At 56.2% G+C, this 69,134-nt stretch overlaps 10 protein-coding genes across 10 annotated transcripts; 6 read left to right on the plus strand and 4 right to left on the minus strand.

Annotated features, from left to right (window-relative positions):
• Positions 1 to 9,485: 9,485 nt before the first annotated feature.
• IUM83_07305 (uncharacterized protein) lies at positions 9,486 to 10,154 on the plus strand (the record flags this gene model as incomplete). The annotated part of the gene is made up of 2 exons (XM_067931591.1): positions 9,486 to 9,912; positions 9,967 to 10,154. The coding sequence occupies 2 exons, from the start codon at positions 9,486 to 9,488 to the stop codon at positions 10,152 to 10,154; spliced, it is 615 nt and encodes a 204-aa protein (XP_067798965.1).
• Positions 10,155 to 10,724: 570 nt separating this feature from the next.
• Positions 10,725 to 13,615, plus strand: IUM83_07306 (Retrotransposon protein, Ty3-gypsy subclass; the record flags this gene model as incomplete). Its single annotated transcript, XM_067931592.1, has 4 exons — positions 10,725 to 10,997; positions 11,081 to 11,239; positions 11,925 to 12,250; positions 13,219 to 13,615. 4 exons carry the CDS (start codon positions 10,725 to 10,727, stop codon positions 13,613 to 13,615), a joined length of 1,155 nt encoding a protein of 384 aa, XP_067798966.1.
• Positions 13,616 to 17,852: 4,237 nt separating this feature from the next.
• Positions 17,853 to 30,913, minus strand: IUM83_07307 (Gag-pol fusion protein; the record flags this gene model as incomplete). Its single annotated transcript, XM_067931593.1, has 2 exons — positions 17,853 to 18,038; positions 30,626 to 30,913. The coding sequence occupies 2 exons, from the start codon at positions 30,911 to 30,913 to the stop codon at positions 17,853 to 17,855; spliced, it is 474 nt and encodes a 157-aa protein (XP_067798967.1).
• Positions 30,914 to 31,158: 245 nt separating this feature from the next.
• Positions 31,159 to 31,596, minus strand: IUM83_07308 (Gag-pol fusion protein; the record flags this gene model as incomplete). The annotated part of the gene is made up of 1 exon (XM_067931594.1): positions 31,159 to 31,596. The coding sequence occupies one exon, from the start codon at positions 31,594 to 31,596 to the stop codon at positions 31,159 to 31,161; it is 438 nt and encodes a 145-aa protein (XP_067798971.1).
• A 1,638-nt stretch (positions 31,597 to 33,234) lies between these two features.
• IUM83_07309 (putative mitochondrial protein) lies at positions 33,235 to 35,493 on the minus strand (the record flags this gene model as incomplete). The annotated part of the gene is made up of 1 exon (XM_067931595.1): positions 33,235 to 35,493. One exon carries the CDS (start codon positions 35,491 to 35,493, stop codon positions 33,235 to 33,237), a length of 2,259 nt encoding a protein of 752 aa, XP_067799184.1.
• Positions 35,494 to 35,712: 219 nt separating this feature from the next.
• On the plus strand, positions 35,713 to 36,596 carry IUM83_07310 (uncharacterized protein; the record flags this gene model as incomplete). Its single annotated transcript, XM_067931596.1, has 2 exons — positions 35,713 to 36,401; positions 36,539 to 36,596. 2 exons carry the CDS (start codon positions 35,713 to 35,715, stop codon positions 36,594 to 36,596), a joined length of 747 nt encoding a protein of 248 aa, XP_067799115.1.
• A 332-nt stretch (positions 36,597 to 36,928) lies between these two features.
• IUM83_07311 (uncharacterized protein) lies at positions 36,929 to 39,022 on the plus strand (the record flags this gene model as incomplete). Its single annotated transcript, XM_067931597.1, has 4 exons — positions 36,929 to 37,777; positions 37,850 to 38,053; positions 38,462 to 38,539; positions 38,624 to 39,022. The coding sequence occupies 4 exons, from the start codon at positions 36,929 to 36,931 to the stop codon at positions 39,020 to 39,022; spliced, it is 1,530 nt and encodes a 509-aa protein (XP_067799209.1).
• A 257-nt stretch (positions 39,023 to 39,279) lies between these two features.
• Positions 39,280 to 40,224, plus strand: IUM83_07312 (FAM173 family; the record flags this gene model as incomplete). Its single annotated transcript, XM_067931598.1, has 1 exon — positions 39,280 to 40,224. The coding sequence occupies one exon, from the start codon at positions 39,280 to 39,282 to the stop codon at positions 40,222 to 40,224; it is 945 nt and encodes a 314-aa protein (XP_067799114.1).
• A 161-nt stretch (positions 40,225 to 40,385) lies between these two features.
• Positions 40,386 to 41,051, plus strand: IUM83_07313 (Ribosomal protein L11 methyltransferase; the record flags this gene model as incomplete). The annotated part of the gene is made up of 2 exons (XM_067931599.1): positions 40,386 to 40,550; positions 40,623 to 41,051. 2 exons carry the CDS (start codon positions 40,386 to 40,388, stop codon positions 41,049 to 41,051), a joined length of 594 nt encoding a protein of 197 aa, XP_067799113.1.
• Positions 41,052 to 41,237: 186 nt separating this feature from the next.
• Positions 41,238 to 41,633, minus strand: IUM83_07314 (Mitochondrial Protein Translocase (MPT) Family; the record flags this gene model as incomplete). The annotated part of the gene is made up of 1 exon (XM_067931600.1): positions 41,238 to 41,633. One exon carries the CDS (start codon positions 41,631 to 41,633, stop codon positions 41,238 to 41,240), a length of 396 nt encoding a protein of 131 aa, XP_067799204.1.
• Between the last annotated feature and the right edge of the window lie 27,501 nt (positions 41,634 to 69,134).

Raw genomic sequence — 69,134 nt, forward strand, 5'->3', positions numbered from 1 at the left:
CACTCGTTCTCAGTTACTCTCGACTCGGGGAGCTCTCTCTCCACCTCGTCCAATCCGTAAGAGGGGCGCTCACTTCGCTGTCGCCCTCCCTTGTCCGATTCAGAAGTGATCCTTCACCTCGACTCGTCCGATTTGTAAGTAGGGCGCTCACTTCGCCGTCGCTCGTCCAATTCGTAAGTGGAGCGCTCACTACGCCTTCGCCCGTCCAATTCGCAAGTGGAGCGCTCACTACGCCGTCGCCCGTCCAATTCGCAAGTGGAGCGCTCACTACGCCTTCGCCCGTCTAATTCGCAAGTGGAGCGCTCACTACGCCGTCGCCCGTCCATCTGCAAGTGGAGCGCTCACTTCGCCGTCGCTCGTCCAATTCGTAAGTGGAGCGCTCACTACGCCTTCGCCCGTCCATCTGCAAGTGGAGCGCTCACTACGCCGTCGCCCGTCCAATTCGCAAGTGGAGCGCTCACTACGCCTTCGCCCGTCTAATTCGCAAGTGGAGCGCTCACTACGCCGTCGCCCGTCCAATTCGCAAGTGGAGCGCTCACTTCGCCGTCGCTCGTCCAATTCGTAAGTGGAGCGCTCACTACGCCTTCGCCCGTCCAATTCGCAAGTGGAGCGCTCACTACGCCGTCGCCCGTCCAATTCGCAAGTGGAGCGCTCACTACGCCGTCGCCCGTCCATCTGCAAGTGGGGCGCTCACTACGCCGTCACCCTCACTCGTCCGCACGTTTACTCAACCGACCGCATGGAGGTACTTCAACGCGCTCGGCTGCACGGCGGCCGCGCTCTCCACCAATGCGCGTCCTCCGATCGTGCCATTCGCACGTCTGATTCTCCTCAGCGTTCCCGCAACGCATCCCCAACAAACTCGCTCTCTGGTCGTCGTGCTCGCTGCACTCTTCGCGCACGTCGCGTTCATCAAGCACGTCGCGTTCACCGCGCACATGACGTCCATCTCGTACATGTGCCTGCTGAAGGCCCACCCGTAGACCTCCACTGTTACAAAGTGTTGGTTCTCTGAGGAGGCACATCTTTCTCGAGACAGCAAGCATATCGTGATTAAATCGATCTCCCAGCAAATAACGGTTTTTTCAGCGTGTAGCTGTGTGTTATGCCGATTTACGTAGACTTTTCCATGCCCACATACAAGACAAAGTCAAATTACCAGTGTAAGTTTATCCAGGGCTGTCTGCAGCCTGACGAACCACAGTTAATGATCTCGACCGGTACGCTGGTGACTGGACAGATGCCGAGACGTGTTCTTGCATGCTTGCAGTTCATATTTGCATGCTTCGAACCACTCAATACTGTGTCTGTGCATTACCACACCGAGCATAGCAGTAAGCCCCCTCATACGTAGCTCAGAACCCGCGCCTCTACGTGTTGATCTCACTCCCGATCGAACAAGTGCATGCTCGAGTCGATGTACTTGGATAAGATCGAAGGGTAGCGAGCGTAAGCGCGTCATAGTTGTCGTGGGAGCGCACAAATGCAGGAATTCGTGAAAAGCTTGATATTTAAATAATTGCATTGCCTCGCTTGAGCGAGTGATTTGCACACGAAAAAACCATAGGTTACCCCGAATTACCTAGTCTTTTGCAGGTTTATATGTACCCCATGCGATTTGGCATGGTCTCGGGAAGATGTATACTTTATCACAAAGATGCGATATTTGCCGAGGTGCCGACCAACTCCTCAAATGACCTACTGTACACCGATGGAGCATATGTCATACGCTCCATCGGTGTATATTCTTTACCACATTGTGGTGCATTCAGCTGGAACATACACTACATGAGTCTCATTCGTCGCCCTTCAACCGTTCACAGCGCAGCCCATACTTCGTTTGTCGGGTTATGAAACGGTTTCAGAAGTGGCGATCTTCCCCGAATTACGATAACCAGTCGATCTAGAATGGCAGGATAGCAGTCATGGTTGCTCGGTCAGGGTTAACTCGCCAGTATTACTCTTGGAGTACTGTAGTAGCGTGTTGTGTCCTGAAAACTAGTGCTAATAGCGAATACCGAACAATTTCGTACTAGTTGGGGCGAAGCCCCCCTATAATCATGGACTCTGTTTTATGGATTTGTGTGTGGTACATTACTCTGATTTCCATTCTGATTTACGTTTTTACAAAGGGACTTATCAGTTTTGAGAATGGGTTAGGTGTACAATTTAGAATCTTGTCTACTAGAGGCTGTTTTTTGCAAAACAACTTGTTTACGAACATTGTGGAGTGGGACACTTTGCTGAAAATGTTGTACCCTTGCGCCAGCTGAACCGTCGACAGTGACCAAATGACGTTAACGCAAGGTTCGAAGTTAATAAACAGGAAAAAACGCCTGCGCTATAGGGGTCCGCGGAAATGGCTTAAATCGCTAAGTTTAGCACAATTGAAGGTCTATTAAGACCGCTTAATAGGACCTGATTTAGCGAAAAAAACTGCAATCCTTAATATACTCGTAAAAACGGCGCGGCGTAAGAAGTAGGCGTAAAAAGTCTGCGGCTGCTGCGAGCGGCGATGCTGGGCACTTCGACTGAGGTGCGCCACTGTGCAACCTGCTCCAGGGAGGAGGGGTTGCGGCGGAGTACTGCCTGTGTGTGTGGGCCTGCCATTTCTACCGCGACAGCGCCCTGCATCAGTGAATGATTAGACCCATTAGAGACGACATTAGAATACGGCTTGAGCGACGAGAGTAACTCGATAGCAGCCGCGGTAGATCCCGAGTGCTCTTGCGTCACGCAACACCGTATCACGCTACAGCCACATAGTACAAAGTACGCACCGCTAAGCTGTTCGCTGCCCCCTCCTTTGACAGACCGTTGCTTGCCTCCGCCTGTCGGTGTCGTCATCATTTTCGCCATGGCGGGGATGATGTTCTCTGGATGCCCGGCATCGCCGCGGACCAACAAAAAACGTGAACATCCAGTAGGTGCGAGGCGCCCTACTGGTAATGCAGTCACGCGTGCCGCCATCGGGCACGCGACACTGAGGACTGTAGCCCCCAGTGAGACTAGATCTCGCTACAAGAAGCAAGATGACAGGCCGAACCTGGTCATCTTGAAGGTTTACTCGAAGAGAGCAAGTGACTCTCTTCGAGCTTTGGTAGATTCAGGCGCGTCGAACAACTTTGTTCGACTACGAAGCCTGCCGAGACTTGACTTCGAGGAGGTAAATGTACCTCGAAGTCTTCTGGAGGTACGACTGGCAACAGGTGCCATCGTAAAGACCGAGAAGCGCGTCGTGAACGTGCGCTTCTCGTACAAACAACAAGTGTTTGTCGAACACTTTATCGTCCTGGACCTGGACGATAAGTTCGACGTTGTTATGGGCATGCCGTGGCTTGCACGGCATGATCCGGTGATAGACTGGAAGAAGCGCACGCTCGTGCGCTTTGGCCGCGACAGCGGAACAGAGAGCGATGGCCCTGTTACCGCAGCGCACGCACCAACAGGTGCGCGCGGCTCACTAGTCGAGACAGCGCTTAACGCTGCTGTCCCAGAGTGCCCAGGGAGTGCGCGAGGGCGCGCACAAGTGAAACCCACGTCGGCAATGCTGCCGACGTCGGAAGAAAAAGATGTGTTGGTTCCGGGAACCAACACCCACATTCAAGCGTGTAAGGAACAGTCCCTGACCCGAAGAGGTCAGGTCGACAACGACGCGTCGGCTCCGGGAGCCGACGCACCCTCGGTCATGAGGGGCTCCGCCAATGAATGGCGTCGAGGTGACGAAGGCGTGTCAACTCCGGGAGTTGACGCTGCAAACAGTGTGGACGGTTGCAAACGTACCGCACTGACGCAATTTGCATGCTGTCGTGCAGCCGGGCTGTACGACGAAGCACCATGCGATCAAGCCGGACTTGATATCGCGCGCCCGCAGACAGGGTCTGCCGGCGAAGAGACACATTACCGTGCAGCCGGGCTGCACGAAGGAAAATGCGGTCAAGCCGGGCTTGATACCGCGCGCCCGCGGACAGGGTCCGCCGGCGAACAACTGTCCACGGCCGGGCCTGGACCAGAAGAACAACTGTGTGGAGCCGGGCTCCGCACAACAAGCAGACGGCGCAAGCGGGGAACACTGCGCAAATCTCGGTCCGGGACCGAGACGCAACAAGAGCAGTCTACTGGGCAGACTGAGGCGGTGACGCCAGATGTCGAGATGTTAAGCGTCTTGACGCGCACCGATACTGGATTCCAGTATCGTGGTATGGAACTCGCTAGTCCTCCGACGACGGCGTCGGAGTTGACTTCGCTTCCAGCCATGAGCTGGAAGCGCTTCACGCGCGACTTGCACGATGGACGCATCGAACAAGTCTGCGTTCTTTCGGACAGCGAAAGAACGGCGAGCGAGAGCGAAGAGCTGAGGCAGCTCTTCATGGGAAGTACCACTGAGAGTGAAGACACTCTCAGTGCGAAGACGAAGCGAGAGCGCTTCGAGGAACAAGGTTGGGACTCGCTGAAGTCGAGTCCCTATTACGAATTATTGAGGGAGTACAAAGACGTACTCCCGGAAGATATTCCTGCGGAGATTCTGCAGGATAAGGGCATTCAGCACGAGATTGATCTCGTGCCGGGCACGAAGTACTGTGTCACGCGGCAGTGGCCACTGCCGCGAGAGCAAGTAAAAGCGATCGACGACTTCTTTGAAAGTCGTCGTAAAGCAGGACAAGTGCGGGAATCAAAGTCCCCGCACAGTGCCCCGACGTTCTGTGTCAAAAAGCCACAGGGCGGATGGCGCATCGTTCATGCCTACAACAAGCTGAACGATGCGACGGTACCGGTGCAGACACCGATACCGCGAAAAGATGTTATCATCGATTCGATGGCCGGGAGCACCGTTTACAGTGCTCTCGACTTGCGAGATGGATTTTATCAAATCCTAATGCGTGAGAGCGATATCCCTCTCACGGCAGTGAACACGCCAAGCGGCATGCTCTGGGAATGGCTAGTAATGCCACAGGGGCTTAAGAACGCCCCTGCGACTTTCAACTGGTGCGTAACGCACTTGTTGCGCTCGGTGCGCGACTTCGCGCCGAGCTACTTCGATGATGTGTTCATCCACAGCTCAGCTGTGGACGGGATGACCGACGTAGAGATGCACAGGGTGCATCTCCGGAAGCTGCTTGAGCTTATGCGAAAGCATAAGCTCTACGCAAACCTGAAGAAGTGTATCTTCGGGGCGAGCGAGATACCCGTCCTCAGGTGTCTCGTAGGAACGAATGGTGTTCGCCCTGACCCAGAAAAGGTCGGAGTGATTAACGAATGGCCAACGCCTTCAAGTGTCAAGGAACTGAGGCAGTTCCTTGGCTTGGCCACGTACTTGTGCAAGTACGTGGAGGATTATGCGGGCAAGATCCGCCCGCTGTCACAGCTTCTTAAGAAAGAAGCTGTGTGGAATTGGACACCTGATTGCCAAAAGGCATTCGATGCAGTCAAGCGGGGCTTGACTGAGGCGCCGATCTTGGCAGTGGCTGACCAAGATCGTCCATTTCACGTCGTATGTGACGCATCCGACTTCGCGATCGGATGCGCGTTAATGCAGCACGATCACGAGGGCCGTGATCGTGTCGTCTACTACCAATCGCGTCAGCTGAAGCCAGCTGAGCGCAACTATCCGGTGCATGACAAGGAACTCCTTGCCATGAAGTATGCACTCGCAAAGTTCCGAGTGTATTTGCTTGGAAGTAGACCATTTGTGCTCTACACCGACCATGCTTCACTGCGCACCGCAGTGAAGTCACCACACATATCACAAAGAATGGCGAGATGGCTCTCATTCTTTGCGGAGTACAACTTCCGGGTCGAATACAAACCCGGAAGATTGAATGTAGTGGCCGACACGTTATCACGTCGGCCGGACGACGCAGAAGCTGCTGGCGTCAATGCCATTGACGCCATGCGATCGAGCAAACCCACATCGTCCCTGTTGGATGATGTGAAGGCCGCGTACGCGCACGACGCGGACGCGAAGCTCTTGCTGGCCTATGGCACAGCGCCTTCTGACAAGTCCCGTCAGAAGCTGCCCAAGCACCTTCGAGCGCGTGCACACCGCTTTCGTGTGCACGAAGGACTGCTGCTTTACAATGCAGTCGACGACAACGCGGATCGCGTTGTCGTACCAAATGACCATGACCTGCGACTCAGGATCATGTACGAATACCATGATGCCCCGACTGCGGGACATCTCGGACGTGAGAAGACATACGTCCTTCTCACGCGCGACTTCTACTGGCACCACCAGTATAAGTGGGTGCGCAAGTACATCCGTGCTTGCGAGGTATGCCAACGCGTAAAACCTGCGCCATTCGCGCAGGCTCCGTTACAATCACTACCGACTCCGTTGGAGTGTTGGAAGTCCATGTCTTTGGACTTCATCTTTGGTCTTCCCCCGGACAGCGGAGGGAATACTGGTGTTGTGGTCTTCGTCGACCGCTTCAGCAAGATGGTACATCTTGCTGCGGTGCCGGCAGAAGTGACCGCGGAGCAGACGGCCCGTCTGTTCGTCGACATGGTGTTCAAACACCATGGCATGCCGACCGACATCGTGTCGGACAGAGACCCGCGCTTCACAGCACATCTGTGGCAAGAAGTGTTTACACGTCTTGGGAGTCAGCTTTCCATGTCGACTGCGGATCATCCGCAGACGGACGGTCAAACCGAGCGCGTGAATCGCGTGCTCGTCGATATGTTGAAGAGCTACGCTCACTCGTTCCAATACTGGAGCGAGTGCTTATCGATGGCAGAGTTTGCCATCAACAACTCAGTGCATGCCTCGACCGGGCATACACCGTTCTACGTGAATGCCATGCGGCATCCACGTCTACCGAGTTTACTCGGAGTGATGGCTCCCACTTTAAGTGGGGGAGGATCTACGACTGCAATACAGCGGCCGCAGAAAACCGCTGACACTTGCACAGTGTCAGCTGCAACAATGGACAAACTACATGAGTCTGCGCAGGGCGCAGACTCCTCCAACGACAAAGGCAACGACCACGGGCTGCGCAGGGCACAGACACCGCAAAGAACCACGCAGAGGCAGGGCCTCTAGCGGAGAGCGAGCTGAATGACTTCAGCTCGGATGCAATCAGTTTCATCACCAAAAGCCAAGCCGTAATTCGGTTTGTCCAAGACACAATAGCAGCTTCTGTTGATCAACAGAAGCTGAACGCAGACAATGCGGGCAGAGGCAACACAAATGAATTTAAAGTTGGTTCATTAGTTTTGTTAGCTACACAAAACCTGCCTAGACATGCAGTTTCGGATTTCGGAGCAAGCAAGCTTGCTCCGCGCTTCATCGGGCCGTTCACTGTGTTGGCACGGCACGGCAACGCATACACGCTAGACATACCGTCTAGCATGCGCCTCCATCCGACCTTTTACGTCGGACGGCTGAAGCCATACCGGCAGCACGAGCCATCTAGCTCGGCTGACCCGAAGCCTCGGCAGGAGCCGAGGCAGAAGCGGAGGACTTGGCCTCGGCGACGAGCAGCCTCTCCTCCAGCGCGCGGACGCGCTGGAGCAACCCCTTCATCTAGGTCCCCAGCTCGACCTGGATATTCGAGGCGGTCTGCGAGACCGCCGCGACCCGGGCCTTCTGGTTCGCCAGCTCCTGTTTCAGGGCGGCGAACTCAGCGCCCTGAAGACGCTCCACGGCGGTCACCCGGTCGTGGAGAGGCGCATACTGATCAGCCCGGGGCTGATCATACCCGGGGCGTGTTCCCACCCCCGCCACCGCCGATCCGTGACGCCCGCGGCTCAACCCGCTGGATTGTTGAGCGGGTTGTTGACCATAGTATCCCGAAAACGAACCCTCAAGGGGCTCGTTTTCGTATTCGTTGGAGAGGATTTCCTCCCCATCGAGATACATGGGAGCCGCGGAACGTCTTGCTGGAGGACGTTCCGGAAATGGTGAGGGCGTACGAGGCGCAGTACGCGCTGGTGCAGCGGAAATAACACGAGCGCTGCGATCATCGCTAGCGCCCGAACCCTCACGTGCTAAGAACTTAGCACGGAGCTCTTTGAGACTCTCGGGCACACGGAACGACGTGTACCCGTTCAGGTCGCGGTCGCTCAAGCGGACCGCGCCTGGAAAGCACTTCGTGCACTGAAAGCCCTCGGGCACAGCGCACGGCACATTTGCCTCCTCAGCAGCAACATGAAGTTGCTCCAGCTTTCCACGCTTCGAGTACGTCTCGAAGCGATCACGCGCTTGCTTAATCCGATCACGGTAAGCACTCGGCCTCTTGTTGAAATTCTCAACAAAGGCGTTCCAGCTTGACAAAGTGCCTGCCATTCGGGCACTTTGCTGCGAGAAGATGTCTTCTTGCTTTGAAACCATCGGAGCTCATGAAAGAGTCCGATGTAGTAATCGCGCCTTTGATGCGTTTCCGCATCAAAGTGTAACTCGGCAGCCACAGCGTCATCTTTGATGGCGCTGCATACGTACAGCGGCACCTCATTCGGAGGTACCGAATTCCCATACCGGTCCGCGATCTCGGACACGGACGGCATCCATGGATCGCGCGCTGCACCTGCAGCGCGCGGAGAGCCTTGAGCTTTAACATCACGCGCTGCAGCAGCGCGCGGAGTACTGAGAGCCCCAGCGGAAGCGAGTGGGGTATCGCTCTCAGTACGCGAACGCTTCGAACTCGAAGCGTCCGATTCGTCCCCTTCACGCGGGCGAACGTTCTTGGCGGAGGGTCGAGCGATTCGCTCGACACTGAGTCTTACGCTTTGAGGGCGAGTCCTCCTCGCCCTCCATATCTTCATCGTCGTCGTCGAAGTCGACGATGTCGCCGTACTTCGCCTTCTGGCGTTCGAAGTAGTCGTCGATGGAGAGATGACTCCCCACCGACTTTGTGGACTTCTTCTGAGGCGCGCTCATCGTTGAATGAGCGCGGATTTCTTCTCCAAACGCGGAGAATTGACGAATGGTCAATCCCGAAGATTGACGTGCGGAGACCCCGCGCGTCTAACCTTAAGGGGGGGGGATGGTGTAACGGGGTTACACGCACAAGTGGCTGCAAGCCACTTGTGAATTTAACAGATAGGTTATCTGTTAAAAGTTTTGGATACTTCCTCACTTTGGTGTAAGACACACCAATGGATACATTGAAGTGGACCACCACAATGAGTGGTCCACACATACCCAAAGATCCTATTGGTAGAAAGCAGCATCTTTCTACCAATCAGAGTCATGCATATTAGCGGGGCTCTGACAGCCAGCCGCTGTCAACCCTTTCATAGACGATAAACAGTTTTTAGCAGATTTTAGAGGAAGATCCATTTACAAACAATACAGTTCTCATTTTACCTAATCTAAGTCACTTGGAATCCTATCTTACTTAACTTATATTTGTGTATTCAAACATAATTAACCTAAGTAAATACTAAGTACTTACGCTTCCTCATACACGTTGCGCAACGTGTAAGCTAAAGTAGTGAGTCAAGTTAGACCCACTATAGCGACTGTCAACAAGAAGAACCCCGAGTTGAAGGCTAAGCCAAGAACTTCAGGAGAGCCGGCTGCCAAGCAGACTGAGAAAAAGCCCGGTCCGCGTGAGGGCTGTTGGGTCTGCAAGGGGGCGCATTTTGCACAGCAGTGCCCTACAGCTACGGAGGAGCAAAAGGCTAAAGCTCGTAGGCGCCTTGACGAGGCGCGTGCACGGAAAGTGAAGGCGTCTCGCGTTGCCAAGTCGCCAGGGATACGTCGCGTGGTCATCAATGAAGTACTCGAAATCCCATTCCGACCAGACAGCGGTGCTGACTGTTGTTTCCTGCCCGAAGAGTATTTGCGAGAGCTGCAGGCAGTAGACACCAGCGTGCATCCCACCAAACTGGACAACCATGTGGCAGTGGAGCTGGCTGGTGGAAAGGTTGACCACTGCCACTTTGAGTGCACGGTGGACCTGCTGCTTGGTACGAAGGCTGGCCCTGTTCATGCTCGTCGGGTGAAATGTTGGGTACTGCCAGGGACTGAGGAGGAGTTTCTCTTGGGTGAAGACTTGCTGAAGTCACTTGGTATCGACGTCGACGGCATGATTGAGCAACTGGCGGTCGGTTCGTTGGAGCAAGACGATGGAGACGACTTGGACGATGAAACTAAAGTTGGTCGCGATGAGGCTGAGTCGGTTGCAGAGAGCCTGGGGGCGTTAATTTAGGACGCAGAGGCGAATGGCTTTCCGCCTCACATGATGTCGTCATTGCGCACGACGGTGCTGGACTACGGCGATGTGTGGAGAGCTAGGCTTGGTGCTGATGGACCGGCCCGAGTACGACCATACAGTGTAAAGTTGAAGCCAGATGCCATTCCATTCCGATGCAAACCGAGGCGTTACCCACCACTGCAGAGTGACTTCCTCCGCAGTCATGTTGCGGAGCTGCAACCGTTTGGATTGGTTCGTCTAAACAACGCAAGCCGCTGGGCGTGTGCAGCAGTACCAGTTCGAAAGGCGGGACTGAAGGATGCGTTCCGGCTCACGACCGATTATCGCCCGGTGAACCGGATGACTGTACCGATTGCAGCCGCGGTGCCGAATCTCGCTGTGGTGACGGGTCGGGTCCGAGGTGCTCAAGCAATGGCGAAGTTTGATATGTTCAAAGGCTTCTGGCAGTTGCCATTGGCCGAGGATTCGCAGGCGATCTTCAGCATTAAGACCGACGAGGGAGTGTATACTCCGGCCAGGGTTCCCCAAGGTGCTGTCGACTCTGCAACGCACTACCAGTCAACGATGCAGGAAGTCTTCGGGGACATGATGAACCACAACCTGCTGGTCTATGTGGACGATGTAGTTTTGTACGCGCCGACGCATGGTGAGTTCCTCGTGGTGCTGGAGAAGTTCTTCCAGCGCCTGCGTGAAAGCAACCTGAAGTTGAACGTCTCGAAGAGTGAGCTGTATGCTCAAGCTGTCACGTGGTGTGGCAAGATTGTAGATGGCTCCGGCGTGATGCATGACCCATCCCGAGTAAATGCACTGCAGATTCTCCCACTGCAACCAATGCAGGTGAATTGCAGCACTTCTTGTGCGCTGCTAACTGGCTTCGTGACTCGATCGTTGACTACGGTCGTGCTGTGGCTCCGCTTCAGGAGAAGTCTGATGAAGTGATGACGGGTCACAACCGCAAGAAGCGTCATGCGGTTAGCGTTGCTGTGACTTGGACGTCAGCCGAGGAGCAAGCGTACAAGGCCTTCCTGGATAGGCTTGCATCTTCCGTGACGCTGTCGTTCCCAGATGATGATGCGACTGTATGTTTGAGCACGGATGCAAGCGATCGAGGCTGGGCTGTTATTATTACGCAAGTGCGTGATTGGAATAGCGAAGTGCCTATGCATGAGCAGAGCCATGAGCTTCTCATTTGCAAGGGAGGGTCATTCAAGGGGCCCCAACTCAATTGGTCAGTGATCGAGAAGGAGTCATACCCCATTGTGTTGGCATGCACGGAGCTGGAGTACCTGGTACAAAAGGGCCCAGGGCTTTCGAATCTTCTGTGATCACTCCAATCTTATTTAAGTATTCTGCCCCAGCAAGGAAGTAAAGCAACACGTGCGAGGTAAGCTGCTGCGATGGACAATGCAGCTGACAGGCTACAACTATGACATCGAGCATATCAACGGCACTGACAACCATTCGGCTGACATGGTCTCGAGGTGGTTGTGTCGACAAGAGGAGCCTGCGTTCGTTCGAGTCAAAGCGGTCCGGACCCGCTCGAGCCAAGGCAGCGGTAGCTCACTCCGCCCACTGCAAGATGAGGGATTTGCTTGGCCATCGGTGGATGAGGTCCTGCGTGTACAGGAGCGACATGTCAGCAAACTGACAGCCACACGTGAGCGGATTGACGGGATGATCTACGTCGAGGGCAAACTGCGGATTCCGAAGCAAGAGCGTGATCTGCTCGCGCGGATTCTGGTTGTCGCTCACTGTGGGATCCAGGCCCATCGTGGAGAGCAGGTGATGATTGCGCACCTCCAGGACAAGTATGGTATTGAGCGTCTGCAGTCCCATGTGAAGAACTTTGTGAGCAAGTGTTTGCTGTGCAAGCACCTGAAGGGAGGCAAACTCATTCAGCGACCATGGAGTCAGCCCAGGTCGGTGCCAATGCGTAACGAAGTACTGCACATGGACTATTTGTCGATGGATGATTCGTATGGCCCCACCAAGTACGTACTCGTCCTAAAGGACGAGCTCACGCATTTCTGCGAGCTCATCCCGTGCGACTCTCCTACTAGTACTGTGGCAGCCACAGCTATGCTAGACTGGTACAAAAGGTTCTGCATGCCAGCCATGTGTATGTCGGATCAAGGAACACACTTCAAGAATGAGCTGATGGCGGAGCTGCGGCAGCGTCTGAACGGTGTCCACACATTTGTGCCCGTGTACACCCCATGGGTCAACGGTACAGTTGAACGATTGAATCGCGACATTTTACATGTTGTTCGAGCCCTGCTGCTGGAGCTGCAGCTTGACACACGGAACTGGGAGTATCTCTTGCCGGTGGTACAGGCGAATCTCAACCACACACCGGTCCTTTCGCTCGGCGGGGTGGCGCCTACTGAACTGTTTACGGGGCTGCCATGCCCACCGCCATTGGACACGATACTATTACCAGATGCAGACAAGCCTCTTCAACGCGTTGACATGACCACAGTACGTGAAGAACTTGAGCGACTCCGAGTTGGGTTAGCGGAGATGCATTCAGAGGTGGCGGACAAGAAGGGGCGTCGCCGACTGTACCAGCAGAGTGAAAAGCACGGCACACTGTGCAACTTCTCGGTCGGTGACTACGTGTTGTGGTCGCGTGTGGACTCGCGGCTGCGGGGTGGCAAACTGCTAGTGCGCTGGGTGGGTCCGTTCCGTGTCACAGAAGCCCGGCCGCATTCTTTCATGGTGCAAAACCTACTCAATAGAAATGAGTATGAAGTACATGGCTCACGATTGAAGTTCTTTCAAGACTCGTCCCTCAACGTGAGCGAGGAGCTCGTTGAGCACGTGGCTAATCAAGGCATCGTGCTTGGTGTCGATGCGATTGTCGGGCACCGCATCAACCCCGAAAGTGCCAAGAAGGAGCTACTGGTGTCCTGGACTGGCTTGGAAGCCATCGAGAACTCGTGGGAGCCGCTGGAGGTGATGCTTCATGACGTACCGACCAAGGTACAGCAGTATGCAGCAGCCAGCGATGATGCTTCCCTACTGAGGTGGTGCGCCTGGTGTGCATACTTGGTATCAGCTTTAGGGGGCAGTGTGGTGACCTGACCGTGAAACCGGATCACCAAGTCCAGAGAACAAAGTGTGACAGTGCGGGAACGAGGACGAAGAACGGCAAGGTGATCGAGTGCGTCGTGGATGCACTACGGCACAAGCAGGCAATGAAGAAGGCGGGCGACGAAGTGAGCGAGGTCGCAGAGCGCGCGGTGTGTGGCCCCACGGCGCTCAGGGAGAAGATGAGAGAAGACGACGCTACGAGGGTGAGCGTCTGCGTGTATGCGTGTGCTGCAGAAGTGTGGCAGGCCCAAGTGCGCGTGGTGAAGGCAATGGCGTCGGTGGCTGAGCAACGACGCGACAGCAGGATGAAGCTCGAAGGTGCCCAAGGGGACCACGAGCAGGTAGGCAGTGATGTGGTGTAGGAAACATCAGTTTTGTGGAGCACCCAAGTGGAACAAGGTACCAAGACAGCCAAAAGCGAAACTGACGGTTCTACTCGGCTGGGTGGGTACACTGTACCAGTCAGCCGAGTTGTACCGAGCTAGCGTGAGCCAGAAGACCAGGCAACTCAGCTACGAGGTCGAGAGAGCGCCAAGAACCAAGAGCTAACTAGCGGCGATCAGAAGACGCGCACGGAGTCCACAGCCGAGTCCAGGAGGGAGCTCAGCTGAGACCAAGACGAGTTCAGTCGCCGGACTCGGCTAACGGTACCATGTACCGTCCGGATAAGACAGAGCCATCCAAGGGTACAATGTACCGTCCGGATACGAGCTCCGCCGAGTTCAAGGGTCACTCCGCCGAGTCCTAGCGTCGCTCCGCCGAGTCCGTCGAGTTATCCGGACAGCTTATCCGGCTCAGTCTAGATCGAAGCGTCGCTGAGAGGGTGAAGGGTCGGCCGAGATCCGAAACCACTCCATTTCACTTGATATTTGTATAGGACCTTAGGAATAGTGGAGGCGCCCTTTCAGGGCGCCCAGGAGGCTTAAGAACAAACAGAGCAGGATTTTCTAGGCCCACCACACGTGTACACTTCTCCGTAAGTCACTGCGCGGGGTCGGATTATGCCTGCCGTCGGTACCCGAGAGGCATAGCTTGGAGGGTACTCGACTGGCAGCGCCAAGAGATAAGTCGGCCCGGGTTGGGCAAATCTCGCCAAGCGCGAAAGGAACAAGTCTCGCCAGGTCGGCGAGCCGGTACGCCGGACAGCCCGGGTGCCGTTACTCTTCAAGTCGGGCTGCTTCTGCCCCGGCGACCTGTAAAAGCGCTCGCGCGCCGTCGTCCATCCTTTGGAGGTGGGCACAGGATTTCTGAACCCGGAGGCAGGTAGCTCAGCTGACCTCCGTGATTTGACTGGCTTGGGGTACTTGGTCTCGGCGGAGGCGAGCCACTTCTGTCCCGGAAGGGCCGAACCGCTTGGGGCAACTCAGCGCAGGCCAACAAGAGCCGGCTAGCTCGGCTATTGTTGTGGTTTGTGCTAGTATCCACATTTGACGATTTTGTGCGTGCTACAACACCACAACTGGAGCCGCGACCCGGGAGCAGGGTGTGCTTGAATTCGCTGGTGCCAAGTAAACCAAGTTTCGAGTACTGAGCACGATGGTCGAGGGAAGGTCACCGCCGAGTTGGGCCAGCCCAGCGACGGCTGGAGGTTCGCCTCTCGCGAGGACGAACTCAGCTGGTGAGCCGAGCATTGACATGACGATGGAAGTGACCGGCACTGTCCAGTTTGGCGGGGACAAATTCCAAGACCGAGGAAGGGATGGTGATGATGAAAACGCCGAGTTCGGCAAGGCGAAGTTGATCGTCGAGTTGCTTAGCGGAGTCGGTGAGATCTCGCCGCTGGTTGGGTACGTGTATAACTCGCGTCCCGTCCAGTGTAACTTCGCAGCCGAGCTCGGTGATGACGCGGACGACGACATTCAAGACGTTGCTCCAGGGGACCGTCCGCCCCTATTACTTAGAGCGACGAGGGCATCGAGTGGGAAAAGCCCGAATTGGGAACTGTTGTCAGACATCTCGTGGGGCACTTTGCCATTCGATTGTCTGCAATAGAAGACACGTGAAATCCGTCTGCAATTGGTGCAAGTTGCGGATGTGAACTAAAGCTATTGCACCAAATGATGATCCGCCGACTCGGTGAAGACAGCAGGCCGAGTCGGGACGATGAAGGATACTGCGTCAACTGTATGATTATATGATTGCATGATACCGAAATGGAGTTGAGTGGAGATTGAGTCGAGAAGCATGGAGTGAAAGCATGGCGTACCCGATGCAGGCGAAGTACCAGCCGAGGAAGTCGAGTTCGCTGAGAAACGGAGGGTCCGTAATGAACGAATGGAAGTTCATGAACCTTGTTGACGTGGTGCCGACTCGTTCCGATGCTAAATTCAATGTCGGCAGGAGCATGACGGAGCCGAGCGCCGCCGAGTTTGAACTCGACTGGACGTGTGGCAGTCGCCTCAGCCGAGCGTCGCCGAGTCCAATCTCGGCTGGACGTGTCGGGAAGTCGGCTCGACCGAGCGTCGCCGAGTTCCACGTCGGCTAGAGCGTGGTGTTGGCCCGCGCCGCCGAGTTCCAACTCGACTAGACGTGTCGCAGTCACCTCAGCCGAGCGTCGCCGAGTTCCAATTCGACTAGACGTGGCGAAGTCGGCTCAACCGAGCGTCGCCGAATTCCACATCGGCGAGGGCATACTGGAGCCTCGCGCCGCCGAGTCCCATCTCGACTGGACGTGTCGAAGGCATCTTGACCAAGCGTCGCCGAGTTCCACGTCGGCGAGGGCATGTTGGAGCCTCGCACCGCCGCGTTCCAACCCGACTGGACGTGTTGAAATCGCCTGAGCCGAGCGTCGCCGAGCTCGATCTTGTCGGCTGGAGCGCGCTGGATCTGAGCGTCGCCAAGCTCCAACTCGACTGGACGTGTCAAAGTCGGCTCGACCGAGCGTCGCCGAGTTCCACGTCGGCGAGGAAATGCTGGAGCCTCACACCGCCGAGTTCCAACTCGACTAGACGTGTCGAAGTCGGCTCGACCGAGCGTCGCCGAGTTCCACGTTGGCGAGGGCATGCTGGAGCCTCGCACCGCCGAGTTCCATCTCGACTGGACGTGTCCAAAGTGATCCCGGTCGAGCTTAGTGGAGTTGCGGGGGTGCTAGCCGACATCACCTCGTCAAGCTGGGACCGTCACGGACTGCGAAGGAGCTGACAACCGAACACTGATTTGGCCGGACGGCGGTGCCTGGTACCAGCACAGACATAGTGGGGCACAGAGACCACATGTCAGACAAGGTGTGAGCCAAGGGTCGCGTCATTCGAAGGCTTCACCTTCACGGAGCGAGGGAGCCGAGGTCGCGCTCCGGTCGCTCCGACCAGCTTCGATTTGGGGAATGTGAGCGACAAATTTAACTGGACGGGAGAAGTTCGTGTGGGACACACCAGATGAGCCACGTCACTCACCATTCCGGCTCGTAACATGGCTGGGGCAGTTGTGGTGTAGGAAACATCAGTTTTGTGGAGCACCCAAGTGGAACAAGGTACCAAGACAGCCAAAAGCGAAACTGACGGTTCTACTCGGCTGGGTGGGTACACTGTACCAGTCAGCCGAGTTGTACCGAGCTAGCGTGAGCCAGAAGACCAGGCAACTCAGCTACGAGGTCGAGAGAGCGCCAAGAACCAAGAGCTAACTAGCGGCGATCAGAAGACGCGCACGGAGTCCACAGCCGAGTCCAGGAGGGAGCTCAGCTGAGACCAAGACGAGTTCAGTCGCCGGACTCGGCTAACGGTACCATGTACCGTCCGGATAAGACAGAGCCATCCAAGGGTACAATGTACCGTCCGGATACGAGCTCCGCCGAGTTCAAGGGTCACTCCGCCGAGTCCTAGCGTCGCTCCGCCGAGTCCGTCGAGTTATCCGGACAGCTTATCCGGCTCAGTCTAGATCGAAGCGTCGCTGAGAGGGTGAAGGGTCGGCCGAGATCCGAAACCACTCCATTTCACTTGATATTTGTATAGGACCTTAGGAATAGTGGAGGCGCCCTTTCAGGGCGCCCAGGAGGCTTAAGAACAAACAGAGCAGGATTTTCTAGGCCCACCACACGTGTACACTTCTCCGTAAGTCACTGCGCGGGGTCGGATTATGCCTGCCGTCGGTACCCGAGAGGCATAGCTTGGAGGGTACTCGACTGGCAGCGCCAAGAGATAAGTCGGCCCGGGTTGGGCAAATCTCGCCAAGCGCGAAAGGAACAAGTCTCGCCAGGTCGGCGAGCCGGTACGCCGGACAGCCCGGGTGCCGTTACTCTTCAAGTCAGGCTGCTTCTGCCCCGGCGACCTGTAAAAGCGCTCGCGCGCCGTCGTCCATCCTTTGGTGGTGGGCACAGGATTTCTGAACCCGGAGGCAGGTAGCTCAGCTGACCTCCGTGATTTGACTGGCTTGGGGTACTTGGTCTCGGCGGAGGCGAGCCACTTCTGTCCCGGAAGGGCCGAACCGCTTGGGGCAACTCAGCGCAGGCCAACAAGAGCCGGCTAGCTCGGCTATTGTTGTGGTTTGTGCTAGTATCCACATTTGACGATTTTGTGCGTGCTACAACACCACAGTGAAGACAGCGTGCTGGTAGGTCATGTAACGCTTTCAGAATTCAATTAGCTTTCTCAAGAACAAGTGGCCTTACCATACTCTCGAAATCTCGTGAAGAGAGAAGACCTTCTTGTTCTGCAGCATGACGAGCACGTGCTCGAATATCGGCGGCTCAACCACGTTTGCGTTTGCTCCGAGCTGCGCCTTGGGACTGCCATGCTGGCCTATCAACATATCAAACCGGTCCCGTACGTCTGCGACCGTGAGGCGTGGTACCTGAAGTTGGTGGGTTGCATACGCAAACACCATGATATCCTCACGCAGTTCGCACGAGAGACTCCATGCAATCTCAATCTCGCTACCGCAGCATAATCAGTATTTCCATCCAACGATCACAATATATTGATGAGTGCAACAATTGTTTTTTTAGCCCTGGCGCAGGTTCAACTGCATTTATCGACTAGGATACCGTACACTCGCCCTAGTAGTTGGTCACGTTGAGGTGGTCGAGTGCCATGACCTTGGCTCACGCCGTATTTAACAAGTGCCTGAAGATGCCCTCCTCCGAAGCGAACAGTTGCACCGCCTCCTTCAGCTCGGGCGCCGTCAGCAGCGCTAGGTCCGTGTCCATTGTGTACACGCCTTTCCCTCAGCCTTGTACTCCTTCTCCGGCACCTCCGTCCACGTATCGTTCAGGAGCACCTGGAATTACTCGTTCGACAGCGTGAGCGAGCCGTTGCTGTACGAGCCGATGTAGCCCTTCGCCTCCGTGCGTTTCCGTTGTTGGCGTCCGTGCGTCCGCCCAGGAAGTCGATGGCCACTTTACCGACCAGGCCGGCGACAGCGTTGGGTACGACTCCTTCACAGACTCAAGCGCGGATATGATGTTGTCCACACCGCCGTTCACCGTCCAGTTCTTCTGCGGCGAGAAGCATCGTGGCGTTGCTGGGACCTGGGAAGAAAGCCTAGATAGCTGAGTCCTGAGATGCGTTGCTGGGACTTGGCGAGACAGCCTGGATAGCTAGATGGGTCCTGAGACGCGTGACCATAGCCACACAATGATGGTGTTGCTGGGACTTGGCAACAAAAACATAGATAGCTGAGCCCGGAGACGCCTGCTTGCAGCTACGGGTGCACGGGAGATCATATACGACCGAACAACGTAGCCTCGGTTAGGGAGCATGCAATCGTATAACTGAGAATGACATTGATCTATTTGTAGTCGGGCGGATTGATACTGCCGGCCCTCGTAACTTGAGGCTCTCACGAAAGTTAAGGCTAAATGTCAGGCCCACCTCTGGCCTGCTGAGCAAGCAAGCCAGAGCGATGCGGCGCAAAGGCTCTGGCTTGCTTGCTCGCGGCCAGAGGCTTGAAGTTCCTGTGGCAGCTACCCGAGAGGGTCAGCCGTCACAGTGAACATGCATTTTGTAGGAAAAGCATGATAAAAGAAACATGGAACATGCATTTAGTAGAAAAGAAATGAAAACAAAACAAAAAGACGCAGGGTAGCATATAGTCAAGGAAAACCCCAGAAATACGCAAAGAGAGCCCTGTGCTCGCGTAGGAGCACAGCGAGGCATGCATGTTAGGCTAGCAGTAGCAATTCAGTATTAAATAAACCGTCTACCCCGCACATCGACCACAACTACCGCGCTTCTCGACAGGACCAACACTCGCACCCACTTCAACGACAAACACTCTTCGGGCCCAACGCGACATCTGGTAGCACTTGCGGGGGGAAGGTCCGCTGCTGCACGGCACTCAAGGGGAGGCTTTTTCAGCTTGAGGTGTAAGTGTCACGTCAGCGTGACCAACCCAGCTGTTGGGGAGACTTTGGTATATTAATAGGGCAACCTACTATTGTACGCTGACCGTGGGAAATAACTGGAGGGCAGCCGTGGTGCAAATTTGTTTTGCATCTAGCCCCGGTGACAGCCCATTTGCCCAAGTAGCTACTGTTCTCAAAAGACTGCACCGCATATAAATCGAGCACTAGAAGTCTTGAAGCCGGTTAGTCAGTTTTTGTTCTTGGTAGCCCGGCACAGCAAAATTTTGGCGAAGCGAAGACCAGGACGACAACCGTCACCGCTCGACCTATCACGCGTCATCGACCTCTCGCATGTCATCGACCTCTTCAAAGGCATCGAAGAAGTCCAAGACCTCCCACAGCGCATAACTCGGCCAATTTTAGGAAGTAGCGTAGGCTATTTTCTTTAACAGGTTTTCTCTTTTACTTCCTTTTAGTCAGTGCCCCTAAAAGTAGATTGCTCCCACCGGTATCAAGTTTCAAGGGTGAACACACAAAGTACGAAGTTTTCGCGTGTTCAAGATGGCGGATCCGGCCCAACTAATGCATAGCATGTTGGCGGTCATGGAGAAGCAGACAGAATTGATCGACGAGCTGCGCAAGTCAAGGCAGCTGTCGCAACTAAAGCTGGATGGGATAAAAATGCCCAGCTACGGGGGGACGCTCGAGGAATCGTTCCAACTATACCGGGAGCAGGTGGAGCAGCACGTTTTAGCTAAGGCCATAGACTGGAAGGATAGTAAGTTGAGTGGACGCATTTTGGCTGTGTTCGTGGGATCGCTGAAGTATGGAGCCGCGCAGTGGCACATCGTCAAGAAGGACGATGTGAAGAGTGTGGAAGACTTCTTTTTGAAGCTGGAGGAAGAGTTCGTGCCTCCGGATCTGCAAGAACGTCTTCGGGACCAGATGAATGACTTGAAGGAGCGTCAGTGTCGAGACTTGCCCGATTATATCAGCAAGTTCAGGCACTTGATTCCTCAAGTCAAGGAGATGAGCGAACCGGACAATATCATGTATTTCTTGCGTGGTCTGCCGTCAAGTATTCGGGAGGAAGTCCAGTATCGCAGGAGTGCGACGTTGACCGACGCTATTACCGTAGCGCTCGACTATGACCGGTCTCACGCGCATCGTGGACGCTCGGAAGGAGCACGCGACAGACCGAGGTACCGATCGTACGACAACCGACGATTGAAGTGCAACAACGATGGACCAGTGCCGATGGAGATCGACAACGTAAGGGTACCGTCGAAGGAGGAATGTATGCGCCGAAACCTGTGTTTCCGGTGCGGGAGTAGCGCCCATCGGGCTCGTCAATGTCCGATACAGTCGCAGCAGACGCAGATGGCTAAGCGGAATGCGCCGAAGTACAACAACTTGGGCAGTAATCACGGGCGTCAGCCGAGGATGAACATGGTCCTCGAGGATGACGAACAGGTGGATACTGTCGTCATGGATCTCGTGACTATGAGTGTGGCTGACATCCAGGAACAAGCGGATGAGTTACAGGCATTCATGGACAAGGAACGTGTACAAGTGGAAGAGACTGTCACTGCAGCGTCAGAAATGACGGAAGATGCTGGCTCGTGTGGACTACAGCTAGTTGAAGAACCGAGTTTGCATGCGATGCAACCGGAATTGGAGTCTGGTGTGTGCGGATCGCCGCCAGAGCAGGAAGCTGAGTTGCATGAGAAGCAGCCAGTGAAGTTGGTTCAGCAAGGATCGCAACCAACAAGTACAACGGAGACCTTGAAGGTGAACGCAGTAAAGTCCGAACGTACGAGTAACCTTTTCATCAGGAAGGGTCGCATCAATGGCAGAGATGTCCGAATTCTGTTGGACACGGGTGCAAGCACGGACATGATTATGCCAGGTTTGGTTAGTAATGTGCTTCTGTCAAGACGACTTCAAGCTCAGCGCTTTGATGGCACGTTAACGCCGGCGACGGATGTCAAACACGTGGAAGCGCCAGTGAGCATGGATGGGTACTTCTTTCCAGCGATCGAGTTCGTGGAATGGAAGTTGCCGGAGTCGCACGACGTCATTTTGGGGAAACCGTGGTTTAAGGACTACAACCCTCAAGTGGATTGGCAAAAGGAGGAGGTTGTCATACCTGACCGCATGCAATTCATCGACGTCGATGCACCGTCGTTCTCGCACAACTTGAAGGAAGGCGAGTATCAGCAGGTGTTTCGGGTGAAGATACAACTTGTGCCCGAAGTGGAAGGAATTCCAGTACCGATCTTCAACGTAGTCGGTAAGGAGTTCAAGGATGTGTTTCCGGAGCAATTACCAGACGGATTGCCTCCGATGCGTGAAGTCAACTTTGAAGTGACGTTGAAGAAGGGGGCTCAACCAAGCTCTTGTGCACCGTTCCGCATGTCGAAGATGGAACAGGATGCTTTCGAAGAATTTGTCAAAGCCAAGTTGAAGAGAGGATGGATTGAAGTGTCGAACTCGCCGTGGGTTTCGATCATCTTCGCTATCCCGAAGAAGGACCCAGTCACAGGTCAAATGCCGAAAAGGGCTGAATGGTTGCGTAGCGGCAATTTCAAGATTCCGTTGCGTTGGGTGTTCGACTACCGCTATCTCAACAGCGTGACTGTCATTGCCAAGATCCCGTTGCCGTTAATCGAGGAGTTGTTCGATAAGATGGTAGGTTATGTCATCTACATGTTGATCGACCTTGCGCAGGGATATCATCACATGCTGGTGGTGAAGTCAAGTCGTCCGTACACTGCGTTTCGAACACACAAGGAAACGTATCAGTGGTGTGTAGCGCCCATGGGAGTGTCTGGAATGCCAGGGACATGGTCCAGGCTCATGCACAAGCTGTTCGACAAGTACTAATTTGTCGTCGTGTATCTCGATGACATCTGCGTCTTCTCGAAGAGTATGGAGGAGCATGTAGTGGGTCTAACTTGACTCACTACTTTAGCTTACACGTTGCGCAACGTGTACGAGGAAGCGTAAGTACTTAGTAATTACTTAGGTTAATTATATTTGAATACACAAATATAAGTTAAGTAAGATAGGATTCCAAGTGACTTAGATTAGGTAAAATGAGAACTGTATTGTTTGTAAATTGATCTTCCTCTAAAATCTGCTAAAAACTGTTTATCGTCTATGAAAGGGTTGACAGCGGCTGGCTGTCAGAGCCCCGCTAATATGCATGACTCTGATTGGTAGAAAGATGCTGCTTTCTACCAATAGGATCTTTGGGTATGTGTGGACCACTCATTGTGGTGGTCCACTTCAATGTATCCATTGGTGTGTCTTACACCAAAGTGAGGAAGTATCCAAAACTTTTAACAGATAACCTATCTGTTAAATTCACAAGTGGCTTGCAGCCACTTGTGCGTGTAACCCCGTTACACCATCCCCCCCCTTAAGGTTAGACGCGCGGGGTCTCCGCACGTCAATCTTCGGGATTGACCATTCGTCAATTCTCCGCGTTTGGAGAAGAAATCCGCGCTCATTCAACGATGAGCGCGCCTCAGAAGAAGTCCACAAAGTCGGTGGGGAGTCATCTCTCCATCGACGACTACTTCGAACGCCAGAAGGCGAAGTACGGCGACATCGTCGACTTCGACGACGACGATGAAGATATGGAGGGCGAGGAGGACTCGCCCTCAAAGCGTAAAGACTCAGTGTCGAGCGAATCGCTCGACCCTCCGCCAAGAACGTTCGCCCGCGTGAAGGGGACGAATCGGACGCTTCGAGTTCGAAGCGTTCGCGTACTGAGAGCGATACCCCACTCGCTTCCGCTGGGGCTCTCAGTACTCCGCGCGCTGCTGCAGCGCGTGATGTTAAAGCTCAAGGCTCTCCGCGCGCTGCAGGTGCAGCGCGCGATCCATGGATGCCGTCCGTGTCCGAGATCGCGGACCGGTATGGGAATTCGGTACCTCCGAATGAGGTGCCGCTGTACGTATGCAGCGCCATCAAAGATGACGCTGTGGCTGCCGAGTTACACTTTGATGCGGAAACGCATCAAAGGCGCGATTACTACATCGGACTCTTTCATGAGCTCCGATGGTTTCAAAGCAAGAAGACATCTTCTCGCAGCAAAGTGCCCGAATGGCAGGCACTTTGTCAAAGCTGGAACGCCTTTGTTGAAAACTTCAACAAGAGGCCGAGTGCTTACCGTGATCGGATTAAGCAAGCGCGTGATCGCTTCGAAACGTACTCGAAGCGTGGAAAGTTGGAGCAACTCCACGTTGCTGCGGAGGAGGCAAATGTGCTGTGCCCTGTGCCCGAGGGCTTTCAGTGCACGAAGTGCTTCCCAGGCGCGGTCCGCTTGAGCGACCGCGACCTGAACGGGTACACGTCGTTCCGTGTGCCCGAAAGTCTCAAAGAGCTCCGTGCTAAGTTCTTAGCACGTGAGGGTTCGGGCGCTAGCGATGATCGCAGCGCTCGTGTTATTTCCGCTGCACCAGCGCGTACTGCTCCTCGTACGCCCTCACCATTTCCGGAACGTCCTCCAGCAAGACGTTCCGCGGCTCCCATGTATCTCGATGGGGAGGAAATCCTCTCCAACGAATACGAAAACGAGCCCCTTGAGGGTTCGTTTTCGGGATACTATGGTCAACAATCCGCTCAACAATCCAGCGGGTTGAGCCGCGGGCGTCACGGATCGGCGGTGGCGGGGGTGGGAACACGCCCCGGGTATGATCAGCCCCGGGCTGATCAGTATGCGCCTCTCCACGACCGGGTGACCGCCGTGGAGCGTCTTCAGGGCGCTGAGTTCGCCGCCCTGAAACAGGAGCTGGCGAACCAGAAGGCCCGGGTCGCGGCGGTCTCGCAGACCGCCTCGAATATCCAGGTCGAGCTGGGGACCTAGATGAAGGGGTTGCTCCAGCGCGTCCGCGCGCTGGAGGAGAGGCTGCTCGTCGCCGAGGCCAAGTCCTCCGCTTCTGCCGAGGCTTCGGGTCAGCTGAGCTAGATGGCTCGTGCTGCAGGTATGGCTTCAGCCGTCCGACGTAAAAGGTCGGATGGAGGCGCATGCTAGACGGTATGTCTAGCGTGTATGCGTTGCCGTGCCGTGCCAACACAGTGAACGGCCCGATGAAGCGCGGAGCAAGCTTGCTTGCTCCGAAATCCGAAACTGCATGTTTAGGCAGGTTTTGTGTAGCTAACAAAACTAATGAACCAACTTTAAATTCATTTGTGTTGCCTCTGCCCACATTTTCTGCGTTCAGCTTCTGTTGATCAACAGAAGCTGCTATTGTGTCTTGGACAAACCGAATTACGGCTTGGCTTTTGGTGATGAAACTGATTGCATCCGAGCTGAAGTCATTCAGCTCGCTCTCCGCTAGAGGCCCTGCCTCTGCGTGGTTCTTTGCGGTGTCTGTGCCCTGCGCAGCCCGTGGTCGTTGCCTTTGTCGTTGGAGGAGTCTGCGCCCTGCGCAGACTCATGTAGTTTGTCCATTGTTGCAGCTGACACTGTGCAAGTGTCAGCGGTTTTCTGCGGCCGCTGTATTGCAGTCGTAGATCCTCCCCCACTTAAAGTGGGAGCCATCACTCCGAGTAAACTCGGTAGACGTGGATGCCGCATGGCATTCACGTAGAACGGTGTATGCCCGGTCGAGGCATGCACTGAGTTGTTGATGGCAAACTCTGCCATCGATAAGCACTCGCTTCAGTATTGGAACGAGTGAGCGTAGCTCTTCAACATATCGACGAGCACGCGATTCACGCGCTCGGTTTGACCGTCCGTCTGCGGATGATCCGCAGTCGACATGGAAAGCTGACTCCCAAGACGTGTAAACACTTCTTGCCACAGATGTGCTGTGAAGCGCGGGTCTCTGTCCGACACGATGTCGGTCGGCATGCCATGGTGTTTGAACACCATGTCGACGAACAGACGGGCCGTCTGCTCCGCGGTCACTTCTGCCGGCACCGCAGCAAGATGTACCATCTTGCTGAAGCGGTCGACGAAGACCACAACACCAGTATTCCCTCCGCTGTCCGGGGGAAGACCAAAGATGAAGTCCAAAGACATGGACTTCCAACACTCCAACGGAGTCGGTAGTGATTGTAACGGAGCCTGCGCGAATGGCGCAGGTTTTACGCGTTGGCATACCTCGCAAGCACGGATGTACTTGCGCACCCACTTATACTGGTGGTGCCAGTAGAAGTCGCGCGTGAGAAGGACGTATGTCTTCTCACGTCCGAGATGTCCCGCAGTCGGGGCATCATGGTATTCGTACATGATCCTGAGTCGCAGGTCATGGTCATTTGGTACGACAACGCGATCCGCGTTGTCGTCGACTGCATTGTAAAGCAGTAGTCCGTCGTGCACCCGATATCGGTGTGCACGCGCACGAAGGTGTTTGGGCAACTTCTGACGAGCCTTGTCAGAAGGTGTTGTGCCATAGGCCAGCAAGAGTTTCGCGTCCGCGTCGTGCGCGTACGCGGCCTTCACATCATCCAACAGGGACGATGTGGGTTTGCTCGATCGCATGGCGTCAATGGCATTGACGTCAGCAGCTTCTGCGTCGTCCGGCCGACGTGATAACGCGTCGGCCACTACATTCAATCTTCCGGGTTTGTATTCGACCCGGAAGTTGTACTCCGCAAAGAATGAGAGCCATCTCGCCATTCTTTGTGATATGTGTGGTGACTTCACTGCGGTGCGCAGTGAAGCATGGTCGGTGTAGACCACAAATGGTCTACTTCCAAGCAAATACACTCGGAACTTTGCGAGTGCGTACTTCATGGCAAGGAGTTCCTTGTCATGCACCGGATAGTTGCGCTCAGCTGGCTTCAGCTGACGCGATTGGTAGTAGACGACACGATCACGGCCCTCGTGATCGTGCTGCATCAACGCGCATCCGATCGCGAAGTCGGATGCGTCACATACGACGTGAAATGGACGATCTTGGTCAGCCACTGCCAAGATCGGCGCCTCAGTCAAGCCCCGCTTGACTGCATCGAATGCCTTTTGGCAATCAGGTGTCCAATTCCACACAGCTTCTTTCTTAAGAAGCTGTGACAGCGGGCGGATCTTGCCCGCATAATCCTCCACGTACTTGCACAAGTACGTGGCCAAGCCAAGGAACTGCCTCAGTTCCTTGACACTTGAAGGCGTTGGCCATTCGTTAATCACTCCGACCTTTTCTGGGTCAGGGCGAACACCATTCGTTCCTACGAGACACCCGAGGACGGGTATCTCGCTCGCCCCGAAGATACACTTCTTCAGGTTTGCGTAGAGCTTATGCTTTCGCATAAGCTCAAGCAGCTTCCGGAGATGCACCCTGTGCATCTCTACGTCGGTCATCCCGTCCACAGCTGAGCTGTGGATGAACACATCATCGAAGCAGCTCGGCGCGAAGTCGCGCACCGAGCGCAACAAGTGCGTTACGCACCTGTTGAAAGTCGCAGGGGCGTTCTTAAGCCCCTGTGGCATTACTAGCCATTCCCAGAGCATGCCGCTTGGCGTGCTCACTGCTGTGAGAGAGATATCGCTCTCATGCATTAGGATTTGATAAAATCCGTCTCGCAAGTCGAGAGTACTGTAAACGGTGCTCCCGGCCATCGAATCGATGATAACATCTTTTCGCGGTATCGGCGTCTGCGCCGGTACCGTCGCATCGTTCAGCTTGTTGTAGGCATGAACGATGCGCCATCCGCCCTGTGGCTTCTTGACACAGAACGTCGGAGCACTGTGCGGGGACTTTGATTCCCGCACTTGTCCTGCTTTACGACGACTTTCAAAGAAGTCGTCGATCGCTTTTACTTGCTCTCGCGGCAGTGGCCACTGCCGCGTGACACAGTACTTCGTGCCCGGCACGAGATCAATCTCGTGCTGAATGCCCTTATCCTGCAGAATCTCCGCAGGAATCTCTTCCGGGAGTACGTCTTTGTACTCCCTCAATAATTCGTAATAGGGACTCGACTTCAGCGAGTCCCAACCTTGTTCCTCGAAGCGCTCTCGCTTCGTCTTCGCACTGAGAGTGTCTTCACTCTCAGTGGTACTTCCCATGAAGAGCTGCCTCAGCTCTTCGCTCTCGCTCGCCGTTCTTTCGCTGTCCGAAAGAACGCAGACTTGTTCGATGCGTCCATCGTGCAAGTCGCGCGTGAAGCGCTTCCAGCTCATGGCTGGAAGCGAAGTCAACTCCGACGCCGTCGTCGGAGGACTAGCGAGTTCCATACCACGATACTGGAATCCAGTATCGGTGCGCGTCAAGACGCTTAACATCTCGACATCTGGCGTCACCGCCTCAGTCTGCCCAGTAGACTGCTCTTGTTGCGTCTCGGTCCCGGACCGAGACTTGCGCAGTGTTCCCCGCTTGCGCCGTCTGCTTGTTGTGCGGAGCCCGGCTCCACACAGTTGTTCTTCTGGTCCAGGCCCGGCCGTGGACAGTTGTTCGCCGGCGGACCCTGTCCGCGGGCGCGCGGTATCAAGCCCGGCTTGACCGCATTTTCCTTCGTGCAGCCCGGCTGCACGGTAATGTGTCTCTTCGCCGGCAGACCCTGTCTGCGGGCGCGCGATATCAAGCCCGGCTTGATCGCATGGTGCTTCGTCGTGCAGCCCGGCTGCACGACAGCATGCAAATTGCGTCAGTGCGGTACGTTTGCAACCGTCCACACTGTTTGCAGCGTCAACTCCCGGAGTTGACACGCCTTCGTCACCTCGACGCCATTCATTGGCGGAGCCCCTCATGACCGAGGGTGCGTCGGCTCCCGGAGCCGACGCGTCGTTGTCGACCTGACCTCTTCGGGTCAGGGACTGTCCCTTACACGCTTGAATGTGGGTGTTGGTTCCCGGAACCAGTACATATTTTTCTTCCGACGTCGGCAGCATTGCCGACGTTGGTCTCACTTGTGCGCGCCCTCGCGCACTCCCTGGGCACTCCGGGACAGCAGCGTTAAGCGCTGTCTCGACTAGTGAGCCGCGCGCACCTGTTGGTGCGTGCGCTGCGGTAACAGGGCCATCGCTCTCTGTTCCGCTGTCGCGGCCAAAGCGCACGAGCGTGCGCTTTTTCCAGTCTATCACCGGATCATGCCGTGCAAGCCACGGCATGCCCATTACCACGTCGAACTTATCGTCCAGGTCCAGGACGATAAAGTGTTCGACAAACACTCGTTGTTTGTACGAGAAGCGCACGTTCACGACGCGCTTCTCGGTCTTCACGATGGCACCTGTTGCCAGTCGTATCTCCAGAAGACTTCGAGGTGTATCTACCTCCTCGAAGTCAAGTCTCGGCAGGCTTCGTAGTCGAACAAAGTTGTTCGACGCGCCTGAATCTACCAAAGCTCGAAGAGAGTCACTTGCTCTCTTCGAGTAAACCTTCAAGATGACCAGGTTCGGTCTGTCATCTTGCTTCTTGTAGCGAGATCTAGTCTCACTGGGGGCTGCAGTCCTCAGTGTCGCGTGCCCGATGGCGGCACGCGTGACTGCATTACCAGTAGGGCGCCTCGCACCTACTGGATGTTCACGTTTTTTGTTGGTCCGCGGCGATGCCGGGCATCGCCACGACGGCCACCATTGTAGTGCACGGGAGCCGTGCACTCTCTGGCAAAGTGACCGATCCTTCCGCAACGGAAGCATCGCACATTACTTCCGTGCTGTGGTGACCAGCAGCCGTTGCATTCGAGAGGTCCATTGGTTCCGGACCTCCCGTGCTCACTACCGGGTGCGGTTGCGACCTCGGCACGTTCGCATGCAGTTTAGCCTGCCGCAGGCTAAACCCTTCTTGCATTGCGAGAGTGATCGCAGCTTCGAGAGTACTCGGGTACTCTCGGAAGAGATAGGTCTTCACAGGCCCATCTCTCAGTCCCTTCATGAACGTGACGACCTTGGTCGCCTCGTCAATCGGGTTAGTCACGATATTTGATACCAAATATCGTGCGCGCTGCGCGTAAGCATGGACGTCATGCTTACCCTGCTGAAGGTCGAGGAACTCCGCCCTCGACCGGAACTCGTTTTGCGGGGGCTCAAACAAGCGTTTGAGCCCCTCTTTGAACACTTCGTACGTGCTGAAGCACGTAGGATCGGAGAGTCGGCGTCCATACGCCCAACTCCTTGCGCGTCCGCCAAGACAGGACATGGCGAACGCGACCTTCGACAGCGGGTCGACGATGCGTCGAGCCGCTATGGCTGTGTCGAGCTCGACAAGCCATCGGAGGAGAGGCTCGCCCTCTCTCCCCACGTAATTGCTTACGCTCAACTTTAATGGTTGAGCACGCGGTGTCGTCCCTGACGACGCCGTCACTGAGGAAGCAGCGTCACGCTGCTCCTTCATGATGAACCCCAGACCAACACCATGTTGCTCCGTCGGCGATAGCGTACGCAACATCGTAGCTATCGCCGCTTCTCCAATGACTGTTGACAGTCGTTGGAGGGCTTCCCACTCTGGGTCAGACAGGTGGGGGCAGTCAGCGCGTGCAACATGCGTTGCAGGCGTGTTGGAGCTCTCCATGGGCACCTCCGTGCTCATGTGGTTCTCGGCTCCGCGTTCGTACACCGCGTACGAACGTCAAGCAGTCGGTCGTTGGACGGACTACAAAGTGCTACCAGGTGTAGTGGGTCTAACTTGACTCACTATTTTAGCTTACACGTTGCGCAACGTGTATGAGGAAGCGTAAGTACTTAGTATTTACTTAGGTTAATTATATTTGAATACACAAATATAAGTTAAGTAAGATAGGATTCCAAGTGACTTAGATTAGGTAAAATGAGAACTGTATTGTTTGTAAATTGATCTTCCTCTAAAATCTGCTAAAAACTGTTTATCGTCTATGAAAGGGTTGACAGCGGCTGGCTGTCAGAGCCCCGCTAATATGCATGACTCTGATTGGTAGTATCCAAAACTTTTAACAGATAACCTATCTGTTAAATTCACAAGTGGCTTGCAGCCACTTGTGCATGTAACCCCGTTACAAACACAGTTGGGGTTGCTGGGATAAGCTTTTGTCCTAACTGGACATTGGCATCGAGGGTTGTTTTGTTGATGACGCTCTTCGAGGCGCCACTGTCGAGGAAGGCTTGGAACGACTCTCTGCTTCGGCGTAGCTTCACCGCGATGCGGAGCGGTGCGCCTTGCGAATTCTTCACCTCCTTGTCGACCAGATCCACGAACTTCATCTCGTCGTCGCTGGACTCCTCTGAGTCTGACTCGGCGTCCAAGTTCTTGTAGATGCGCGGGTACTGTTTGGTTTTGTTGTGCTTTGGCGGGTGCGGGGCTTCCGTGCGCTTGTGCTCGTCCGCTTCCTTCTTCTTGACGGTGTAACACTCGCTAGTGTTGTGCGAGAATGTTTTGTGGAAGGAGCACCACTCCTCCTCCTTCCTGCTGCTGCCAGCTTGCCCTGGCTTCTTTTTATCGCTCTTGTACCGGTTCTTCAGCGGTACCTCACGGCCTTAGTGCTTCTCCTTGCGGTAATCCTTGCGTGGATCTTGGAAGCTCTTGCTCTTGTTGCGGATTGCCAGTTGTCGCTCCGCTTTCTCGATGCGCGTGAAGTAAAGGACTAGATCGTTGAGTCGATCATATACAGCGCCAGAGCAGCTAATTTCTCTTGCCAGGCGCGCGGCATACCGCGCTTGAAGTACCTGCACTGCTGCACCTCGGGTATCACCTCCGCGTCTTGGGGTCATTCTGCAAACATGCGGATGTTCTCTCTCATGCGTTGGGAGAACTTGTGCACCGACTCGTCGCGGCGCTTCGGCGTTGTCCATAGCTCGTTGTCGAGGTCCTCGCTGAAGTCGTGCGGGACCGACAGGAATCCCACGTCCGTGAAGAACTCCTCGAACGTCTTGTTCCCTGCGACCGCATCCTGGGCGGCGCTTTCGACGTCTGCCTCGAGGTCACCTTTGATGAGGGCAACTAGGTTGTGTGCCTTCTGCTCGTCTGTCCATTGTTTCTTGCGAGCGAGGCTCCGGAACTGGCCACTCCATTTCAGCCAGTCGCGTGCGCTGCCACCGCCAAACTTCTTGATCTTGATCTGCGCTGTTTTCGCTGGGGTTTCGGCGGTTGCTGGTGTGATCACTAGCGTGTAGGTCACGTATTCGTCCTTCTTGCGACGATCCATGCTTGATGGTGCTTTAGTTTCTTGTTTGATTCTCTTGTTTCCGATTCAGATATCAGATTTGATATATCAAAAGGACACGCCCGTGGCTTGCAGAGGGGCTTTTCTGGTCCGCGAGGCCTTGCTTGAGAGGGACTTGCGGGGAACGAGGTAAAAGTGAGAATGAAATTAGCTTATCCTCGTGCTGCTAGAACCAGCTTCATCTAGTCATTACCTAGCATCATTCGTGGGGTTCCCTCACGTAGTCCGTGGGTTGCCATTCCTCAGTGGATGGCTTAGTGGGTGGCCAGTGTATGGCAACCATCCACTCTTAGTCGTGTCACCCTGATCTTTGGTTCGCCCTTTTCAACACTAGTTTGCATCTAAAACGAGAGGACTGCGCACTCGAAGTCTTCGATATGTACTCAAGCAACTTCACAGCGCTCCACCAGACAAGTTCCGCAGAGCGTTGCGTAAAGCTTGCCAACCTGAGCCATCACAACGTTGTGCTGGCTATGGTGCGTCAATGGTTGGCTGCAATCGGTGATAATGCTGATCCAGAGTCGAAAACAAAGACGGTCGGTTTCGTGCTGTGGGAAATGATGTCAAGCGGCCATCCGATTGCAGCCATTACTGAAATGCTTGCTATCATGGAGTCTTCCCAGATCGAGGCAAGTCGCGCGGTGCTGCAACGCCTCGCAAAAATGATCCTTGACGACGCCAGCAGCAGGCTTTCATCTCCCGAAGCTATCAAAAGCTCGCTTGAGTTTTGGAAGACCCACAGTACTGCAGTGCAAAACTCGGCGTACCTTATGTACGTGTTGATTCAGCAGTGCTTACAGCGCGTGAGAACGTGCGAGGTGCTGTTGAAGTCGCTGTCGCGCCCAGGATTCAATTCGCTGAATCAACACTTTTTCGAGCACTACCTGAAAGCTCTGTGTCTGGGCCACTTCGATGAAGTGGGCAAACAGCATGCCATCCTCAAACTGGGCAAGCGCTTTCCGAAGAACACGCCAATTGCAATCGCCCTGCGTGACGCAATAGCCCAGCAGATGTAAGGACAGGTTTCGTTTCGACTTCCCTAATAGAGAACGAAAAGCACTACCAGACTTTGCACGCATAGATGTCGTTCGCCTGGGACAAGTTGTCGCTTGACAGTTCCCGAGTGCCCCGATATTATTGGTGGCCAACTCATCGAGCTCAGCAGCATGGTCAGCACTATACGTGGCCAGCTCTTGTACTCCTCGCGGTTTTGTGTGGAATAATTCTACGTGGAAGTGGAACGAGCGCATCATGCAAGCCCAGAAGACTTCCCATCGACTAAAAACGTCATTGTCACGATCTCTTTTGCGGTTGGAGGATGCTTGGCCGAAGGATTGCATGCAAATTAAGCTAATGGACTCGTTGAAGATCTCCGTTTCAAAAAGGAACGCGTTGGGCCATTGCTCGTCACGTTCGAAGAGCTACATCGGAACGAGCCCCGGTCCCTTCAAACGCTCCTCGAAAAGGACAACTGGGTTCTGTGTGTGTCCTTGGGCAAAAGATTCAGCTCGAAACGAAAAGTGAGAGTGCTAGGTGGCGGAAGATGGGATTCATTGTCAGCGCGAAGCGCAACAGGCAGCCTGCTGCTGTATTATCTTGTTTTGCTGGTCACCACTTGATCTATGAGGACGAAGAGAGGATAGGAATGCCGTTGATCATCACCGGTTTTGCCTCAGAGGGTGCACTCGGGGTTCCGCTCGTTCTACTTGAGCGCCACTGACCTTTCTTCCTTACCTGCTTCGTAGATTTGTGCTGGCTTAACCGCTTCTGTCGCTTACTAGCAGTCGCCGCCACGCGTTCGGCGCGTTTAATGCGCTCAGGCTGGCCAAGAGCATTATAAGCACGTGAAATGGTGCTCACAATGACCTCGCAATCTTCTTCACTTTTCACGTGAGAGAAATCGGTCAGCTCAAACACCTCGGCCATGAAGGCCCAATCAGACTCACTTTCAAACGCCCTCAATAGCTTTACAGCAAGAGCTCCCTTCAACGGGCGCTTGTTACCAGAAGTCGCCAACCACTGCTTGAGTGCCGTCTTCACGACCGCTAGCCGTCCATAGCGAGCGCATTCATTGAGGAACACACCGAAATGGTGTTCACTGGTCCGACAGCGAAAACCGCTGTCAAAATGCGCCATGGTTTTCATCAACTCATCGTCACTGACGCTCCCCTTGCAGCCGCAAAGAGCAGGAACCAGAGTCTTAATCAAGGAAAGAGAGAACACACCCTGCACCTCAAGCTTATCCACATCGTGCATCAACGCTATGATTTCTTTGCCGAGGCTCTTCATGCATAGGTAGTTGAAGATATTAGCCACGAGCGCAAAGCGGTGAGATTCGAGATCTGGGTTTGTCTCCCGAATAAGCCCCCATGCTTCCGTGGGTTTCTCTAGTAGCAAGAGAGCATTCACCGCCATGCGAACACCTGCGTAGTGAAGAGGTTCGTCGGCGTGTTCAGCATGCAGAGCCAGAATTTCTGGAACGCGTTCGCACTCCTGAGCATACACAGCCGCTGTGATCACTCGTGGGAACAAATGTTCGTGCCGCGGGGCCAATCCCTCGATGTCCACCATCGTATCGAACAGTGCCAACACGCTCCGCGCGGCGTCCAAGAGCCTTTCGAATGTTTCTGGATGATCATCCTGTTCAAGGATCCGCTTCAAGCACATGTCGTAGGTATCCCTGGGTGTTACGAACACGGTTCCCAACTCCTCCGCGGTGTGATCACTTCCGTTCCTTCGGCCGAGTCGGCGCTTGTCTTTTGGCTTCGTCTCCGTAAGGAAATACTCGTTGTCGTACGTACGGATAGCCCGCAGGTAATCCTCAGCACGTAGTTTGAAACCCTTGACACGCATGTCTTCCAAGATCGAATCCAAAAGCTCCGTTTTGCGGGTTACAGACACGGCAAAAAGCATCTGCCGGTAGAAAAACACCGACGTAGGCTGGTTCTCACGAATCACCGACTCGTAGAACCCGAATAATTCGTCATAACGCATTTCCGTGATTAAAGCGGATAGGTACTGCACATTCATGTTCGCCGATACGTAGATCTCCGCGTCCTGCGCGCGCTTGTAGATGTCGAACAACTTCGGGTGATACGACGGGCCACACATCGCGTAGGCGCTCATGGCCCACGAGTAAAACATGCGGAGATGGCTTCCCAGAGTCACCACGTTATCGTTCTCCATGACGTTCGTTCCTGGCAGTACGACACCGGTTCCCGCTTTCGAGCGTTTGGCAAGTTCTTCGGTGAGCTTATCTCGGTGCTCCACAATCGTTAAAGCCAACATCGGCTGGGTCGCCTTGACCAGTAGAGCCAGCGCCTCCTGTTCCGTAGCTTTGGTCAGCATGTCGTCGAAGCGTAGCGGCTGGTATTGCGTCTCGAGCTCGTGATCCGCCGTGGCCTCGTCCCTGGCGACGGCCAGGAGCGGGCACTTGCCCTCGAGCCCCATGGCCGCGTACAGCGGCGCGTAGCAGTCGGCCACACTCTTGACCACAGCTGCATAGAGCTTCTGCGCGGCCAGCGACTGCATCCAGAGCTTCTTCTTCTCCATGCCGCGCTGGAACTGCTCCTTCAGCGCTCGCGCGCGCTCTGCCTCCGCGTCCTCTGGTTCCTTCTCGTGGCCGTAGAGGTGGTCGGGGCCGGCGTCGTCCTCCAGGTCCTCGTGGCCTTCGAAGGCGGCGGCGATGGCGAACGACGGCATCTTCTTGCTCTTGTACAGGCCGCCGACGCCTCTCGGGGGCACGAACGACGAATGACGGCGCGACAGCTGGTCACTGGCGGGGCCCCAGGGCGTGGGCGAGAAGGCCGAGGCGACGGAGCCGGCGGGCGAGCGCCGCAGCGCCCGCGCCAGCAGCGCCAAGCTCCGCGGCCGCAGCATGGTCTCTCTGTCAAAGCTCTATTGGCCCCTCATTTTGACCTCGCCTGATTGGCGGAACGAAGTGTAGCCATGTCTCGGACTAAATGCGGCGGATGTTAAAGCTAAAGCTGGCCGAGCAGACAAGTCCGCGGCGCAGCAGTTTGTCAAGAACTGCTCGAGTGCATGAGGAACTCAGCGCCGTGTATTTTGCGCGACAGAGCAACCCCGAGCGAGTGACCGATGGCGGCCAGGGCGGAGCGAGTGGAGAGCTCCGTCGACCTTGCGCTCTTCCTGCCGGCCAGCCTCGTGCTGGACTTCGTCTTCGCCGCCCACTTCTGGAGCCTCTACGCAGCCTCCAACCGCCTCGCTCAGCCGCGCGTGCAGTTCCTCGTCGTCAGCGCCTGGTTGTCGTTTGTCACACTTGTGCCATTCGCCTCCGTGAGCCAGCACACTCTCCAAGCGCTCACCGACATCTCGGAGACCACGATGGTGCTCACGCTCGTTGTACAGGTCGCCATCATCACCCGCGACGCCATGAAGCAGTGCAAGTTGGCGTCGCTTCGCTACTTCATGCGCGCTGCCGAGGTATTCACTGTTACAGGCACTAGCGTGGCCGTGTTGAGCGTTGCCGATTTGTGCTTGACATCGGCGAAAGCTACAGCGATACCGGGGTGGCACGTGGCAGTGGAGGCTGTGAATCTGGCCCAGCAAAACGCGGCACTAGCGTTCATCGTCACGTTTCGATATTTCTACATCGCGCTGTCTCGCGGAAGCCTGCTAGCAGCTATCAAGAAGCACCCGCTGTCCACCTCCCTCTACGCCCTGCTGGTGACTCATGAATACCCCTTCATCATCGCGCGGAACGCTGTGGAGTCGAGTACGCAAGTGTCGTGGAAGCCGCTGCAGGGATTTTACATGCGCGTGCTGGTGTTACTTTGCATTTGGGCTAACGCTCGTGACCACGCTGCGTCGAGGGCACGGAGACGGCGCCCAAGGACGACAGCCCAAGCGTCTAAAAATCGACACCTGTCTAGCGTGGTGCCGCAATCGTCGGTGCTCCCTTCAGCGACGCGACATCGAGCTTCACCGTCGGGTGCACGGCGTCTGTCGTCGGCAATGTCTAGACAGTCGCTACGAAAGGTGTATCAGCTTCACTCTCCAGTGGTGGCGCCTCAACCCACACAGTCTGCCATGAGCGCCTTTATGAGTTCGCTGGCTGGGGCTGCAGAGTCATTTCCACAATAGCATCGATGGGCCTTGCTCTAAGCGAGAGGAGTCCACTGGAAATTGGATATGAATTTTGTCTGTGGACTCGTTTGACTGCGGCAAGTTGAAGTGAAGACCTGCGTTACCGCATACATTATTCCATGTTTTAGGTTATATGAGTACGTGCACACGAAGCTGTTTTTAACAGATTTCGAGCCACACACTCCCAACCCCGTCATAGCAGAGCCTCATGCTGGCGCAGGTGGCGCGTCGGCGCTCGTCGTGGCTGCGCTCGCTGGCGACGGCTCGGCGTCTGTCGCGGCCGCTGCAACTGCAGGCGACCGCGCGTCCTCGGGAGGACGAGGAGGCGGAGGCGGAAGGGGGCGTCAAGGTCAAGCGGCCGCTCGAGCGCCCGAGAGCCACGCGGCCGGGTCCGCAGAGCTTGAGCTTCCACCTGCAGCTGCACGCGGAGCTCTCCCCGCTGTCTGGCGGGCCGACAAGGGAGGCCGCTGCGGCGCCGAAGGGACGGGCGACAGAGCAACAGGTGACGCTGCGCGCGGACGCGGACGCGGGGGAGTTCCCGGCGCTGATCGCGCGCGGCTCTCCGGCCGAGAAGGACGTGCTGCGGGCCAGAGAGAGCCTGCAGAAGCTGGCGCGCGACCTGGCGGACCCCCGAGCCGCCGTGGCGCGCGAGTCGGGCTTCCAGCGAGCGCGGAGGCAGCTCAAGGCTGCGACGGGGAAGTTGGACCGGATGCTGTACGCGATGCGGCAGCGGCGGGATTTCGCGCAAGTGGAGGCGGTGGCGTTCGTGTGGGAGGAGGAGTTCCCGCACTTCGCTGGGCAGAAGAAGCACTGGTCGGTGATCTCCGAGCACTACGCGCTGGCGCTCAACTACCAGCAGCGATTCCAGGAGGTGGTGGACAAGTTTTCGAGCTGTTTCAGAGAGCAAGAAGATCACAAACGCACCGCTGAGGCTGTCAGCTTGCTGACGCCGCGACTGACGCAGTCGATTTTCGTTGCGCTTGGACATCTGCGCGACGCGTCGGGAGCGTTGCAACTGCTGGACACCATGCGGCGCCATGGCGTTCATGTGACCAAAGTATCCTATTTCCACGTGCTGAACGCGCTGCTCCACGACGAGAATTTTACCGATTTTGAAAACGTGATGCAGATCTGCGAGGAGATGGTGAGCGCGCTCCCGGGGGAGACGGTGCCGCTGTCGCTGTTGCCGATGGTTATGATGACGGCCGCTGCTTGTGGCGAATCCGAAAGGGCCATGAAGTTTTACAGCCACCCGCCCGACATGCCCATGTCGTCCTTCACTGAGTTCCGTTTCGAAGTCTGCTTGCAGCAGTTGAACCATTTAGGGGAAGACGTGATGCTTATGGAGATGTATCGCAACTTGATGCTATCGACAGAGGCGACTCGCGATTTGAAGGAAAGGGTATCGAAGTATCTATTTCGCAAGAGAGTTGCGCTAACTAAACCCGACACCCGCGACAAACGCCTTCGTCTAGCTTGCGAGATTTTGGAAATTATGAACCAGCATAAAATCCGTGTAAGCCATCACGCCATACATCCGTTGTTGCATGCGCTACTGCTCGACCCATCAAGTCACGAATATGGTGACAACAACAACGACCAAGATGACGACAACAAGCAGTTTCACATCCGAGTTGGGTGTGCAGGGGACCTGCACCACTTTTTCTCGCAGTACCCACACTCGTTGGACTGGAATTCGTTTGCTTTGTGTGAAGCTATTGTGGCTGGCGTTCGCACCCAGCGCACAGATTTGGTCGACGACCTCTTTGTATTCGCGCTGGATAGTGGTATGCCGATCAAGTACGCAGCGCTTGAGCAGGTGGTGGTTTACTACTACAAGCTGGGACTCATCGATGATTTTGAACGAGTGTCTGACATTGTTCGTGCCCTGCGCCTGAATAAGCACATTCCTCTGGGTATCGCAGTGACGGAAATTGGAATGGCGGCCAACCTCCGCCTTCACCGCTTCGACGAAGTTGTCATGCTCTTTGAGGATTTCTCCGCCCTGGATGGTGAGCGAAGACGTGTTCTTAAGCGTCGGTTTATGCTCAAAACAGTGTTGGATGCGTACAAACGCCTGGGGCGTGGAGATGAAGCCTTGGCGATTCAGGCGCTACTGAAGCAAACTCACGGCTCTCTATTAGACAGAAGCGAGTTCAGCGATGGGGAGGAGGCAAATGAAGAGGTTGTTGCGCTGGGCGAGAACGCTGAAGAAGTCACGGACGAGGAGAGGGACCACGATAGCAATAGCGACGAGGTTGGCGAAAAGGAGCGGTTGTCTTTGGAGCGCTTCAGCCGGTAGACAGTTTGTAGCCATACCTGCAATATACACAGCCGTTGGCAGACACCAAGGCGAAGTAATCGTGTGGGTTGGCGTGAGATTCCAGCAACCTTAATGTGATGTGATGCTTGATTTCGCGGGGGGGGGGGGGGGATCATTCGAGTTGCCTGCCCCACAGCTATTTTGATGACTTGCTGATGGGGAAGCAAATTTAGCGAGCTCTTGCGCAGGCATCTCACTCTCGAAATGGCGAGTTGCTAGCCGCCATATCCACAAGGATGTCTTCAGAGGACGAGCTGCTGCCAGCGCCGACGGAGACGCTCGCCGCCTTTGAGCCGTTCGTGCAATGGCTGCTGTCTGCCCCGCCGGACGACTTGACCACTCTTCCTGATGAGATTTTCTCGGGCTTCGAGGCTGGGCGTGAGGAGGAAGGCGATCAAAGTAGAATGGACGACAGCAGCCTTGGGCGGGAGGAACGGCGCCCGTTTGAAAACGCGTATAAGGCACGTTTGGTTCTTGTTGAAGCAGAAGTTGAGCTGGAAGCGGCCTGGGATCAGTTATCCTGCGCTCGACGAGAGTGGGGTACCTTGGACGAAAAGCTGCTGGTTCTGCAGGATGAACGCGACGACAGCCGTGATCACATTGCGCTCCTAGAGCGACGGATAATCAAGCTTCTGCAAGACCGAGACCTGGCCATTGCAGAGACGTACACGACCAAGAAGCAAATTCAAGACGCCGAGTTTTTCAAGGCCCGCCAGCAACAACGAAGGCAACAGCAGGAGGAAGAGCAAAGGAAGGCGCGAGTGGCCTCCGCGCTGCGCAAGCTGCTGCTTCGTCGCGGCAGTGATGAAGGTGGGAACAGCGGCGGCAACGAGTCACCGACCGCGACTTCAGCACCAAAGACCACCGAGAAGGACGTGCAGCGGCTGCATAAGGAGCTAGCAGACTCTAAAGTGGCGGCGGCGGTGGCAAAGGCCGAGCGAGACGAGCGGCGCCACGCCATGCGTCGCGCGGAGCGCCGTTGCGGCGAGCTGAAGCTGGCGCTGGCGCAGGCCCGCGCCGAGGAGGACGACTTGCAGGTGTCGCTTCAGCAGCTGACGCTCGCTCGACGCAGCTCTGTGGACCATCTCCAGCAGATCTCCCTCTTCTCGGCGTCCGCGCTGCCGCTGCAGCCGCCCCCGGCGCCGACGGCGGGGCTGCGCGCCAGCACCAGCACGCGGTAATCGCGCGGCTTCGCTATAAAGTTAGACAGGATAACTGTATGCACAATGGTATGAACATTGCCTTTGATGTGCAATCGCTTTCCGAAGGGATTAGTTCATCCACGGAGATATCTATGACTTGGTTTCAGTATGCCATTTCGAAACTCGTCGCGGCGGCAACAATGGAGGAGCCCAAGCCCGTGTACTTCGACGACGCGTCGGACGAGGAGGAGCAGAACCCCGGCGCGTTCATGTGGATCGAGGGCGACTCGCTGGCGCCGCCGTGCCAGAGTGAGCGCGACGTCGTGGCCAAAATCGTGGAGGTGGCGCGTCTGAAGCCCGACGACGTGCGTGGGCCAGTGAACAACCCTGCGAGACCCGTTCACTCGGTTACTAACTGCTTCTTGCTGCGCCTGCAGGTCCTGTTCGACTTGGGCTGCGGAGACGGCCGCATCTGCATCGAGGCCGCCAAGCGCTTCGGCGCCCGCGCTTGCGGCGTGGAGATCGAGGAGTTCCTGATCAAGCGCTTCCGCGAGCTGATCGCCGCCAACGACCTGCAGCAGCTCGTGAGCGTCTCGCACGGCGACCTGCTGGAGGAGGACCTGTCGGAGGCCACCGTCATCGTCACGTACCTGCTACCGGAGGCGCTGGACCAGCTGACGCCCAAGTTCACCAAGCTGCTGAGCCAGACTGACAAGGACGTGCGCATTATCTGCAACACGTGGGCCATGCGCGGGCTCACGCCCGACGAGCGCCACGACGCCGGACCGTACGGCAACGTGCCGCTATTCGTGTACAGGAGCGCTGGTTCTGCAGAGAAAGAGGAGGAGGTGACTAAACACACATAGACGGAATGCAATAGCTTGGTGTCAACCGCGTAGAATAGACTCGACTTCGACTGCTGCACGTGGGAGCTCGCTCGCTTATTGTCTGGACGATTATCGTGCCTAGCCAGAAGCTGGCTGTGGTCGTCTATGATAGGGGTCAACACGGACGCCGGAGCTACTCTGTCGTGGCCTGGTTGGACGCCGCCCTCAGGCGCTGCTGGACTTGTTGAGGCGGTGCACCACGAACATGCTCGTGTCCAGGTAGGCCAGCGTTACGTTCTTGATGCAGTCCCTCTCCTTGGACGAGAGATCCGAGTCGGGCTTGCTGGCGCTGCACTTGTCCCAGGCCAGCGCCGTGATCTTGGACACGGCCTGCTGGATCAGCGCGCGCTGCTGCTCCTCCACGAGCAGCTGCTGCATCTCCGCGGCGCCCGTGGACGCGCCGGCCCCGGGCGACGAGGACGGCGCGTGCGAGGACGGCGAGTCGTAGGACGACGATACCGACGGCACGCTGTAGTCGTACGAGGGCTCCTCGTACGTGTACGACTCCGAGGAGGCCGTCGGCTCCGGCTCCTTGCTCTTGCCGAACCCGAAGAAGGACATGCTGCTTGCTGTGGTTGCTCTGCTTGTGTGGATGTGAGTCCCAAAGCACGGTGCTCTTTAACTGCTCTAGGTCCAGAGGAGCAAACGCTCTTGCTCCCTAACCGGAGGTTGAAATTTGTCGTGTACTGGGGAAACGTGTGTCGGAAAGACCGCCCTAGTTGCCGAGGTTCAATCACTACAAGAGCGCTGTCTTTCCGACACACTTTGCTAAGTACGAACTCAACATTTCACTTAGAGAGAACTTTCGTGTTGTGCGCGACCTCGTCGGGAGGACACTTCAGGTCCGAGGAAGAGATGGTATCAGAGAGTGCACAACGGAGGGGATGGACCGAGTCATTCATGCAATTATGTTGTAATTTGCATCCAATTTGCCGCATCAGTTAGTGCACTCACTAATGGACGGAGTTTTCGCAATAAGTCAGTCGTGCACAATTAGCTATAGGAGAACCAGATACATATAATCAACCTGTGAGTGGCACTTCCACGAGTGACAATCGCCTCTACCACCCTGACGCCCTCGGCCTGTCCTCGATTCAGAAGTAATTTTGTATCGAACTTCACTCTACCCTTCACATGGATTCGTTCCCGCGCATATCTTAGTTGATCTCAGACTAACCTCAACACCAGTTCTCTCTTTATCACAAAGGACTCGCTCGACTTTGGCAGGGACACACACCTGGAATTTTAGTCGAGTTGCGGTGACTACCTCCCGGGGAGTGGCGCAGTGGCGACGTTTTCGAGGGTGCTAAGGCGGAAGACGCGGGTGCCACCTGTTCTACTGCAGACAATGATGTAGAGGCCAATGACCGCCGGGCTGAGAACCGGGTAGGGCACAACTTGGCTATGGACGTGGACGCACCCAGGACGCTCAGTGCTCAGCCAGCGACTTCCAGTGGTCTGATGACTATTGTAGTGGCCTACTTTGGCTCACTACTTTAGCTTACACGTCGCGCTACGTGTATGAGGAAGCGTAGGAGTTTATTAATCATTTGAATTAATCATACTTGAGTCCACAAGTATAATATAAATCAAACAAAACACCAAGTAGCTAGTTTAAGGTAAAATGAGAACTGTATTGTTTGTAGATCGATCTTCCTCCTGTCGTGTAGGAACACGCGCTAAATTATATATGGCACACTTTCCCCACCAACAACACCCACCAAGTCACCGAAGACTCAATGGGCTTGTTAGGGTTAGAACCTGAAGGCCCAGGAACTTTCCCTTGCACCGGGTTGATGTTTCCCCTGTGTACCGAACTTCCGCTAGTCGACCGACGGAAGACTTAGCGTCACTAGCCACGAGCAAAGGCTAGCACGCTCTCACACACACAATATACCTCGCAGGCCCTCAGAAGGAAGGGTCCCGGCCTTTTACGGCGTGATACGAGGGTGCCGGAGCTATATTCCGGCGGGAAGAAAGAAATGGAGTGCGCTCTCGCTCCTCCAGTTCCTGGCGACGACTCGTCGCTACCAATACACCGGCCACTAACTCTTGGCCCTGTCAGGGATGAACACACGCTACACTAGTAGATGTGCCCACCGACAGTCATAATCCTACCTACCAGGTTTACCTTGAGCTGCAAGTCGTTCACTGCAGGCACTGGTGTCGCCCTTGCGTGGTTGGGAGGAAAAGCTGTTCTGTCATTGTTGCCCGAAGGCTTATCTTGTCTTCTCTTAAGTTTCCTATCGATCAATACAAATATCAAGTATAAAAGCGTCCGTTTTTGGACCGCCAGTTGTAACTCACCACTCTTCGGCGCTTTCTCTGCGACGTGGCGGCGTCACCGACGACTCAAACGGCCGCTGAAACGCCACCAACGACTGGGGACAGGCGCCGATGACTCATAAGTTCGGATCTTGCCAGTAGGTTCGCACCGTACTTAGCGAGCCGCAACCGCCCACGCTTGACTTGGGACTGTCGACGAGTCATCGTCACCGACCAATTTAGGCCAATCAGCGATCGGGGAGTTTGGTCCAATGACTGGCGATGGGTTGTGACTTGCCAGTTAGCGTCGGCGCCTCGAGTCTTCTTCGCCCCTCGTCCCGCCTTTGGGTTTTGGCTTCGGCTTCATTTCCCGATACCACAACTGCCCCCACCGCTACTCGAGCTGCGTGCTGGTGAGCGTCGGGGTGCTCCTGCGCCATGGTCGGTTCTTTGCGCGCTGCCCAGTCCGCCGTGAACTCGGCGCTCAGGGCTCTCGGTGTGTCTCGGTCTTCGCTCCAGGTAAGCCGTCTTCTCTTGTTCTCTCGCCGTCTTCACTTCTAACCGGGATCTTGGTATCTTGGTCAGTCTTCGCTACGTCGAGAAAGCGCGCTTGGTGCTGGCAGTTCGCCTGCTGCTCCTGCTACCTCGCAGTCAGCGGTGTCCGAGGATGAGACGGTTGCTGAGTCGACGGCCAGTTCGGCCACGGTGAGTTTCCTGCCGTCTTCTCGCTTTCTGTCAGCTTCACGTGAGGTGATGATGCTTGGCGGCTTTGTGCGTCTGCTTCCCTGGTTGTCCTGTCATCTCCGGGGTTGAGTTCACTCGCTGGTGGCGATACGCCGAGCCAAGCTTCGCTGGAAACTTCCGCTCAGTCGTCCGCGTCACTGGCCACCTCTCCTGCTGCTCCTTCGGTACGTCTCGTTGACTGGCACCTTGATCTTGAGCTGCTCTCGCTTACCTTCAAGGTTATTACCTTCGTCTCTTGTCATGCAGGACACTTCTCTGGTTGATGTGCCCGTTGGTAATGCTGCCGGCGACTCGGTTGCGATCCAGTCGTCGCAGCTAGTTGCTCGGCGTTCTACTTCGAGTGCTGAAGCTGGCTGTTCCACCACCGACGACTCGCTGGTCACGGTGTCGCGTGAAGCTCTCGAACAAATCGTCATGGAAGCCAGTGCTGAGGCGTCGGAGCGCGTGATCGCGGTGTTGGGTCCTCGGCTGGATCTCATCGGCCGTCTTAATGTCACCCTGCACCAGGGTCCCGACACTCGTGGGGACCGCCACGTGGTCTCTCGCTTGGCTGCTGCTCGCTCGCTGGAAGTCGTGGTGGCGGCGGCTCAGCCCAACATCGGGGTCCACGATGACATCAACTTGGACTTTGCTGTGATGCGAGGCCAGTTGCACTCCGCTGAAGCTGCGCGTGCTGCCGCCGAAAACTCGGCGATGAAGGAATCCTTCAAGCACGAGAACACAATGGTGTTCCGCAACCAAGCGCGCGCAGAGCTCGAGCACGCCAAGAAGGAGGTCAAGCGTCTGCGGGTCTTGGAGGCTCACTACCTCCAGGAGATGGAGGGTCTTCGTGGAGCCGTGGATGCGCACACCGAGACGGCCGCCCGCTTGGAGAACCGCGTTAGAGCTGCTGACGACAAGTGCAAGCGTCTGGCTCTCCAGCACACTCGCGAGTAGACGGCGTTCAAGGCTGTCGTGGCGTCGTCGACTGCACAGAGCAAGCGTCTTCATGATCTTCTGGCTCGCTTGAATGTCGGCGATGACTCGTCGTCGACTCGCCTCTAGCACCGAAATGAAGACCTTCAAGAGCAGGTGAAGCGGCTAACGCGCGCCAACAGGACCCTTCGGGCGCACGTCAAGTTTGAAGACATGGACCCAGATGTCCTTGTGCTGATCTCCGAAGGTTCGTACTGGTTGTTGAGTTGCTGCATGTGCTGGCTTGTGTTCTGATTCTGGGCGATGACTCATGCCTTACAGGTTTGTCGACTGGCGAATTGAACTGGAACCTGCTGGACATTAGCCACGAGAATCGGCGGGTCCTCAAGGACATGCTGGCTAATGCGGATCCGTCTCGCACCGAGGATGCCATTGCCGTTGACTTGGCCCACGCTGCCTTCCTGGAATCGGACTCTCATGTTGAGTTGTCGTCGAAGGAGCGGTCGGCTGAGGCGAATAAGACAACGCCTGGAACTCGTGCTGCCGATGTCGAAGCGGACCGGGCTTTACGCGCCGCGCAGGTTGATTGCTCACGCAAGCGCTCCTCGCAAGGGAAGCCGGTTCTCGTCATGTTCGTGGTCGGTCAAGCTCTGTTTCTCGTTCGGCGTCGCAAAAGCGGGTTCGTTCTTCGTCACTCCGTCGCAGTCCGTCCGCCAGTCGCCCGGGTAAGAGACCTCGCCGCCCCGCCGAAGACTCAGCTTCTGCTGTTCGTGGATCTCGTATGTCTTCTTCTCGTCGAGGTGGTAGCCGTGCGTCTTCGGTGGCAGCTCCTGGTGATTCTCGGACTTCTTCTCAAGATGGTGAGCACTTGGAAATGGAGGTGGAGGTTGTCGAGTCTTCCGGAAGTGTTCCTGCGCCCGCAGAGTCTCCGTCCGCGTTGGCAGTGCAAGCCCCGAGTGCTTCTGGGGCTTCGCCGTCCAAGGGCAAGTCGAGGCGGAAACCCAAGGGGTGATGGGCTCGTTCTCAGCCGTCTATCGGTCCGCCAGCTCGCGCCGTCTTCTCTGGGGCCGCTGCCAAGTCTTCGTCGGACAGCTCACCTGTCGTTCCTTCCCGCATGCCTTCTCGTGTGATGGAGTCATCGGACGAGGATGCTGTCTCGTCAAGCACTCTCTCTCCTCCTTCCGAGCAGGTCCACGTCGACTCTGGCGCTTCTCTCGAGTGGTTTCCAGACACTGGTTCGGAGGCGGAGAATTTGGTCGTTGGATCAGTGATTGAATTGCCGGAGGGCGTTCCTCAATCCTCTTCTCTCTTGGTGCTTCCAGGTTCCGAGTCGTCGGGAGGTGTCCCGGGTGTTGGTGTGGAGCCTAAGAAGACACCTCCTGCTCCACCGAAGACTCACACGAGTCACCGTCGACAACGCCGTCGTTCTTCCGTTCCACGCCAGCCTGCGTCATCCGGAAGCAGTCGAGTCGTCGCCACGTTGTCGTCCACCCTTGGGTCAGATTCGAGCTCCCAGCGTCGTCCTGTGATGCCGTCGCCGGCGCGGGGCCAGTTACCCCTCGTCCGATTTCCAAGCAAGTGGCCCAGTGGGCTGTGCCTTACATCGAGCCGCCTTTTACGCGTTCTGGGGCTCTCAAGTGCTGGACCCAGATACTGCTCGGTTGCCTGCACCGGTGCCCCGGGATCTCCGAATCATTTCCAGTCCTGAAGGCATCGCGGCATTCGCAAAAACCCCGATCATCCGTGGCAGAAGCTTCGCCGGCGACTCCCGTCTCAAGCGTGTCTTTTTGACACTTCAGAGTTCGATCCCGACGCCAAGGTGTCCCAGCGGGATTCGCCGATGACTCGGTTGATGGGATATTGGAGCAATTTCCGTGGGAGCGGCGACTCGGACAACGCCGACCTTGGTTTCTCGCTTTGGGAGCGCGATCACTGGATCCTTCCGAAGGCCGTGGAGACTACGTTCTCCACAGTTGCTGCTGACTTGGATATGATGGACTGGACTGCCGCGCGGAAGACTCGGACGAGGAAGGACTTGGATGCTTTGAAGGCTGCCTGGTCGAGGTACGTGGTCGAGCGCAACAAACGTAGCGACCGTCTCCGCGCCAAGGTGGTCCCGTACATCTGGAAGTGGGGAAGCAGCCAGGATCCTGGCTTCTAGGAGGTGAAGCCCGAGTTCATGCTCGAGCCGACCATGCCCGGGTATTCTCTGGAGTACTTGCCTTGGGAGCCCAAGACTGTCGACTGGTTGAGCGAGATCGCGGCCCTGGACGCTGCGGAGCCTTGGCGGAACGGCTGGATCGATGTCCCGGAACAGCATCCCTACAACACCACGTTCGTCCCGTGCAACCCGTCGGCTCCACTCTTTGTCCCGGCTGGTTCTTCGCGCGCCGATGTTGGTCGTCGAGTCGTTCCAAGTTCGTCGCTGCAACCGGGTGAATTGAGCTCAGAATGGGTGGCCGAGTTTGGTGATGCTCGTTTTCCTGCTGCGTCTGTTCCGGGAGGACAAGCTCCGGATGCTGCTGGTGGCTCCGACGACTCGAGTCTGCTTGGTGTCTTGGCTCGGGCAGCTGTTGCCTCCGATCCTGATTGAGCTGAAGTCGGGTTCAAGCGAGTCGTCGGCAGCGTCTTCTATCCATTTGGCTTTCATTTCCAATCTCGCTTCTGAGTTGTCGTTGAGTTAGCTGTCCGTCTTGATAGCGTTTTAATTTCCAAATGCAAAAGATAATGCCGCAGTAGCTGTTTTCGTCTGTGGTCTTGGGCTGCGTTGCCCCAAGTACATGTCATCATTGCGGTGACTCATAGCCACCTAGTCTTCGTCGGCAACTTGAACCATCTGCAGGCGCTGACACTTCGTTTTCGCCGCAGGTAATCATAGAGGAGCCCCCCCCCCCGCAAGAAAGGTTAGCGGCTGGCTCCCACGTTGGTTCATCGTAGCCGACCCATTTGACTCTAAACTCGCGCACTGCTCTTTCAGTTCCCGTGGACAACGGCACACGGTCGTCGAGGATGGCTTCAACTTCATATTCTCCTGCCACGTGATCTGGCTCCCAACTATCTTCAGGGAACAGTTCTTCGTCAAAGTCTAGCCGCGTGTCGTCGACAAGTCCGGGCGCGAGGCGAGTCTTCGGACGATCTCCAAACTCATCAACAAGCTTGTCGGGAGATATGGACGACTGGATAAAATCGGTATCCACTGCGGTCCGGTAACTCGAGTTCGAAGGCATAGTCTTCGATCCTCTGTTTGATCCGGAAGGGTCCATGCCACCGGTGTGCCAGTTTCTTGGTAAGGCCGGGCTTGACTCTCTCCATGTACAACCAGACCCTGCTGCCGACATCAAACGGGACCGGCAGCATTGATTTCCGGCCTGCAGTCGGCTCAATCCCGCCAGTCTTCGGTGGATCCACCCTGTCCCAAGAGACATGTCCCCCCTGTCCCGCAAACGGTTGGTTTGGGGCTCTCGTCGACGACTCGCGAGTCGTCGGTGGCTCATGCGTACTTGGTTCGAGCGACAGGTCACTTGGGACGGGGGTGTCTTGTCCCGTAGACGGTTGGTCTTGTGCCGCCGCCGACGACTCGGAATCCCGAGTCTCCGCCAGTATCGTCGGCTCTTTCATGCTTAGTTTGGCGTTGTGTTCCCGTGCCCTGCGAGTCTTCTCGGTGGCTTGGTATTCCCTGGCCATTTCCATAGCAATCTGCTGTTGTCTGTTGACTTCGCGGCGCCACGCCAGTGCGTCTGACTGCTTCGGCGTGCCGTGTCGGAGCGAGGATGACATGGCTTTCAGTGTTGACTGGGCATCCCACCCGTGCACCAAGTAGAATGGTGTTTCTTTCCGAGTCGTGTCTTGTGAGTTGTTGATGGTGAAGACTAAGCGCTCCACGATCTCGTCCCAGTCTTGTTGGAGCGGGTCTTCGGCGTATACCTTGACGGATTGCATTACAGTTTTGACTGACCGTTCTTGCTGTCCGTTGGCTTGCGGCCGGTAACTCAGCGTTGCTCGGGACCTTGACTGCATCATTTCTGCAAACGCTTGGAACACTTCGCTCATGAACCTTGGGTCGCGGTCATGGCGGATGAGTGATGGCGCACCGAATCGTCGGTATATGCATTCTTCGAATGCTTGTGCCACCTTGAGTGCGCTCGTATCCGCCATGGCTTCGCAATGATGAAACCCGTAAAAGAGCATTGGAAGAGCAGCAGGGCTGTGGTGCCCCTCCGAGTCTTCGGCAGTGGTATCACAAAATCCATAGACACTATCTGGAAAGGCCGTTCCGCCAGCACGTTGCCAGGAGAGTATCCTTTCAGTTGGGGGCGGCTCTTGCTGGTGCTGCAATCGGGGCACGATCTCACGTGCTTCTCCACGTCGGTATAGAGTCCCAGCCAGTAGTAATTTCGCTTGACTCGCTGGTAGGTTCTCACCACACCCTGATGGCCTCCTTCCAGCGAGTCATGACAATTCTGGAGTACTTCTTGAATCATCGTGGTGGGTACCACCAGACGCAGCGAGATCTCCTCTTGCGACTCAGCGTCACGCCGACGACTCGTTCCCATGTAGTGTAGCAAATTGTCCTCCGACAACACGAACTTATCTGCGATTTTCCATGCATCTCTGGCGGCTCGGTATCCAAGTTTCTCAACATCTCCACGTAACAAGGTCTTCAGGTTAGCCCATCGTAATTCTTCGTCTTGTGCAGCAGCTATGCGTCGTCGTCTCTCTTCTTGGACTTCCACAGGATCAATGTCTTGTGCGTTAGGAGCTGCTGGTGGAGCTTGAGTCGTTTCTGGGGGTTGATTCTCAGGAGGGTTCCGGTTAGGGCGAGTCTTCGGCGGTAGCTTCGGCTTGTCGTGTGTGAATCGGACATGTTTTTTCTTGCTCTTGGTCTGCGCCCGAGTCATCGCCAGTGGCATTCCAGGTTCTGGACGTACGAAATCAGCAAATGTCTTGCGTTTCACGGTTGAGACGCCGTTGAGAATTTGAATAGAGCCTCCTGGAACCAGGTTTTGTGCTTCTGATCCTTGCGGCGGCGACTTGTAGATCACTTCTTGTATCCGATTAAGTCCGGCCAACTCTGCTTTCCGGTTTTCACTCAAAATGACCTTGGAAACCTTTGACTCCAAGGCTTCTGTTGCCAACGAGTCCGCGGCAGCATTGTATTCGCGTACCACGTGCAGGTATTTGACTGACCGCAATCGTGCCGCGATCTCCTTGTGATGATTCAGCTGTGCCATCAGTGATTCCTTCCGGCAAGCTATCACCCCTAGGGATTGCTGGATCGCGAGTCTCGAGTCTCCCACGACCACTAAGTCTTCGGCGCCGTGTTCGATCGCGGCGAGAACGCCGTTGTTCATGCCGGTGTACTCGGCGATGTTGACCGTGGCTTTCTCGAGGCAAGCGTTCGCTGCAATAACTATTTTCCACTCCGGAAGGCTCCACACGATCCATGAGCAACCACCGTACTTCTCAGTCTTCGCTGACCCATCGAAAGAGACCACGAAGCCTGTATGAGTCGTCGGTAGGCGTGCATAGAGCAAGTTTGGGTCCATGCGAGTCGTCGGTGAGCCTTTAGTCGGCGGGGCAACCAGTTCCAGTGAGTCATCGAGATCCACGAAGTTGGCCACCGTCGACTGGAGCAGCTGGTTGAAGGCACAGTCCTTCTCCTTGACTCGTTGGACGATCAGGTGCCACGGGGAGAGCAATACCGCGAACTGTACAGCTCTCCCAAAGAGTGACTTCGACTTGGTAATCCATTCCAATGTGGAGAAGCGAGTGTAGACTCATATTGTCCGTCCCGCCAACTGGGTGTAGCAGGTCTTCAGTAGTAGCAACAACGCTAGCACCTCTTTCTCCGCCGCATAATAGTTCATCTCGGCCTCCTTCAATACACGTCCGCAGAAGCGAACAGGGTGCAACTTGTCATCATGCAGCTGTAGCAGCGTGGAGCTTAATGCCCACTCATTTGCGAACAGTATGACGTGCACTTCCTTGGTGCGGTCGAAGTGGCGGAGTATCGGCGCTGCCGCAACCTTGTCTTGGAGAGCTTGGAAACTCCGGCGGGCAACTGTGAGGTCACCCTCCGGCGCGAAATCGTCTTCCTTCAGCTGGTACAGCGCCGCGCCGTAGACAGCGAAGTCTTGGATGAAGCGGCTGTAATAGTTCAGCGCTCCTAGGAAAGACTGCATTCCCTTCTTCGTTCGTGGGAAAGACAGCTTAGTGATCGCGTCCAGCTTCTTCGGATCGGGCCGAATGCCGTTTTTTTACGCTTCATGGGACAGGAAGTCGACACGTCCTTGCACGAAAATACTCTTGGTAAAGCTGACGCTGATCCGGCACTCTTCAAAACGACTGAGGAGCCGATCCAGCGTCGCCAAACAACTGTCAAAGTCTTCGCCTCCGAAACAGATATCGTCCACGAAGGATCGTGTGGTGTTGCAGAACACACAAATATCGTCAGATGTGGGTCTCCAGCACAAACCACAACAATCGCCGAGTTAGGTCGGCGCTTGTTGGCCTGCGCTGGGGTTGTCCCCTCGCGGTTCGGCCCAACCGGGACAGCGGGTGTCTCGCCTCTCGTCGACACCTGCCAACCAAGGTCCACTCTTACGGAGATCCGCCGAGCTAGCGGACTCCGTTCACAAACTCCTGTGCCCTCCACCAACGGACGGACGGCGGCGCGCTAGCGCTTTTACAGGCCGCCGGGGCAGAAGCAACCCGACTTGAAGAGTAACGGCACCCGGGCTGTCCGGCGTACCGGCTCGCTGAGTTAGCGAGACTTTTCCTTCGCACTTGGCGAGCACCCAACGCCCAATCCCGGGCCGACCTAATCTCTTGGCGCTGCCAGTCGAGTACCCTACAAGCTATGCCTCTCGGGTACCGACGGCAGGCATAATCCGACCCCGTGCAGGGACTTACCGGAAAGTGTGCACGTGTTGTGGGCCTAGAAAATTCTGCTCTGTTTGTTCTTAAGTCTCCTGGGCGCCCTGAAAGGGCGCCTCCACTATTCCTAAGGTCCTATACAAATATCAAGTGAAATGGAGTGGTTTCGGATCTCGGCCGACCCTTCACATTCTCAGAGACGCTTCGAACTCGGCGGAGCCGGATAAGTTGTCCGGATAACCCGGCGAGCTCGACGGGGAGGTCTCGCCGACTCGGCTGAGTGCTGCTGAGCTCGCCGGGCTCACGCTTGGTCCTCTTGTGCGCCTTCTGGCCGTGCACCGTGTCGTCTGGGCGGCCGGCGGCTCTGTTTAGCCGAGCTCAAGGCCTGGAAACTGCCTTGAACTCGGCTGAGCGTCTCCTAGCGTCCCCGCACTCGGCCCGCCGTACGTGCGTCTTCTCCTTGCGTGGCGCCACCCGTCCTTGGTCTCCGGTGCTCTTGATTCCCATTCAGTCGGCCGCAGTGCGCTCGTGAAGCCTGCGAGCTCGGCGAGCTCGGCGGATTGGCACAGTGTACCATCCAGCCGAGTAGTACCGTCGGCACCGCTTTCCTGGCCGTCGTGGTACCTTGTTCCGCTTTGACTTCGAGTGCTCCACGAAATCTGGTGTTCCCTACACCACAACTGCCCCGGTCACGTTCCGAGCCGAGGTGGTTAGGGACTTGATCATCACTCTGGGTCAACCTTTCTCTTCGGCTCCAAACCCAACGGCCTCGTCATTCTTCCATCGTCATGCCGAGTCGCGACGAGCCCACCTCCTCCTCGGTAAGTTGCTTCCTCGTTTAGTACTTGGCGGTTCTCAGGTACTGACCAGCTTGCTCCCTCTTCCTCCAGGCTTCATCACCAAGTGTTCCAAATCCACAATCGCCTCTAGGTGTGGTCCGCCGAGTCGCTTGATCGGTCGTCCCGGGCTTCAGGAGTCAGCGGTAAGCGAGATGGCTCGCTCATCGATCTGACCAACTCCCTGGAGTTCGACCGGGAGTCTGGTCCGGCTTCTCGCACCTCTCCCCCTCGTCCGCCGAGTTCGCATGGCGACACCACTTCGGGCGCCGCCGGTGTTGACCGGTCGAACTCGGCGGAGCAAGCGAGCCTAAGCTCCCTTGAGGCGCTGGTGCGGGCCGAGTCGGCTAACCGTCAGAAGGAGAACGCTGCTCTCGCTCGGCTCCTGGCGTTCATCTCGACTCGGCCTCCTCCTGCCACAGACCCGACGGGGCGACGTGCTCTCCTCTCCGCTTCTTCCCTTGCCGAGGTCACGGACGTTCTTCAGGGCCAGCAACCTACGCCGAGTTCCGCGAATGACGTGGCCGCTCTCCGGGTCGAGCTGAGCACCGCCGAGTCCGTCAACATCCATTTATCTCGGCGTTTAGACTCACTGGTTGTGGAGAACGCCGAGCTCCGGGACAAGCTGGAGGTCGCCGAGCGCGAACGTGCTCTTTGGGAGCGGGAGGCTAAGAAGTTGGCTCCATTTATGACTTCCCTCCGTAAGTCCCTGGCTGCGACCGAGGCCTCCCTCAAGACTGCCCGCGAGGACCAGTCAAAGAAGGTGGCTGCTGCTTTTGCCCACGCCGAGGCCTTCCGGGCACAAGTTAGGGAGCGCGACGCCGAGATCGCGCGTCTCGTTAACGCCATCTCGGCGCGGGACGCTGAGTACGCCGCCTTGCAAGGGGTGGCGGCAAAACACTTCGAGCAGCTCACCGAGTCAGCTCGGCTCCTCTCGTCTGGGGACTCTCAGCCTCTCCGTCACGCTCAGGCCACCATCGCCGACCAGCGCCGGGTCATCCTGAACCAGAAGAGGATCATCGCCCGCCAGGGGTTTCTGCCCATGCACGACCTTCACATAGCTGCAGCTGCTGGTGCCGGTCTGGATGTACCAGGGCTCGACCCCGCCGAGCTGCAGCTGAATGCGCGCTTGTGTAGGGTGTTGGCGGCGAGGTTCCCGGAGGTGATGGACATCCCCGCCGGAGAGACTCGATCGGTCGAGTTGATCATTCATCCTCGCCAAGATGGGTCGTCAGCGACTCCGCCGACTTCGGTGGTTTCGTCGAGCTCGTCGTTTCTTGGCGTCTCGACTCGTCCATCTTCTCCAGTGTGTCCGCCGAGTTCCTCCGTGGCGCCTGCATCTGCATCGACCGCAGGGTCAGCTCAGTCGACCCGCTCGTCGAGGTTCCGGCGGAGTAAGTCGGTGGATCGGCTTCATCGAGCTCGGCTGGACACTTTGACGCCAGCTGAGCGGCTTCGCCGACTCGCGAATCCCAAGTCGCTGACTGCTGCGGGGCCCCGGCGGAAAGAGCACGTACCGTCTCCTCAGCCTTACGCCTGTCCCCTTCCTGGCGAGCATGGGCACGAGGAGGCTGTTGCCCTGTTCGACGAAGTTACCCAAGAGCTTGCTCTGCCGAGTGTCTCTTCCTCGAGCTCGGCGGACGTCCGGGCCGGCGACCTTGGTGAAGCTGGTTCAGCCAACGACTCCACTATCGACTTCGCCGAGCCGGATCTCGCCGAGCCGGATCTCGCCGAGCCAGTGGTTCCTCTCGTTCCATACTCGGTTTCTCCACCACTTTCACCGGCGGTTGGTTCCGATGCTGGTACTCCGTCGGCTGGACAGGTGGTTCCACCTGCAACGGCGGCTGCCTCGTCGGCGAGCTCCGCTCCAGTTCCGAGCTCGGCGACTCCAACGCGCGTCAGCCCCCCGGCTCCGGTGGTCCCTATGACCGCTTCCAGCTCGGCGAGCCCTCCGTGGTTGGGAGCGCGGGTCGCTCGGCTGCTGCTTCGGCTTTGGCTTCGGCGACACGCCGGCTATTATCTTGTTCGATTCCCCGGTCATCGCCGCGGCTTCGTGTGCGTGGGGCCGACCGATCCAGTTCGATTTCGTCGACCGTACTGACTCAAGCTCCAAGTACTCCGTCGAGTTCCACTCTGTAACGGGGTTACACGTACAAGTGGCTGCAAGCCACTTGTGAATTTAACAGATAGGTTATCTGTTAAACGTTTTGGATACTTCCTCACATTGGTGTAAGACACACCGATGGATACATTGAAGTGGACCACCACAGTGAGTGGTCCACACACACCCAAAAGATCCTATTGGTAGAAAGCAGCATCTTTCTACCAATCAGAGACATGCATATTAGCGGGGCTCTGACAGCCAGCCGCTGCCAACCCTTTCATAGATGATAAACAGTTTTTAGCAGATTTTAGAGGAAGATCAATTTACAAACAATACAGTTCTCAATTTACCTTAAACTAGCTACTAGGAGTCTTGTCTAAGTTAACTTATATTTGTGTATTCAAATATAATTAACCTAAGTAATTACTAAGTACTTACGCTTCCTCATACACGTTGCGCAACGTGTAAGCTAAGGTAGTGAGTCAAGTTAGACCCACTACACCTGGTAGCACTTTGTAGTCCGTCCAACGACCGACTGCTTGACGTTCGTACGCGGTGTACGAACGCGGAGCCGAGAACCACATGAGCACGGAGGTGCCCATGGAGAGCTCCAACACGCCTGCAACGCATGTTGCACGCGCTGACTGCCCCCACCTGTCTGACCCAGAGTGGAGGCCTCCAACGACTGTCAACAGTCATTGGAGAAGCGGCGATAGCTACAATGCTGCGTACGCTATCGCCGACGGAGCAACATGGTGTTGCTCTGGGATTCATCATGAAGGAGCAGCGTGACGCTGCTTCCTCAGTGACGGCGTCGTCAGGGACGACACCGCGTGCTCAACCATTAAAGTTGAGCGTAAGCAATTACGTGGGAAGAGAGGGCGAGCCTCTCCTCCGATGGCTTGTCGAACTCGACACAGCCATAGCGGCTCGACGCATCGTCGACCCGCTGTCGAAGGTCGCGTTCGCCATGTCCTGCCTTGGCGGACGCGCAAGGAGTTGGGCGTATGGACGCCGACTCTCCGATCCTACGTGCTTCAGCACGTACGAAGTGTTCAAAGAGGAGCTCAAACAAGCGTTTGAGCCCCCGCAAACGAGTTCCGGTCGAGGGCGGAGTTCCTCGACCTTCAGCAGGGTAAGCATGACGTCCATGCTTACGCGCAGCGCGCACGATATTTGGTATCAAATATCGTGACTAACCCGATTGACGAGGCGACCAAGGTCGTCACGTTCATGAAGGGGCTTAGAGATGGGCCTGTGAAGACCTATCGCTTCCGAGAGTACCCGAGTACTCTCGAAGCTGCAATCACTCTTGCCATGCAAGAAGAGTTTAGCCTGCGGCAGGCTAAACTCCATGTAAACGTACCGAGGCCGCAACCGCGCCCGGTAGCGAGGACGGGAGGTCCGGAGCCAATGGACCTCTCGAACGCAACAACTGCTGGTTACCAGCAGCAGGGAGGTAACGTGCGATGCTTCCGCTGCGGAAGGATCGGTCACTTTGCACGGGAGTGCACAGCTCCCATGCCCCCTGGAGGTGGACATCGTGGCGATGCTAGGCATCGCCGCGGACCAACAAAAAACGCGAACATCCAGTAGGCGCGGGGCGCCCTACTGGTAATGCAGTCGCGCGTGCCGACATCGGGCACGCGACACTGAGGACTGCAGCCCCCAGTGAGACCAGCTCTCACTGCAAGAAACAAGATGACAGGCCAAACCTAGTCATCTTGAAGGTTTACTCGAAGAGAGCGAGTGACTCTCTTCGAGCTTTGGTGGATTCAGGCGCGTCGAACAACTTTGTTCGACTACGAAGCCTGTCGAGACTTGACTTCGAGGAGGTAGATACACCTCGAAGTCTTCTGGAGGTACGACTGGCAACAGGTGCCATCGTGAAGACCGAGAAGCGCGTCGTGAACGTGCGCTTCTCGTACAAACAACGAGTGTTTGTCGAACACTTTATCGTCCTGGACCTGGACGATAAGTTCGACGTAGTAATGGGCATGCCGTGGCTTGCACGGCATGATCCGGTGATAGACTGGAAGAAGCGCACGCTCGTGCGCTTCGGACGCAATAGCGGAACAGAGAGCGATGGCCCTGTTACCGCAGCGCGCGCACCAGCAGGTGCGCGCGGCTCACCAGTCGAGACAGCGCTTCATGCTGCTGTCCCGGAGTGCCCAGGAAGTGCGCGAGGGCGCGCACAAGTGAGACCCACGTCGGCAATGCTGCCGACGTCGGAGAAAAAGATGTGTTGGTTCCGGGAACCAACACCCACGTTCAAGCGTGTAAGGGACAGTCCCTGACCCGAAGCGGTCAGGTCGACAACGACGCGTCGGCTCCGGGAGCCGACGCACCCTCGGTCATGAGGGGCTCCGCCAATGAATGGCGTCGAGGTGACGAAGGCGTGTCAACTCCGGGAGTTGACGCTGCAAACAGTGCGGACGGTTGCAAACGTACCGCACTGACGCAATTACATGCTGTCGTGCAGCCGGGCTGCACGACGAAGCGCCATGCGATCAAGCCGGGCTTGATATCGCGCGCCCGCAGACAGGGTCTGCCGGCGAAGGGACACATTACCGTGCAGCCGGGCTGCACGAAGGAAAATGCGGTCAAGCCGGGCTTGATACCGCGCGCCCGCGGACAGGGTCCGCCGGCGAACGACTGTCCACGGCCGGGCCTGGACAAGAAGAACAACTGTGCGGAGCCGGGCTCCGCACAACAAGAAGACGGCGCAAGCGGAAAACGCTGCGCAAGTCTCGGTCCGGGACCGAGACGCAACAAGAGCAGTCTGCTGGGCAGACTGCGGCGGTGACGCCGAATGTCAAGACGCTAAGCGTCTTGACGCGCACCGATACTGGATTCCAGTATCGTGATATGGGACTCGCTAGTCCTCCGACGACGGCGTCGGAGTTGACTTCGCTTCCAGCCATGAGCTGGAAGCGCTTCACGCGCGACTTGCACGATGGACACATCGAGCAAGTCTGCGTTCTTTCGGACAGCGAAAGAACGACGAGCGAGAGCGAAGAGCTGAGGCAGCTCTTCATGGGAAGTACCACTGAGAGTGAAGACACTCTCAGTGCGAAGACGAAGCGAGAGCGCTTCGAGGAACAAGGTTGGGACTCGCTGAAGTCGAGTCCCTATTACGAATTGCTGAGGGAGTACAAAGACGTACTCCCGGAAGAGATTCCTGCGGAGCTTCCGCAGGATAAGGGCATTCAGCACGAGATTGATCTCGTGCCGGGCACGAAGTACTGTGTCACGCGGCAGTGGCCACTGCCGCGAGAGCAAGTGAAAGCGATCGACGACTTCTTTGAGAGTCGTCGTAAAGCAGGACAAGTGCGGGAATCAAAGTCCCCGCACAGTGCTCCGACATTCTGTGTCAAGAAGCCACAGGGCGGATGGCGCATCGTTCATGCTTACAACAAGCTGAACGATGCGACGGTACCGGCGCAGACGCCGATACCGCGAAAAGATGTTATCATCGATTCGATGGCCGGGAGCACCGTTTACAGTGCTCTCGACTTGCGAGATGGATTTTATCAAATCCTAATGCGTGAGAGCGATATCCCTCTCACGGCAGTGAGCACGCCAAGCGGCATGCTCTGGGAATGGCTAGTAATGCCACAGGGGCTTAAGAATGCCCCTGCGACTTTCAACAGGTGCGTGACGCACTTGTTGCGCTCGGTGCGCGACTTCGCACCGAGCTACTTCGATGATGTATTCATCCACAGCCGAGCTGTGGACGGAAGACCGACGTAGAGATGCACAGGGTGCATCTCCGGAAGCTACTTGAGCTTATGCGAAAGCATAAGCTCTACGCGAACCTGAAGAAGTGTATCTTCGGGGCGAGCGAGATACCCGTCCTCGGGTGTCTCGTAGGGAAGAATGGTGTTCGCCCTGACCCGGAAAAGGTCAGAGTGATAAATGAATGGCCAACGCCTTCAAGTGTCAAGGAACTGAGGCAGTTCCTTGGCCACGTACTTGTGCAAGTACGTGGAGGATTATGCGGGCAAGATCCGCCCGCTGTCACAGCTTCTTAAGAAAGAAGCTGTGTGGAATTGGACACCCGATTGCCAAAAGGCATTCGATGCAGTCAAGCGGGGCTTGACTGAGGCACCGATCTTGGCAGTGGCTGACCAAGATCGCCCATTTCACGTAGTGTGTGACGCATCCGATTTCGCGATCGGATGCGCGTTAGCAGCACGATCACGAGGGCCGTGATCGTGTCGTCTACTACCAATCGCGTCAGCTGAAGCCAGCTGAGCGCAACTATCCGGTGCATGACAAGGAACTCCTTGCCATGAAATATGCACTCGCAAAGTTCCGAGTGTATTTGCTTGGGAGTAGACCATTTGTGGTCTACACCGACCATGCTTCACTGCGTACCGCAGTGAAGTCGCCACATTTCACAAAGAATGGCGAGATGGCTCTCATTCTTTGCGGAGTATAACTTCCGGGTCGAATACAAACCCGGAAGATTGAACGTGGTGGCCGACGCGTTATCACGTCGGCCGGACTATGCAGAAGCTGTTGACGTCAATGCCATTGACGCCATGCGATCGAGCAAAGCCACATCATCTCTGTTGGATGATGTGAAGGCCGCGTACGCGCACGACGCGGACACGAAGCTCTTGCTGGCCTATGGCACAGCTCCTTCTGACAAGTCCCGTCAGAAACTGCCCAAGCACCTTCGAGCGCGTGCACACCGCTTTCGTGTGCACGACGGACTGCTACTCTACAACGCAGTCGACGACAACGCGGATCGCGTTGTCGTGCCAAATGACCATGACCTGCGACTCAGGATCATGTACGAGTATCATGATGCCCCGACTGCGGGACATCTCGGACGTGAGAAGATTTACGTCCTTCTCACGCGCGACTTCTACTGGCACCACCAGTATAAGTGGGTGCGCAAGTACATCCGTGCTTGCGAGGTATGCCAACGCGTAAAGCCTGCGCCATTCGCGCAGGCTCCACTGCAATCACTACCGACTCCGTCGGAGTGTTGGAAGTCCATGTCTTTGGACTTCATCTTTGGTCTTCCCCCGGATAGCGGAGGGAACACCGGTGTTGTGGTCTTTGTAGACCGTTTCAGCAAGATGGTACATCTTGCTGCGGTGTAACCGCGAAGCAGACGGCCCGTCTGCTCGTCGACATGGTGTTCAAACACCATGGCATGCCGTCCGACATCGTGTCGGACAGAGACCCGCGCTTCACAGCGCATCTGTGGCAAGAAGTGTTTACACTTCTTGGGAGCCAGCTTTCCATGTCGACTGCGGATCATCCGCAGACGGACGGTCAAACCGAGCGCGTGAATCGCGTGCTCGTCGATATGTTGAAGAGCTACGCTCACTCGTTCCAATACTGGAGCGAGTGTTTATCGATGGCAGAGTTTGCCATCAATAACTCAGTGCATGCCTCGACCGGGCATACACCGTTCTACGTGAATGCCATGCGGCATCCACGCCTCCCGAGTTTACTCGGAGTGATGGCTCCCACTTTAAGTGGGGAGGATCTACGACTGCAATACAGCAGCCGCAGAAACCGCTGACACTTGCACAGTGTCAGCTGCAACAATGGACAAACCACATGAGTCTGCGCAGGGCGCAGACTCCCCAACAACATGGCCAACGATCACGGGTCTGCGCAGGGCGCAGACACCGCAAAGAACCACGCAGAGGCCGGGCCTCTAGCGGAGAGCGAGCTGAATGACTTCAGCTCGGATGCAATCAGTTTCATCACCAAAAGACAAGCCGTGATTCGGTTTGTCCAAGACACTATAGCAGCTTCTGTTGATCAACAGAAGCTGAACGCAGACAATGCGGGCAGAGGCAACAAAAATGAATTTAAAATTGGTTCATTAGTTTTGTTAGCTACACAAAACCTGCCTAGACATGCAGTTTCGGATTTCGGAGCAAGCAAGCTTGCTCCGCGCTTCATCGGGCCGTTCACTGTGTTGGCACGGCACGGCAACGCATACACGCTAGACATACCGTCTAGCATGCGCCTCCATCCGACCTTTTACGTCGGACGGCTGAAGCCATACCGGCAGCACAAGCCATCTAGCTCGGCTGACCCGAAGCCTCGGCAGGAGCCGAGGCAGAAGCGGAGGACTTGGCCTCGGCGACGAGCAACCTCTCCTCCAGCGCGCGGACGCGCTGGAGCAACCCTTCATCTGGGTCCCCAGCTCGACCTGGATATTCGAGGCGGTCTGCGAGACCGCCGCGAATTGGGCATTCTGGTTCGCCAGCTCCTGTTTTAGGGCGGCGAACTCAGCGCCTACAGACGCTCCACGACGGTCACCCGGTCGTGGAGAGGCGCATACTGATCAGCCCGGGGCTGATCATACCCGGGCGTGTTCCCACCCCGCCACCGCCGATCCGTGACGCCCACGGCTCAACCCGCTGGAGTGTTGAGCGGGTTGTTGAACATAGTATCCCGAAAACGAACCCTCAAGGGGCTCGTTTTCGTATTCGTTGGAGAGGATTTCCTCCCATCGAGATACATAGAGCCGCGGAACGTCTTACTGGAGGACGTTCCGGAAATGGTGAGGGCGTACGAGGAGCAGTACGCACTGGCACAGCGGAGTAGAGCGAGCGCTGCGATCATCGCCAGCGCCCGAACCCTCACGTGCTAAGAACTTAGCACGGAGCTCTTTGAGACTCTCGGGCACACGGAACGACGTGTACCCGTTCAGGTCGCGGTCGCTCAAGCGGACCGCGCCTAAGCACTTCGTGCACTGAAAGCCCTCGGGCACAGCGCACGGCACATTCGCCTCTCAGCAGCAACATGAAGTTGCTCCAGTTTTCCACGCTTCGAGTACGTCTCGAAGCGATCACGCGCTTGCTTAATCCGATCACGGTAAGCACTCGGCCTCTTGTTGAAGTTCTCAACAAAGGCGTTCCAGCTTTGACAAAGTGCCTGCCATTCGGGCACTTTGCTGCGAGAAGAGGTCTTCTTGCTTTGAAACCATCGGAGCTCATGAAAGAGTCCGATGTAGTATCGCGCCTTTGATGCGTTTCCGCATCAAAGTGCAGCTCGGCAGCCACAGCGTCATCTTTGATGGCGCTGCATACGTACAGCGGCACCTCATTCGGAGGTACCGAGTTCCCAAACCGGTCCGCGATCTCGGACGCGGACGGCATCCATGGATCGCGCGCTGCAGGCGCAGCGCGCGGAGAGCCTTGAGTTTTAACATCACGCGCTGCAACAGCAGCGCGCGGAGTACTGAGAGCCCCAGCGGAAGCGAGTGGGGTATCGCTCTCAGTACGCGAACGCTTCGAACTCGAAGCGTCCGATTCGTCCCCTTCACGCGGGCGAACGTTCTTGGCGTGAGGGTCGAGCGATTCGCTCGACACTGAGTCTTTACGCTTTGAGGGCGAGTCCTCCTCGCCCTCCATGTCTTCATCGTCGTCGTCGAAGTCGACGACGTCACCGTACTTCGCCTTCTGGCGTTCGAAGTAGTCGTCGATGGAGAGATGACTCCCCATCGACTTTGCGGACTTCTTCTGAGGCGCGCTCATCGTTGAATGAGCGCGGATTTCTTCTCCAAACGCGGAGAATTGACGAATGGTCAATTCCAAAGATTGACGTGCGGGGACCCCGCGCGTCTAACCTTAAGGGGGGGATGGTGTAACGGGGTTACACGTACAAGTGGCTGCAAGCCACTTTGGCTGCAAGCCACTTGTGAATTTAACAGATAGGTTATCTGTTAAACGTTTTGGATACTTCCTCACATTGGTGTAAGACACACCGATGGATACATTGAAGTGGACCACCACAGTGAGTGGTCCACACACACCCAAAAGATCCTATTGGTAGAAAGCAGCATCTTTCTACCAATCAGAGTCATGCATTAGCGGGGCTCTGACAGCCAGCCGCTGTCAACCCTTTCATAGATGATAAACAGTTTTTAGCAGATTTTAGAGGAAGATCAATTTACAAACAATACAGTTCTCATTTTACCTTAAACTAGCTACTTGGAGTCTTGTCTAAAGTTAACTTATATTTGTGTATTCAAATATAATTAACCTAAGTAATTACTAAGTACTTACGCTTCCTCATACACGTTGCGCAACGTGTAAGCTAAGGTAGTGAGTCAAGTTAGACCCACTACACACTCGGTCTGCCGTGCCTTCTGGCTCCGCCGCGCTGACTTCGCCCTCCGGTCGGCCAGCCCGAGTTAAGGCGGCCACTGCTCGGGTCCTCAGTGCGCACCTCCTGCATGAGCTGGACACTCCCGACGACGTCGTCCTCGGTCGATTGCACTCCCAGGACTCGTCCAGCGGTGGCTCCGTTGACCCCACTGGGACGTCGGCTGACCCGCTGAGTATCTCGGACGGGTCTTCGGATTCCGATGATGGTGGAGATGAGAGCGATGGGCTCGGCGGAGTCGTTCCTAGGTCGAGCTCGGCTGCTAGCGACGAGTGGGAGGAGAAAGCTGAAGCTGATGCAGAGGAGAAGGAAGCACGGAGTCAGGATTCACCGGACTCCGACGACATCCCGCTCCGTTCCCTTGTTTCCAAGACCCTGCCTCCTCCTACCGGCAAAGCTCAGTCGTATCGCGCGGCCCGTCGGACCTTACAGGGCTCCTCCGCCGAGTCGGATGACTCGGACTCGGCCCACCCCAAGAAAACAAACACACGGTCTAAGAAGAAGCGCGTTCACAAGCACAAGCACCGGCACAAGCACGAACGCAAGTCCAAGAACGAGTCGAAGCATCGACCCAAGTCGAAGAAATCAAAACGCCGAGCTTCTCTCGACTCGGCGGATGACTCTCGGTCGGCTAAGTGGAGCAAAAAATCGGCTCCGCCGAGTTCCCCTGGGTCGGCTAGCTCGGCTAGTCATTCTCGTCCAGCTCCGCCGAGTTCTCCTGGGTCTGCTAGCTCGGCTAGTCGTCCCCGGCTGGCTCCAGCTCGCTCAGCAGGGACCCGGATCACAGCGGGGGACACTGGTGTGCACCCCAACCTGGTGTTGCCCCTGGCTCTGCGGATTTCGTATACTGTGTTGCAGACTCGTGCCGCGCAGGCGGTCCCGCGGGACTCCCGGATCTCTCCGCAGTTGGCTCAACTCAAAGAGCTGCGGTACCTGCACTTTGGATCTGCCCAGTGTTGGAACGCGATCCTTGGTCACCAAACTGGGCGGATTGCCGTGGATACTTCGACCGGCAAACCCCGGGTGCCTCCCACCAAGTGTTCTCCAGCTGGCATCCGAGCTTTCGCGGACGTCTTCGATCCTGGCCACCCGGCGCAATGCATTCGCCGCCTCCATCCTGACACACCTTTTCTCTTCTCTCCGCGGGTGTTTGAGGAGGCGCGATCTCGACTCGCTAGCTCGGCTAGGCCGAGCAACTTGATGGAGCGACTGGGTGACCTTTGGGTGAAGATTCGCGGTGAGATTCCGGCTCCGGTTGGCAGCAAGCGTTCGGTCGTCGACAATCCAACCCGGTACTTCGTGGCGCTGTATAAGCGGAATCACTGGCTCGTCGAGTCGAGTATCCTGATGGGTCTTCACCCCTCTCAGAATGTCGGCTCGACCTACGAGGAGATCGCCGAGTCGTACGGGCTCTGGCTCTTGTACAAGGCTGCTCGGAAGCGCCGCAGCGACGCCCTTCGGAGCTTGATGTCTATCCTGCCCGACGAGCTACATTCGGCGGTGATGAAGGAACTCAGCGGACTGGCAGCTCCGGAGGTGGACGCCGAGCTTTTCTTCGAGCCTTCCGTTCCGTTATACCCACTGGTGAATCTCTCCTGGGTGCCCTCGGACAAGGATTGGTGTCAGACAGCGAAATCAGTTGATTGCAGCGAGCCTTGGCGAGCTTGGTGGTTGACGGATCCGGTGGTCCGCCCTTTCAACACGTGCTTCAGATCCCGGAACGTCGAGTTCTTGGTGTTCACGTCGAAGGGTGTTGACCCTCGTCTGGTGGAGGACTCGGTCGGCGAAGACGTGGACTTGGATGAGGCGGACCCGCCCCAGATGTCGTCGAGTGCCCCGGTCCCATCCAACCGGTCAGGCATTCACATCTTCCAAGGGTGTGAAACCGGAGAACTCGGCTGGTCGGCGGAGGACCTCGGTCCGCCTTCTGGGTCCCTGCTCAGCTCACCCAACCTGTGTGGGCCGTCGCCGGTGTATTCCATCTTCGGGCCAGCGTCGCCCGAAGGGCCTCTCGACTCGACGAGTCAGTCGGTGCTGCCTCCCGGATCGGTTGGTGTCTCCGCGTCGGCCGCTCCCGGTTCTGACGGCCCAGTGAGCTCGACTACAGCGGCAAGCTCGGCTGCGGCAGCAAGTCCAGTGATGGCGGCGAGCTCGGCGAGGGTGGCGAACTCGGCGATGGCTGCCAGCTCGGCTGCCCCTGCTAGCTCGGCTACCATAGCGAGCTCGGCGAGTGGTTCCATGAATTTGTTGGCCGCGGCTGCTTCGCTTGCGGGCTCGACTACTTCGTCAACACACTGTGATGTTCCGCGTTGATGCGCCAGCTCGGATCCTTGTGATTTCCCTTCTCCGTAACTTCCATTCCATAATTCATGCAATACATGTAGTTTGACGCAGTAACTTTCTTCAACTCGTCTCGGCCTGCTGGTCTTCGCCGAGTCGGTGGATCATCATCTTTTCTGGTGCAATAGCTTTTAAGCCTCATCTGCAACTTGCACCATTTGCAGACGGTTTTCACGTTTCTTTTGCTGCAGATAGTCAAAGAGAAGTCCTCCGCACGAGAGGTTTGACAGTGGTTCCCAAGTTGGCTCATCGTAGCCGACCCACTTCACTCTGAACATCCTCTGCGTCCTGGCCGTGCTTGTGGATAGCGGTAACTCGTCTTCTAAAATGGCCTCGACTTCGTACTTGTCAGCGTCCTCGTCCGGTTCCCAGCTGTCTTCCGGGAGCAGTTCCTCATCGAAGTCGAGTCGGTCCGACTCGGCGAGCTCGGCTACCTGCCGAGTTGACGGTCTCTCGCCGGGTCCAGTAACGGCTTTCAGCCTGGAGACGTGGACGACAGGGTAGAACCGGTATCCGCTCTTGTCAGGAAGTTCTAACTCGTAAGCGAACTCTTCAACCTTCTTCTTTACTCTGAACGGCCCATGCCATCGGTGGGCGAGCTTCTTGGTCAGACCTGGCTTGACTCTTTCCATGAACAACACCTTCTTTGAACAACGACTTCCTGGGTTCAGCGAGCTCGGCGGACTCGGCGAATTCAATGCCTCCGTCTATTCTTGTCCGCCCGGCAGAGTTGTCTTCTCCGCCGAGTTGTTCTGACTCGGTTTCTGGATCGCACCGCTGGGTTTCACCTCGAACACTAGTAGGGACAGCTCTCCTTTCGACTCGGCTGAGTGCTTCGTTGTGTTCCCTCGCTCGCCGGGCTTTCTCCCTTAGTTGGAACTCGGCGGCCAGTCGTAATGCTACTTCTCTCTGTCGGTTGGCTTCTCGGCGCCACTCCACAGCTCCCGCCGAGTTCGCCGAGTTGCCTCCACCCTGGCGGACGGACTCAGTCATAGCCTTGAGTGTAGACCTAGCGTCCCAGCCGTGTACCAAGTAGAACGGTGTTTCCCGCCGAGTCGAATCTCTTGAGTTGTTGATAGCATGGACCAGCTCCTCGGCTACGTCGTCCCAGTCGGCTTGGAGTGGATCTTCCACGTAGACGCGGACCGTCTGTATCATGGTCTTCACCGACCGCTCTTGCTGGCCGTTCGCCTGGCCTGCAACTCAGCGTTGCTCTTGATCTCGACTGCATCATATCTGAGAACTTCTGGAAGACTTCACTCATGAACCTTGGGTCTCGGTCGTGTCGAATCAGTGACGGGGCTCCGAACCTCCGGAACACGCACTCCTCGAACGCCTTGGCGACTTCAAGTGCCCCTGTCTCGCTCGTAGCCTTCGCGATCACGAATCCAGTGAAATGGTCTTGGAATAGCAGTAAAGCCGTGTTTCCCCGCCGAGTCTTCGGCAGTGGGATCACAAAATCCATGGACACGACGTGGAACGGTCTATCTGAGACCACGTTGCCCGGCGAGTATCCTTTCAAGTGAGGCTTGCTCTTGCTGGTGCCGCAGTCTTCACAGGCTTGGACATGCTTGACCACATCAGCATATAACCCGATCCAGTAATAATCCGCTCGCACTCTATGGTAAGTCCTGACGATTCCTTGATGCTCTCCTTCGACGGAGTTGTGGCAATTTTGCAAGATCTCGTCAATCATGGTCGTCGGAACCACCAACCTTAGCGATAAGCCCAGTTCGCCGAGTTCGTTCGGTCTTCTCGCCTTGTCTTGTCGATACAGAAGGCTGTCTTCACTGAGTACGAACTCTTCGGCGACCTTTCCGGCATTGTGAGCTCGGCGGAGTGTTAACTGGGCGTAGTCGCCCCGCAGATAAGCCTTGAGGTCCGACCACCGCAGTTCTTCATCTTGCGCTTTGGCGGTTCTTTGGCGGCGTTCTGCTTGAACGAGCACTGGGTCGATATCCATAGCGGTTGGTTCCCGGGCTTCGCCGAGTTCCGCAGGGGGCTCGGCTGGGCTTACCGGAGTTCCTCGTCTTCCTCCGAACTCGGCTTCGCCTTCCACCGCCCGTCTCTCGCTTGGAGGCCTGCTGTCTTGCTCGAATTCGTCTGGTGGACCCCCTTCTTGTTCCACTGGTGCCGAGTCGTCCTCGAATCGGACTCGGCGAGCTTGGTTCCGCGTCACCGCTGCGACTTTGGGTTCTAACTCGGCTTCCTCCGTCGAGTCTTCAGCTCGATACAACATCTCTTGGATTCGATTCAACGTTTTCAATTGGGCTTTCCGCTCGGCGTTCAACACCACCTTCCCAGCCTTGGCTTCTAACGCTTCTGTCGCGAGTGAGTCGGCCGCCGAGTTGTAGAGGCGCACTACGTGGAGGTATCGAACTGAATCCAGCTGTTCGACTAGCTTCTTGTGACGTGCCAACTCGACTTGGAGTGCTTCCTTCTTACACGCGATCACCCCCATGGATTGCTGGATTGCAAGCCGAGAGTCACCTACGATTATCAGATCAGTGACCCCGCGTTCTAAAGCGGCGGTCACCCCATTGTTCATGCCAGTGTACTCGGCTATATTCACCGTGGTCGACTGGAGGTGCGCACTCGCAGCGATCTCAATGTGCCATTCAGGCAACCGCCACAATATCCACGAGCAGCTGCCGTAGCCACCGTTTTTCTCGGTCTTCACCGAGCCGTCAAATGACAGCACGTGCCCCTTCAAGGCTGCTGGTACACGCGCATAGAGGAGTTCCGGATCCATCCGGACGGTCGCCGAGCTCTTAGACGGTGGGCCACATGTGCGAGGAGTTCGTCGAGTCCTACTGCCGGGGTTATCGACGCCTGCAGCAACTGGGCGAAAGCTACGTCTTGTTCTCGGACTCGCTTGACCTTGAGGTGATACGGCGACAGGAGCACCGCAAAGCTGACCGCTCGGCCATAGAGAGACTTTGAGTTAAAAACCCATTCGAGCGTCGAAAACCTCGTGTAAACATTGATCGTCTTCCCAGCGAGGAGTGTATGGCACACTTTGATGAGCTGGAGGAGGGCTAGTACTTCCTTCTCGGCGGGGTGATAGCCGAGTTCGTTGTCCTTGAGCACTCGGCCACAGAACCGGACTGGGTGGAGCTTACCATCGTGCATCTGCATCAGTGTACTACTCAGCGCCCAGTCGTTCGCGAATAGCATAACATGGACGTCTTCCGTCGAGTCGAAATGCCGCCGTATTGGGGCGTCTGCTACCTTCTTTTTCAACTCGTCGAACGCTGTCTTGGCTGCGGATAGGTCACCCCCTGGCTCGAAGTCGGCGTCCTTAAGTTGGTACAGTACGGCCCCATACACTGCCAAGTTCTGGATGAACCGGGCATAGTAGTTCAACGCTCCCAGGAACGCCTGCATTCCTTTTTTCGTCTTTGGGAACGGGAGCTCGGCGATGGCCAACACCTTCTTCGGATCGGCTTGAATCCCCTCCGAGGTCACCCCATGGGACAGGAAGTCGACTCTGGGCTGGACGAAAATACTCTTCGGGAAGCTCACATTGATTCGACACTCGGTGAACCGGATCAACAGCCTGTCCAAAGTGTTCAGGCAGTCGTCGAAACATCTTCCACCAAAGCAAATATCGTCCACAAACGACCTGCGCTCAAACACGGGGGCCACCTGCGACTCGTCCGGTTCTCCAGTCGAGAACATATCTGCATCCGGGTTGTTGATAAAGTCTTCAAGCGGATAGGGCTCAACCTGAGCTCGGCGATCTGCTTCGAACTTCGACATCGGACTCGACTCGGGTCTGAACTCGACTAAGTGGGTCTTCCGCTGAGCCTCCGACTCGGCTTCAGCTCGGCG

This window comes from Phytophthora cinnamomi (genome assembly GCF_018691715.1).
Source record: "Phytophthora cinnamomi strain GKB4 chromosome Unknown Contig6, whole genome shotgun sequence".
Classification (NCBI taxonomy): domain Eukaryota; phylum Oomycota; class Peronosporomycetes; order Peronosporales; family Peronosporaceae; genus Phytophthora; species Phytophthora cinnamomi.